This window comes from Cryptomeria japonica, chromosome 1, assembly GCF_030272615.1.
Source record: "Cryptomeria japonica chromosome 1, Sugi_1.0, whole genome shotgun sequence".
Lineage (NCBI taxonomy): Eukaryota > Viridiplantae > Streptophyta > Pinopsida > Cupressales > Cupressaceae > Cryptomeria > Cryptomeria japonica.
The window spans coordinates 442,563,069-442,635,157 of record NC_081405.1 but is presented as its reverse complement, the minus strand read 5'-3'; the positions used below and the strand labels follow the sequence as shown (position 1 = coordinate 442,635,157).

The window sequence follows — 72,089 nt, the reverse complement described above, 5'->3', positions numbered from 1 at the left end:
GATCAACTCTGCACGCAATATTTGTATCACAGGGAATCTCTCCCACAACTCCATCTAGGGTAAATACTCTTGCATCCAATCCAAACCAATTGTGTCAATCCTAGTGGTACTCGTGTTCATCACATAGTGCTACTTCTATCCTACTGCTTATGTTTATCACATGGCACTGCATCCTAGTGTCTATGTTCATCACATGGCACTTGATCCTATCCTATTTAGGGCACCTTCTTGAGTGAATCCTTTCAGCAACTTATCCAATTGACAAAGTATGTTTATCATAGAATTATCAATTCTAGCCTATCTTTCAGTTTGTCTCCCTAGGACACCTATTTGAGTGTATCCTCTTGATAGTTTATCAAATCAATATTGTATGTTCATCACATAACTGTCGATTCTAGCCTCATCAGACATAGACACATTTTTGCTACACAGACGCAGTTTTAGCATGCATATACGTTCTTTCTTATCCTAGACGCACCTGTTTATCACAGACGCGGAGCTTCTTTACCCAAATGTGTTGGTTTATCACATATGTGCCCATTCATCACAGACACACCCTTATCACAGACATGAAGCTTCTTTACCCAAACGTGTTGGTTTATCATAGATGTGCCTGTTCATCACAAACACACCCTTATACCTATGCAAACACTATTACATTCCTAGATGTGACCAAAACCTGCCTATACGTGACTCTTTGCCACATACACGTTCATCCCTAACCTAGATGCATTTAGACAACTTTTTCCCATTTTTTCATTTTTGTAAAACTACTCTAAAACACATTAAATGAAGTAATAAATGTAAAATTGTACAAATTGAGTTTGAGGTACTTACCGGCTCACCCATATCATCTGGTCTCTGGAACTGTCAGATGTGATCAAATCTATGAATCCTCTCCATCATTGTTGATTTCTCTCTAAACTCTCTCTATCCACTCTGATCTCCTAAGTGTGTGGATACAAATGAGGAAGTTTTCTTTGTGGCCTATACATATAGGCTGCTTACCCCTAGTCTCTCGTGTTTGCTTTTCATTTCCTGCGTCATTTTCTTCGTGATCTTGTCACCCTATCTCCTTAGTCCTTTCTAGCCTTTCTTTCTTATCGAGAGATTTTTTGCAACCCTTTTCAAACATTTTCATTCAATCTCTTGAGGGGGCATATCCTTCCCAACTCGACGCAACGTTGTATCAGTTTTTCTTCTTTGAGCCAACATGACAAGTTGCATTGTCTCAAAGAGGGGCAAAATGTAGACACCTAAAATTGTCTTGCTTAATTAAATAAATGTTTTTATTTATTTAATTATTTTATCCTAAGTCTTCTATTAATCAAATAATTATTTATTTATTTAATTAATTCATTTATCCTCTTCTATCCCTTTTCTAATTTAAATAAATACTTTTATTTATTTAAATTATCTTTCTCCTAAATTAAATAAATACTTTTATTTATTTAATTATCCCCTTTCTTCTATTAATTAAATAAATATTTATTTATTTAATTAATTCATTAGCCTTTTTCTACCCATGACACATGTCATTCATCTCTTAATTCCTACACCACCTACCCTCTCATTATTTTTTATTTTCTATACCTATCCTTTTAATCCTAGCCAACCATTTATCTTTACACTTCTTAATCTTATCCTTCCATTTCCTATAGTGTTCCCTATATATGAGTATACTTCCTTCATTATCAACCCTAATCACCTAATCAATCAGTCAATCAATATTATGCAACCTAGCCTTCTTACAACCAAGCTATCAACCGCACTCCATTATTTGTTGAGCTCTTGTGCACACATAAAATCTGAGAGCAAATATATTAAACAAGATCAATGGAGATAGGAAACAATCGATATGTTACAAGTGCAGCTATTGTTGCACCAAAAGATCAACTTGTTAATGCCTGATACAACCACTAGACTTATAGGATCCACATGAGGTGGTTAAGCCATGTCACAAACCTGAGCACTGCAGTGCACAACACAAGGAGACCAAGGGTACACACCTTGCAAAAATCCCTCCCCTGTGCAAGCGAGGGGTTTGAACCTATGACCAAGCTCTGATACCACTTGTTAGCAGTAATCAAGAAGAAAAACTAAGAGGGGGGGTGGATCAATTTTCACCGGATTAATCAATTTAAGGACAATCTCATATCTAAACAACTACAACAAGAATAAAGATAAACACAATAGAACCAACACACATAACACCAATATTTTGATGTGTAAAACCTGGTTAAGGAAAAAACCACGATGGGAACCTACCCACCATAAGATGATACTCTACAGTAGTATGTGTAAATATTATAATGGGGAATGCACATGCATTCAGGCACACTGCCTAGAGCTCACTGTTCAAAATAAGATGACGCGGAAGGATACAACCCTCAGGGAAGGTTCACTACCTTACAATAAGATTCAAACTTCAATCCGGATTACATGAAATACAAATATAACATCTCCTTATGCCTGATGATACTTTAGGTTAAGCACATTTGTCTGCCCTACAACCATCTCTGCTCAATACACCACACTGAAGCATAAATTCGCTTATGCACCACATACACCACTCTCTGATAATGCAGACATAACATCGACACCTAATTACATGACTATACCACCTATATATACAATTCATCAACCTTGACTACAAGGTCGGCCAAACCCTCAAACCTCAATTACAAAATTATATCACATGATACATATGAGAACCAATGGACCAATATAATGATATACATGATATAACATGGACCTAAATCAAATCTGCAAACATGCATCACCACCAGAAATCTTGCTAAGATCAACCGCAACAAGCTACACCACCAAGAACACCGCATAACACGAAGAATATCACCGGATCAATAAAATCACCAAGACCACACACAAGTATCAATGTAGACCATCAAGAAAAATAGGACACGATCAAGAAATACAAACAAGGACATTAGAACCATTTGCAATAGTTGCACCAACACCACTTATGCAAATATTCATCGATCAACATGCTAACTCATAAGAACACTCAACAACAACAATTAGGACTAGAAAGATAACTTGCAGAGCACCAAATTATGAACCATCTGAACTAAGGATACACATGAACATCAAAAACATTTTCCCAAATCTACAGCCAAAGATATGATCATACCAGAGATCACCAGATCAAACACCAAACTCTGGCAACCAATGCACAGAAAGAATGAACTATAAACCAAATCATATAATATGATCAAGAAATCTTCTGGATCACAAAAACCAATAAGGATTAAGTTATTGCAACATCCCAAATAGATGAACCATCCATATCAGCTCAATGCAATCACCAGAACACCAAACAACTCTCAACAACACAGGAATATGTTGACATCAATGACAACAACATACCCTAGCAGCAACAATATCCAACAATCTTTCCCTTTGGCATTGATGGAAACATATGAATGTGAAAAATAATAAATACAACAGAAATAGATCAACATTAGCAATCTGCAACAAACTCCCCCTAAGATCATGCACAACAAAGCTAAAAAATAAAGCAGTTTTTCACATGACTCTCTCTCCCTTTAACAACAATGCCAAAGATAGAATACCAATCATGCTCTCTCCCCCAAAACTCATCCTCTCAGAAGGAAAATCTCACCCTTAGGATAAACCCACAACTGAACATCTGAACCACATACTGACTACTCTGACTAAGTAGCAGCACCAACTCATCAACCCGAATAAAAGGATAAGGCTTTGAAATCAACTAGATTGATGCAACTCTATGCATCTAGTTCTCAACAGGAGGGGCAAAGACCCTAACTTGTCTCTCAAATAGACAAATGTATCTGTAGTCAAAGGTTTAGTGAAAATATCTGCAATCCGATTCTTTGTAGATACATATTTCAATCTAACTTCTTCATCATTGACCTTCTCCATCAAGAAATGATACTTTATGGACACATGCTTAGTTTTAGAATGCAACACCGAATTATTTGAAATATTGATAGCACTTGAATTGTCACAAAATATAAAAGTAGGCTCATCATAAATCACCTTGATATCCTTCAACATCTGCTTCATCCAAACTACCTGAGTACAATTACTAGCAACAACAATGTATTCAGCTTCAGCAGTAGATAAAGATACAACATCTTGTTTCTTACTAGACCATGAAATCAACTTCTTTCCCAAAAAGAATTCTCCACTAGTAGTGCTCTTCCGGTCATTGACATCACCTGCCCAATCAGTATCAGTGTAGGCACATAGAAGGAAATCATCATTCTTTGGATACCACAAACCATAGTCAATAGTCCCCTTCAAATATCTGAAAATCCTCTTCACAATAGTAACACGAGTCTCTTTAGGATCTGATTGAAATCTAGCACAAAGACAAACAACATGCATAATATGTGGTCTAGTCTGAGTTAAGTACAATAATCCACCAACCATTGATCTATACAAAGTCTTATTAACTTTCTGAGATTCATCATTCTTAGATAATTTGCATCCAGTCACCATAGGAGTTCCAACAGGCTTAGAATTAGCTAATCCAAACTTCTTCAACAATTCTTTCACATACTTAGATTGAGAAATGAAAATACCTTTACCGGTCTGAGTAATCTACAATCCTAAGAAGAGTTTCATCTCACCTATCATAGACATCTCAAATTCCTTTTTCATATCATCAGCAAACTTCATACTCAAGTCATCATCACTGTCAAAGATGATATCATCAACAAAGACTTCAACAATCATAATTTTATCATTCTCAACTTTGAAATACAAATTACTATCAGTAGTACCTTTACAAAATCCCAACTTCAATGGATACTTATCCAATCTATCATACCAGGCTCTAAAGGCTTGCTTCAATTTGCATACCATACCTCCTTCATCAAATAAAGAAAGTCCATCTGGATGCTCAATGTAGACTTCCTCTTTCAAACCACCATTCAAAAAGGTTGACTTGACATTCATTTGATACACCTTGAAATTCTTGTAAGTAGCATATGCAAGCAACAACCTAATAGCTTCAATTCTAGCTACAAGAGAAAAAGTTTCTTCATAGTCTATACCTTCCATCTGAGAACAACCTTTGCATACCAATCTTGCTTTGTTTCTAGCAACTTCACTGACTTCATTCAGTTTATTTTAGAACGCCCATTTAGTACCAATCACATTCTTGTCTTTAGGTCTTGGAACAAGCTCCCAAGTATTATTCTTTTCAATCTGATTCATTTCTTCTTCCATTGCTTTTAACCAATTTTCATCTTTACATGCTTCTGCAACATCCTTAGGTTCAATCTTTGAAATCAAACATATCTCTTCAACAACAATCCTTCTCCTAGTCATCACACCTTTATTTTTATCACCAATGATCTGATTTTCTGAATGATTCAATCTTACATACCTCAAAGTTTTCTGATTGTTTTGATTTTCAGGCTCTTGCACTTCTTCACCAGTAGCAGCAATATCCAAATTAACTGTCTCCACCAGATTCAGATCATTCTACTTCAAGATCTTAGTTTGCATAGGCTTAGGAATATCTTCATCATCAAAATCATAACTTCATGCTCTGATCTTCTTTCCAAAACATTCATCTACTTTCACATTTTCACTCTCAACTATCTTTTTTAGTCTCTTGTTATAGCACTGATAGGCCTTGCTCTTATAAGAATATCCCAAGAAGATTCCTTCATCACATCTTGCATCAAACTTTACTATATCCTCATCTCTCTTGATATAACATTTGCTTCTAAAGTTTCTGAAATATATAATTGTAGGAACATGACCAAACCATAGCTCATAAGGAGTCTTACTAGAATCAGATGACAAACAAAGGCAAACAACTGAACTCGAATATACAGATGGCATAAAACACCAAAGCCTGAAGAGCTGATCCAATGAACCAAGGAAGCATTAGAACAATAGGAGAAACCCCCCCATAATGCGGACAAGGGTGAGGGACGGGTTCATTGAAAAGGACGACCAACAAGAACTGCATGATGAAGAACCAGGTGTCGTACGATAAAATTCATCTTAATAACAAGTATCAATTAGAATCAAAGGGAAATCACGAATCCTTATCTAATGAAAGAATTCTAACAAACAGACAATGAAATAATGCAATATCAAACAAATAGGAATTAAAATCATTCAATGAACTCCCTATTCAAAGATCTCATATAGCTTCCATTTCTCTTCTCTTCTTTGTGGTATGATGGCTCTCAGATATTGCGTTGGTAACCTGCAAGTGACACAAAGATTCAAAGTTCGTGATTATTGAAAATGGAGATTGAATGCTCAACTTATAGATTTTTGGAGAAGATTGATTGAAAGGTGGAACTCAGGTGAGCTCACATGCTGATTGATAGTTGAACTGTTGATTTAGAGGTGAAACGGAATGGATTGAATAGATTAATTGAGTCAACTGATTGAGAAAAAGCTAACTGAAAGAAGAAAAAGAATGATTGGAGGAAATAAAGAAGATGACCAAGAGAACTAGAAGATGAAAATAGAGACTGGAGAGATAATTTATTTAATTAATTAATTGATTGAATTAATTAATTTAGCATGTGCTTGCATTTTAACTTAGATTTTCAATTTAATCTTTGCATGAGATTTATTCAAATAATTGAATTTAATTGAATCTAGTATTTGAATATATTTAGAACTTGACTTTGATTTTCAATTTGGTTTTTGAAATCATGCACATGTAACTAGAAGAATTAATTAGTTAATTAAATAATTTAAAGAAACTATTTAATTATTTAGAAATAGAATTTAATTAAATAATAAAGAATATTTAATTTAAAGGATTAAATCATAATTAATTAAATAATTAATATTTAATTAATATTTAGAAGAGGGTTGAATGATTAGTTGATCAGAAAGATAGAAATTGAAATTGAATTTATTTAAATAATAAAGATTATTTAAATTGGGGATTAAAAATCAGAAATAATTAGCTAATTAAATAATTTAAAGAAACTATTTAATTATTTAGAAATTGAATTTAATTAAATAATAAATATTTAATTAACTTTAGAAAATGGTTAAAATGATTAAATGATGAAAGAATAAAAATAGAAAAATTAGTAAGATGATGAGGAATTATGAAATTAGAAGAATAAGATTAATTAAATTAATTAAAGAATTAAAGAATTAAAGAATTAAAGAATTATTTAATCAATTAGAGGAATAATTAATACATGATCAATGAGACATTTTTAGGTGTCTACATTTGCCCCTCTTTGAGACAGAGTCAGAACAACATTGTTTCAAAGAAAATGAAAAATTATGCCCCAGTATTCCCTGATGATACTTAGGGTGTAATGCCCCCTCGAGAGATTGTTTGTGCATTAAAGACATGAATGATCTCTCGAAAAAATAAGAATGTGAGATGAAAGATAGAAGAATGGTTAGTTGATTAGAGATAGAGATAGGTGATGTGAAGATGATATTGAGATAGAATATGAGAGAATGAACCTTAGAATGAAATAGAATAATGTTAGAGGATAGAAAATGATTTAGAAAGAGATGATGAGAGAAGGATCAGCAAACTAGCAATAAACAGATGAGATGAGAATGAGAATGATTGATTCATGAACCTGTGTCATTTATTTTATTGTGCAATATATATTCATCATTGAGCCTTATTATTGAACAATGAAGCTTAGCACATTAGGGTATAAGGAACCAAGATGTAAAGATATCTCATTGAAGAAACAAACACGTAGCAGACAAGCATAAAACAAAGAAAAAGATAATGCCCATCATAGCTCCTCTAGTCACTTGTGGACATCCTTGAGTAGCATAGGAACATAATCTGTCACCAAATGATAAAAGATAAAGACTGACCCAAACAAAATTGAGCAGCTATACTGACCTTGTGCCTTCATTCTCAGTTGCTTGATGTGATGGTTGATAATGTCTGATCTCAGAAAGTTGTGGACCCCGTTTAAGACTGACATGTCTGATTTCAAGTGTATCCTCTTCTGTTTAAGACAAGATAATGATCACTTGATATGGATATGATACAATTGATAAGACTGTTTGATAAGTTGATTGCAGATGTTTGATTGGATAGTCGTATCCTTTGTTAACTTCGTGTGAAGTGTTTGCTGGATATCTGCTAGGGTATTTATTTCTCGCAAGACATTTTATTGCAAGTTTTTTTTGATTGATTGATTTTCGATTTTTAGTTCTTTTCGAAGAGCGTTTTCAATGTTTTTGGATTATGTGGATCGATATTTGAATGTTTTTGATTGATTTTTTCAGGACATTTTGCAGTGTTTTTTATTTTTGAAGGATTGCTTTGCAGATGTTTTTGGTTTTTGGTTTTTTTTTTTGAATGTTTTTGGATGATTTTTTCAGGACTTTATATGGATGTTTTTGGTATTTTTTATGGTTTTCATTGTTTTTGGATTTTAAGTTTTTCAATGTTTTTGGATTTTGAGTTTTTCAATGTTTTTGGATTTTGAGTTTTTCAATGTTTTTGGATTTTTTTAGGACTTCATATGATTTTTTAGGGATTTTTCAGGACTTTATATGATTTTTTGGATTTTTTCAGTTATGCCCCCAGTGTGCAAACCTCTATGACATGATGATCCGCAGAATGTATGTGGAGACAAATGACTTTTTGACATGACCTATGTTAATGCAATATGCATGATGAAGATGCATTTCCTATTCTAACAAAGTTGACTGTGTTTGTTGTATCATTTGTAATATACTAATTGAAATGGAGGTGCAAAACATTTCACAGATAAGAAGTCAATCGATCCCTAAGGTCCTTTGGAACATTCAACTCAACACACTTAGTGACTCGGATTTACAAATGGAGACGCGGAAAACTTCCCATTGGTTCTTGAAACTTTGACCTTATTTTGCCCATGTGTGTGTAGATGAGTTAATTCCTGCTCTTGTGTTCACTAAAGATCCTTAGCACCCTATATGACTAACTACGTGGATTATCCTAACTTCAAAAGCATCCCAAATAGAGCCTCACTGCCAGCAAGCCTTGAGAGCTCTGACGAGGTTATAGACTGTAATTTCTCAAATATTGCTCCATTGCCAGTAGGCGTTCATAGCCCTGATGGAGTTACTCGCATGTTCCCATAGTCAATCTTTTTATTGCACTTGTATGCGTGATATTTTAGTTATATATCATTGCTCTTTTGCCTTGAGATGAATTTGGCATAGCTCTTTTTTTCTTTTATTTTCTTGCCTTGATTTGTAAATAATGAAACCTAATTGGGTGTGATAATTACAGTGGCACTGAAGTAGAATTTTAGATTTTTCACCAGTCATATGATTAACTAGGTGTCTAGAATGAATTAGAGATCTTCTTAATATGCTTGAGATATAGCAATTGATAGATTTTGGGTTAACAAGTCTCAAATAGTGAAATCACTACCCAACCATAAGTAAAGCGTCATCATAGGGTAATGTTGAAAATGAATGACCTTAGAACCTCAAATACTTCATGTCAAAATATCTAAGAAAGGAGATGACTCTTGCTTCTCTTGAATGCAAACGAATGATAAACTTGGATAGTTGCCTTGTTTTATTGATGTTGATATATGAAAATGCATAAATTTTGCGAATGCGATGCATTTTAAAAAGAAACTATATGTAATACAGTGCTTTGAATAATATGATATGCAATGCAAAAAATAAAACATAAACTACCCAGCCCTTAAGTATAATATCGTTTAAGGTGCATGTTGTTCATAGGGTCGAGGAGTTTTGTGTAGGTAGTTCATTGGTCTTTATTTAAAGAGTCAAATAAAGATGTCTTTTCCAATAGGATATAAGGACTCAACTAAGTGTACATATTCAATATCTCCAATGTTGATTTTATTAGTTTTTGGATTTTGTGGATCATCAGAGGGAAATCCAGCTCTAGAACCCCTGAATTCAGCTATAGCCTTATCATTTTCAAAACAATCCAATTATGGTAGATTCTCTTGTCCCCGGTCTTTCAAGTGAGGGTGTATGAGGCAAATTGATTCTAGTTCTGAAGTTGTGACATGAGCGGGTGTTATGCTTGTTTTTGTTCCTACATTAGCATTTGATGATGGCACACATATAATTGTTGACAAGTTGCTTTGTGTAATATTACCTGGATTGGTGATTTCGTTGATAAGGGGTTCATGAACAACTTGTGTAGAGGGATTGGGATCACTAGGAGAAATGGTAAGTTTGTTTGGGAGGGAATATTGTGAAGAACATGGAGGATTATGACATAGAAATGAAGGGATGGAGGGACCTTGATCAGGATTTGGAGAAATAATGCGATCTTGTTTAGGGCATGAAGTTAAAGGTATGATTTGAACTTGGTTTGTAAAGGGGTTATTAGGGAGGATGGAAGGGATGTCTTGATCTTGCTTAGGAGGTGGATGTTGAATGGGACTTGAAAGGACACTTTGTTCTTGATATGGAAGGGTTTTATTATGAATGGAATAGAAAAAAGCAAGGGGATCATCATAAGATTCTTGGTTGGTGGGATCTTGATCAAAAACTAGGTAAGATGAAAGTGGTTGTTCTTGATCTTTATTTGTTTTAGGGTTCATTTCTTTTGATTTTGGATCATCCTCTTGACACGAGGAAGGAGTTTGGAAATGCATGGGAGATTGTTGGAATGTTTCAACATTTTGGCCTGATGAGAAAGGATTTTGAATGAGACCCTCTGAATCATGACTTGAATTAGATTGGATTTGTACGATGGATAACCCTTGGGAGGTTGTGTTATTAGATAGAGATGGAATGGATTAGTCTTGTGTGATTTCAAAGGATGATGAAAAGGTGGATAGATATGGTTGATTTGGGATTTGGTTGAAAGGGATTTGATTTTGGTTGAAAGGAGTATGATTTTGGGTGAAAGAGGTTTGATTTTGGTTGAATGAACTTTGATTTGGACTTTGGTGGAAAGGGGTTTGAGTTTTGTTGAAAGAGGTTTGAATGTTGGGTTGGTGTGAATTTTGATTTTGTCTTTGGTTGAATGGGGTTTGATTTTGGTTGAAAGAGGTTTGAATGTTGGGTTGGTGTGAATTTTTATTTAGACTTTGGTTGAATGGGGTTTGATTTTGGTTGAAAGGGGTTTGAATGTTGGGTTGATGTGAATTTTGATTTGGACTTTGGTTGAATGGGGTTTGATTTTGGTTGAAAGGGGTTTGATTGTTGGGTTGATATGATTGGTATGACTGATATAGTGTGTTGAAAGAAAAAGAAGGTTTACATGACTCTAATGTTGGTTGAACTGAGGTAGGAATGGTTTTATAGAAGAATGAAGGTTGGCATGTTTGAATGGTCTCACAAGAAGAAGAAGGTTGGTCTGATATTGATCCCCTCATGTTCATCACTTCTCTCATCATGTTTTCTAACCAGCCCCTATGGTTGTCAGGACTAGCCATGTCTGTCACTTGTTATTGCAAAGTTTTGATTTGTTGAGCTAATATTTCTATGGATGGTGATGGAATAGGAATGGAAGGGATGAATCCTCCACCTTCCCTATGAAATGTATAATTCCAATCCATGATGTTTTCTTGTTTGGTTTGTACCTGGGATCACAACATGTAAGATATTTTCTCCATTTCTCTGAATGTGACAATGTTTGATTGAACTTGACCAGCTTGTTTGAGTTGAGGTTGAGTTTGACTTTTCTTTTGATTGTGTTTTGGACGTTTGGGGTATGACTTTCTAGGATGATTATGCAAATGATGATGAACTAAGACAGACGTATATGAGGTCTAGACAAGGACGTATATGAGGATGATAACGAGGACTATATAGGGACTATTCAAGGACTATGCAAGGACTTGGGATGATAATGAAGACTATGTAAGGACTTAGGATGATAATCAGGATTATAATAAGGATGTAGATGAGGACTATGCAAGGACTAAGGACGATAATAGGGACGCAAATGAGGACTATGCAAAGACTAAGGACGATAATAGGGACGTAAATGAGGACTATGCAAGGACTTTAGGACGATAATAAGGACATAAGTGGGACTATGCAAAGACTTCCTAGGGTCACAAGTATGTAAGAACTTTGAGTTTTTGTTTTCAAAATGAACTCGGTTTTCAGTAATTCTGTGTTTGGGACAAGTTTTGTAGTTTTCCAAATCTAAGAACAATTGCTTGAAGGTATATATAACTGACTAACTCAATTTTCATACAATCTCAAAAAATTCAGAGATACGTAGGATAGGGCCTGAAATAGCCCACAGGACTGACTCAATACTGGTCTAACACAACGAATACAATCTTAGGCTAGAAAGTGGACACCATTCAAATGAGGCCCTTACAATAAAATACCGAAACAAAATGAACAGATAGAGAGTCTGGCAGCACTGGTTCCACTCCATGACACACACTTCTCGAGCATGCCACTCTCTCTTACCCTGAAGATCTAAAGATCTTATCACCAAGGGATTTTTGTCTCATAATGTAAAGTACATGAGGGGTATCTATGGGGTACGATCCGCACTCCCAGAATCACTGAATGTAGGGTTTTGGGCTACTAATTTGGTTCTTATTGTAGGGTTTTGAGGGGTCCCAATCCAACGACAGATTCTCAGAGAAAGCCACTTAAGACTTTAGTTGAGCTTATTAGTGCAGGGAAGGTCCCCACATATGTCGAATTCACTCAACACTCTAGCCACCTGAAAAGTATATTTATATAGCAGCTCGAAAAACCCGCTCGAGAGTACGATGGGAGAGATGATATCCCCAACACATCCCAATCTGAAGTACCTCTATGGGATGATGAAATCCCCAGTCAAAGATACACCTCACTATGTAGAATAAAATAAAATTGGATATCATTGTCACCTCCTTCCTTTCTCCCAAGACCTCGAAGGCAAGTGGAAAGTCAGTTAATGCAACAGTAGGTCCACCACAAACACGATAAAAATTATTTAACTTAAGAAAAAAGAAATATGATTTCATCTAATGCAGCCTGATTCACGTTCATTTTATAGACCAAATTTAGGTGTTGAATACGCATGTGCATGTCCATTTTAAACACCAAATCAAAATATGAAGGCATACATGTCAATTTTAACCATTTGTTGATTTTAAGAACCAAAAGACAAAGTGTGAGATACATGCATGTAAATTTTAGCCCATGTTTATTTTAAGCACCAAACAACGAAGTGTGAGATTATCTATGCATGTCCATTTTAACTGTTGTTGATTTTAAGCACCAAAAGATGAATTGTTAGATGATGCATGCAACTGATCTAATACTAATCCGATCCTTTCTGTAAATTCACCATAGGCTGTAAATAGGAGATTAGTAGTAAAATCAAACCAACAGAAAATAGTAACTCAAAATTTGACAGAAGTGAATGCATGACAATACCTGTACGATTGCGTGATACTAATAGCTTGAATGCGTGAATCTAACAAGGCGTATGTGTAATTCTGATAGACCGAATGCATCATGATAACAACTTGATTGTGTAATAATAATAGGGTGATTGCATGATAGACAAACAGACAACAAAAAATTAAAAAATTAAAAATAAAAGAAAACTAAACTCGATCAAAAACTGACAAAACCAACTGTGAGGTCCTAGCCAAATCTCTCATCATCCATTCAATATTGATTACATCCTATTTAACTTTATAAGAAAGAACTAAGTTGTTATATCTATCAAAGGCCAGTTGATCTTTCGCATCTTGTATCCTCTTTTCTGCTTGGAGAACCTTTTGATAGTGTTTGGCCTCTCTTCTTTGTTCTTTCGTCCTTCTTGCACCTGAAATCCTGAACTGTACCTTTCTTGCCATAAATTGTTATAATCAAATCATAAAATAGAAGTAATTTGTTTCCAAATTAACCCAATTTTAGACATATTTAGATAGATCAAATAACAGACAGAATAAAAAATTAAACAACAATTTTCCTTGTGAATGCGTGAGCTGGAAAGGGCAATTGCGTAACTGGGAAAGGACGATTGCATAACCCTGTCAGATTGAATGAGTGGGCCCGAGGGGTCGAATGTGTGGCGTAGTCTATGCGATTGCATGATGATGTAAGTGTGATTGCATGATGGAAGATCTGTCCTCAAAATCCATGTGAAATCTGTAAAAAAAAATGCAAAAATCCGTACGCCTTGCAAAAATTACATAGAGAACAAAGAAGTTAAATTAGTTGTGTTTCATGTCAGGTTCACCAAAATGTCATATGATAAAATTCATCTTAATAACAAGTATCAATTAGAATCAAAGGGAAATCACGAATCCCTATCTAATGAAAGAATTCTAACAAATAGACAATGAAATAATGCATTATCAAACAAATAGGAATTAAAATCATTCAATGAAACTCCCTATTCCAAGATTGCATATATCTTCCATTGCTCTTCTCTTCTTTGTGGTATGATGGCTCTCAGATATTGCGCTGGTAACCTACAAGTGACACAAAGATTCAAAGTTTGTGATTATTGAAAATGGAGATTGAATGCTCAATTTATAGATTTTTGGAGAAGATTGATTGAGAGGTGAAACAGATTGATCAAGAGGTGGAACTTGGGTGAGCTCACATGCTGATTGATAGTTGAATTGTTGATTTAGAGGTGAAACAAAATAGATTGAATAGATTAATTGAGTCAGCTGATTGAGAAAAAGCTAACTGAAAGAAGAAAAAGAATGATTGGAGGAAATAAAGAACATGACCAAGAGAACTAGAAGATGAAAATAGAGACTGGAGAGATAATTGATTTAATTAATTAATTGATTGAATTAATTAATTTAGCATGTGCTTGCATTTTAGCTTAGATTTTCAATTTAATCTTTGCATGAGATTTATTCAAATAATTGAATTTAATTCAATTTAGTATTTGAATATATTTAGAACTTGACTTTGATTTTCAATTTGGTTTTTGAAATCGTGCACATGTAACTAGAAGAATTAATTAGTTAATTAAATAATTTAAAGAAACTATTTAATTATTTAGAAATAGAATTTAATTAAATAATAAAGATTGTTTAATTTAAAGGATTAAATCATAATTAATTAAATAATAAATATTTAATTAATATTTAGAAGAGGGTTGAATGATTAGTTGATCAAAGAGATAGAAATTGAAATTGAAATTATTTAAATAATAAAGATTATTTTAATTGGGGATTAAAAATTAGAATTATTTAGCTAATTGAATAATTTAAAGAAACTATTTAATTATTTAGAAATTGAATTTAATTAAATAATAAATATTTAATTAACATTAGAAAATGGTTAAAATGATTAAATGATGAAAGAATAAAATAGAATAATTAGTAAGATGATGAGGAAATATGAAATTAGAAGAATAAGATTAATTAAATTAATTAAAGAATTATTTAATCAATTAGAGGAATAATTAATACATGATCAATGAGACATTTTTAGGTGTCTACATTTGCCCCTCTTTGAGATAGGGTCGGAATAACATTGTTTCAAAGAAAACGAAAAAATTATGCCCAAGGATGCCCCGATGATACTTAGGGTGTAATGCCCCCTCGAGAGATTGTTTGTGCATTAAAGACATGAATGATCTCTCTCAAAAAAAGAATAATGTGAGATGAAAGATAAAAGAATGGTTAGTTGATTAGAGATAGAGATAGGTGATGTGAAGATGATAGTGAGATAGAATATGAGAGAATGAACCTTAGAATAAAAATAGAATAATTAGTAAGATGATGAGGAAATATGAAATTAGAAGAATAAGATTAATTAAATTAATTAAAGAATTAAAGAATTATTTAATCAATTAGAGGAATAATTAATACATGATCAATGAGACATTTTTAGGTGTCTACACCAGGAACATCGGAGGTGCAGAGAAAGTACATAGTGTCATGGAAGGAACACTCACTTGGCACACATCATGAGGTTAATGTCGTGGAAGGAACACTCACGTTAAAAAGGTAGATGGCAAACAAAGGCAAACATCAACCCCCCCCATGACACTTTATAATGTAGTGCACGTACAATAAGGTACAAGATGTTCAAGATCCCAAGTATACAATGCATAGTGGCACTTTGTCTCAGTGTGTTTGCAAAAAAAAGAAATGCTTACAAAATTATGTATACAAAGATAAGAAGAGACATGAGCCTGGAAATACAAAAAGAACAGCCAAAGACAAGACATCCTACTCAAAGAAAGAGATCCCAAGACCTGAAACATCCAAGATATTCACCAGAGTGCTAAAAAAAACTGAATAAAATGTACCTAGAGCAAAATTTGGAAAGAAAACTCATATGACTGGAAAGTGCACAAAACAAGCTTTCCAACGATATAAAAGTTTTCAAAAAATAGAGTTCGGATGCTCAAGTTATGTCTCTTGGAGTGCAAAAAGGAACTTCTAGCTTTGATAGCAATAAACATCATAAAAAAAAATTTGAAGATAAAACCTCTAGATTTGAAGAGAGCTCAAAAAGAGCTTTTTGACGATATAAAATTTTTGAATAAGCGCCTCCATATGACCAAGTTACGACTAAAAGAAAAAAAACCCCTCTTTTAGGGCATAAAGAGGGTAAAAAAAAATTAATTTTTTTTTGATGAAAATTTTCTGACGCATTTGCAGGTACAACCGTATGGATTTTTGTGCCTCGTAAAGCATGCTAATGAAAACATTATGGCCCAAATGCCCTTGTCACCAAAATAGGTCGAATTATATATCAAAATGACTGGAAATGCCCTTTGGAAGCCAACTGTGAGGTCTTTTTTTTGGCCCAAACTACTCTAAATTTTTTTTTGATGAATTTATCGAAATTAGTGCTAAGAAAAGGCAAAACAAAAAAAGAGTCCAAAACCCAGATTTGTCAAAATTTGACAAATTTATATGGAAATGGGGGTTTTGGGACGTTTTGAGCTCAAGAGTGAGGTCTGTTTGAGCCCAAAATGATCAGAAACAAAACAACTACCCCAAATCCAATAAAAAAGCTCTAAAAAAGCTTGAAACCTGCCTTCAAAAAATGTTCTGAAAAATCAGGAACAAGCAGCAGCAGATGTAGGCTTTGATACCATGAAGAAGTTGAGAAAATACAACTTCAGAGATCCCAAGAACACTTGTTAGCAAAATACCTGTCACAAGAGAAGATTGGAGGCAAAAACACAATAATGGTTCTAAAGAAGAAGATTATCATTCAGAGAAGGAATCAGTTAATGAAAAAGTACAACACAATCCTTATAAAAGGATATTTTCAACCCTAAAGGTGTGCAACCCTAAATATGTGCAACCCTAAAGAAACCCTAAAGGGTTAATGTCTATTTAATAATTAGAATAATTATTAAATACCTACAGTATTATTAAATGCCTAAGTTTAGCTTAAGCGTAGAGTATAATAGACTAATAATTAAATAAATAATTATTAGCTAATACAAGATAACTCTAACAATTATTTATAGATGTTTCACCTTGATAAACCAACAAATAGAATACTAAAAAATGAGGTTAAGTGGGATATCACTCCTTACATGTAATTTTTTTTCATACTATAACTTGAAATTTTAGTGCATGTATTATCCCCTCTCCATCTTTTATAAATACATTTTTAAATATATCATAAAATTTGCATGTATTAAAAACAAATCTATTTTGACAAGACATCACCTTTTTCTTAAATATTTATCTAGAATAACAATATATATCATTTTGACATGCAATCTCTTCTCTCGTGCATCATATTTTTTTCAAAAAATTAATGTTTGAATCAATTTGTGTGAGCTATTTATTCTTATTCTATGTAGATTGATTACTTGAAAATGAATGGTTATTCAGGTTAATCAATGAATAAACAATAGTGTAAATGTTGTTTACAATGTCATCCAATAATTTAATGAATATGTTTCCTTCTCTAACATCATGAGTGTTCATACATACACATATCATAACTAGGTTTATATGTATGTGTCTATGTAGAAGAAATAACTTATGACACATGTTTACAAAGAGATAATAATGGAGCAAATTTTGATCTGAAGTCATATTTTATATCAAAGATTTTAGTGTATGCTTATAACTAATAAATATCTCCTCTCTATATTATGTTATATTGTAGTAATGAAAAGACATCGAAATTTAGAGTATGATAATCTCTCTCTTAAATTAATTCCTTGAATAATTGATGTAGATAAAGTAGTATGAATTAACTAGGCATGTCTCATATATTATACTTATTAAATCTTTCCTGTGACTAATGAAAGTATACTAATTAGTGGTTTATTAAATAATTTGATATTTTATTTTATTCTTGAAAGGATAAATTCATGTTGTACTAAATCTACTTCACCCTGTAAGTATTATTAATGATTATAAGGAATAGAATGGTTTAGTTACACTTCTTTCTAATGTTCACTTGTAGTGTGTAGATTTTGATGGGAAGAAATATCTAAACACTAACTATAGGGTGAGGATCTTATCTTTTGTAGTCCTTATTGTCTATTGAAAATTGAATAGATCTTGAACAATTTTTTCTTGCTTTTAGTCTTCCACTACAAGGGTGTTAGCGTTGCATTGGAATATGTGGCTTTCTTTGTAGATTGATACTATCTCTTCTCTTTGCTTGTTTTATCTATATGTACATTCCATGTGTATATATTTTTTTTAATTGTGGTTTAGTCAATATTACATGTGTTTCCATAATGTTTCATTGATATCATTTTTTATTAAGGTAAAAATAGGTTTTGAGGGGACCCAAAACCCCTTACCAAAGAGAAACAGGGACTGGAACCCAACAGATAAGGTTGCCCAAATAGATAGACATTAAACACCAGCAACCCTGACGAACACAACAAAAAGGATAGCAAGATACTATCCCAAATACAAACACCTTGAACCATGGGGGACGAGGATTTTAGCTGTCTCCCTCAACCAGAAAAGAACAAACAACACATTACTTCTTCCCTTTATGGGAACGAAGGGTCATATCAAAAGTAGTCGCAGATTTAAATTTTCTCCTTTTCACCAATATCCACTCTTCTTCCACCTTTGTAGTGGAATCCATTCAAGAAGTCGAGTGTAAAGGACCCATGAAAGAGTCATCCAAGCCCAAAGAATCAGCATCCAAAGAGCCAGCAGTATCAACTTCCTCCCTATCAACAACGGGAAGGACAACCTCATCAGAAGAACCACCAGCCTACGAACCACAAGCCCTAGTAGCCACCAAAGGCCATGAAGAATTAGAGCCACCCTCCCTAGAGGAAGCCACCTTGTCCGCCAGAGGAATCACAATAGCAGACAAGCTAGCCTGAGCAACCACTTGGGAGAAACTTCGCTGTGAAGAATTCTTCACAAAAACATAATGCTGATCTGAAGCACCATTCCACCAAGACACAAAACATTTCTTTGTAATACCAAGGTCACATTAAGTAGCTACATGACCCGTTTTAAAGTACTTTCTACACCTGAAGGGAATCCCTTCATAGTCCAAAGGGTGAATCCAATGGTCCTTAGAAGGCTTAAGCTTGATCTCTACAGGCAAACCCTTAGACATAGATCAATGTCCACCAAAATACGAGCATAGGTAGAATGGCGAATATTAAAAGAATCAGTGTCGAACATTAGAAAGTCCCCAAGAGCCTCACCCACTTCCTCCAGAAGAGAATCCACCCAAAGATGAAGTGGAAGGTTAGGGAGCCTAACCCAAATAGGCATCATGTTGAAATTTTCAAAAGAGGGATTGGAATCTTTGTGCCAAGGCTTAACCATTAACATAAAATGATCATCCTAGATGAAGAAGTGATCACATAGAATGCAATTTCTGCCCACCTCATTTTCAAATTTTGCTATTAAAAACCCAAAGGGAAAATATGAACTGTAGCAGACAAAATGGGCTCTCAGTGCTTGGATATTTATGCATGAAGATCAAGGAGATTGGGCCAAAAAACCCTAAATTTGCAAATAATACCATGGGCAGCAAAAGCAGAGGCAGCGTGATCAATCTTAGCCCCAGTATCCTCCTCCAGGGAAATGGCAATGGACCTGCAGACAGAAAAAGGTTCATCCATAGGGGCAAATTTCTTCTTCATCCCAACATTGGTTCCCCCAGGAGGTAGAGCAGACACAAACCCTCCCCCAAAAATGGAATAGCCCGCACAGATGGTGACAATCGAGCATCCGAAGCAGAAGAACCAGAACCCCATGAACCACCCGGCTTGGCATGGACAGAAGACCCCACAGATCCCCATTTCGCAACAAGGGAGCAAGCGCAAGCAATAAGCGGGATGACCGCAACACTAGGAGAATGAGTGGGAGGTAGGACAACATCGACAACGACAGGGGAGTGAGCGGGAGCCATGGGCGAGATGACCGCAACACCAGGAGAACGAGCAGGAGGCAAGACGACATCAATAGCCTGCATTAGGGCATTGACATATGACATCGTTATGTTTCATTGATATTGTTGCATTTTTTAGCATCCCTAATAAAATTTAGGGATCACAAAATGAGGATCCCCATAATGAGTTAGACATTTCAATTAATTACATTGGTCATGCAAATAAAAAATCAAAGGTGATGTGAATATTCATAAATTTATTATCAATTGCATTATTATTATTTTTTATTAATGAAGAATATAATAATGTCGAGCTATTATTTTATTTCTCCAAAGTGCATATGAAATGATTATAGTAGTTAACTTTCTCAAAAATTTCCTTTAAAGTTGTCAAAAAAGTAACACAAAATGTATTACATTTTAAGTTCTAGAATTCTCATAAAAAAATATATCTTAAATAATAAATATGACCATCCATATTAATGCAATCTACTATTAACTAATTTTTTTACATCATTTTATGAAATCAAAATAGATTTCATGATAAATATTTCCCCCTCACATGCTATTACTTTTTATTTTGGTGATTGAAGTGTATTCTTATGGCAAGTAATTTGTTTCCTCTCTTTATTATGATATATTGTAGTAATGAAATTCAGATCAAAATTTAGAGTATAATAACATCTCTCTTAAAATTATTTTGTAAAGGGTTTCAGGACCCCTTCAAAATCTATTTTTGCCTTATTCCAGAACATCTCTCTAACTTCTAAAATGTATGTGCTTGGAGAAAGTAAAATTACTAAATACATCTTATGTTTTTTATATCTATTACATTTGTTTGCATGAAAATTTTACTGGCTACATTTTAATCATTTTTATTTGTAATAACATAATGAATTTTAAAAAAATGAGTTAGACATTTTAGCTAATTACATTGATCATATAAAGAAATATTAAAAAATATTAAAGGAGATATGATTAATCATAACTTCATTATCAATTGGATGCTTATTTTTTATTATTTATTATTTAACTAATAATTTTAAGCTATCATTGTTCAAAAGTACATATAAGAAATGCTTTAAAAAATGCCTCCAAAGTTGAAAATGAAACACATAGCATGTTACATTTTAAGATCTAAAATTTTAATAAAAAAATATCTTATCATTGTTCAAAATTACATATAAGAAATGCTTTAAAAAAATGCCTCTAAAGTTGAAAATGAAACACATAGCATCTTACATTTTAAGATCTAAAATTTTAATTAAAAAATATCTTAAATAATATGTACAACCATTAATATAGATGGTATTAATGTAATATAAAATCTTTATTATGGTATATTGTAGTAATGAAATTCAGATCAAAATTTAGAGTATAATAGCATCTCTCTTAAAATCATTTTGTAAAGGGTTTCGGGGCCCCTTCAAAACTTGTTTTTGCCTTAATCCAAAATATTTCTCTAACTTCTAAAATGTATGTGCTTGGAGAAAGTAAAATGACTAAATACATAAGTTGAGGCTACAAGGATACGTGAAAAGTATAGTGATAGGATACCTTTTTTATCATAATAAAGAATTCAGGACAACAAATACTCTTTACAGAACGGAGGTTTGCAGTCACTACATTTGTCAGAGCTAGGGTTTATCATAACAACCGAATAGTTGATGTTCAAAGGGAACAAATGCGACATGTGAGTTATTAGGGCACAAATATTTTCGGCGATCAGAAATGGAAACCAAACTAGCATAAAGATTTCCAATATCTTTGGTTTTACAAGTTGTTGGTGACAAGGTTAGCACAGTCGCGTGATTAGAGACCAAAATGATAGCAAAACACATAACAATTGTGCCATTCCATCATTCCTGTCTGCTAATAACATCAAAATCACGCGATTAAGGTTTTTAAAAATTAGCCAAGAACTTTAAATCCCCAAGATCAACAAGTACGTAGTGGCAACCAGATAGAAGTTGCAGAGGAGGTGCGAGTTTTCGAGAGGAGCGCTTGGCATGCAGTCGCGGAGGTGCTAGTGAGATGAGGTGGTGGTAGATCTGCCACCTCCCAAAGATCCGTTTGGCATGCACGCAGGACACACTCCGCAGTGGGTTTTTCATGGAGGAAAATGGGTTGATGCCCTAGTTTTGCCTGCTTGCGATGGTCGGGGAATCACATCTGTGTTTCCTTCCTCTGTGTATTTCAAAGGTTTTTTTCAGCAAAATGGAAATCGGGGTAAAAATTTGAGAAATTGGTAGAAGAATGGCCAAAAGCAGTTTCATCATGCTAGGGTTTTTGATAATAAGGCTTGGCTTGGCCTGCCGAGAGACTCTGCTAATTCACAACCATTAAAAAAGAGCTCGGAAGGTCAAGATCCGAATGTTGTTTTGCCCTCATAGCTTGCTTCGTCCCCAGTTCCGTTAATTGATGCCTCGGATGTTACTTTAGGAAAGAAGGCGCATGATCTTCGAGCTTTGGCAGATGTTATCTAGGTTTGGGGTGACTCTCTTCCTCTGTCTATGCTCCATTATAAAATACATGCACATTGGTATGGCACTTTATATTTCCATGTTCTCTCTGCAAGTTCGTTCATTGTTATTTTTTATTCTACATCTGCTAGGGATAAGGCATTGTGTGTTCCATTTTTCTGGCTTGGAAAAAATCTGATCTTTGTAGAAACTTGGAAGCCCTTTCTCGCTTCCTCTAGGGTTGGTCCAAAATAGGTCCCCACCTAGTTTAAACTTCCTTTGTTGCCATCAGAATTTGTTGAATCTGATATTTTAACTAAGATCAGGGATTCTTTTGGCAAATTTTTGTTGTCTCATTCGGCATTTCAGGATGGGGTAGTGGTGGTAAAAATTTGTCTTTTAATTTCACCTAAACTTTCTCTGCTGAAGTTTTGTAATATTCGGTCTCCTTTTGGTCTTTGGCATCAAAATTTGTTAAAAGATTCTGGGAATTTTGGCTGTTCTTCGATGACTATGGACTCTCCTCTATTTTTTCACATCAAAACCATACAATTTGGCTCAGATATTATTGATTCCTCTGTTGATAGGGATGCGGAGTTGTTTGTTTGGAGTAAGATCCATTTAGATATATTTGTTGCTAATTTACCTCCCTCTAAAAAGGCTATCTTCATTCCTGAAGCTTCGACAGAGGCTTCTCTGCATTCTATTCCTCCCTAGAGGACTAGGTGTGTGAAGGGTTCTTTTTTGAATAATTCTAATGTTGCTAATGATGCTTTACCTACGGGTAAGTCTTCTACTAAGCTTGGGAAAGTTTTAGGGTCTAAGATACAATTTCCTGAAGGGCTGAATACCTCAGAACACCCTGGGGATGTTTAAGTTGTCCCAGATGAGCAGCTTATTGCTCAGGTGCAAGTTATTGCTAATACAAATAAGGTCTCTCTCAATTCTGATCTTGCCAATAAAGTGATTTCTTCAATCTCAGTTGATTTGGGTACTCTGGAAAATGACTTAGCTACTTTTCCCACTACAAACTCCTTTGATGTTCTTAATCTGGATAAATTCGTAGTGACATCAGATCCTGGGCTATCTTCAGCTCACATTCTTCTGGATAAGGTAGAGGGTCGGGTGGCTTCAGCTCTAGAGAATAGATTTCCTCCAGACACTTCTTTGGGCAATTTTGGTCTTCCTATAGTACAAACTCCTCTTTCTCCCACATTGTCAACTCTTGGAAAAGAGGCCGTAAACCCAAATCTGTTAAAACCAATCTTGAAATTGATGCGGGAATTCAGTCAACTCTTCTTTCCTCTTTGGAAACTTCCAAAAAGAAGAGATCCAAAAAACCCTTTAGTCCACCAGTCACAAGAGGCTTGGTGACTAAGCGTAGTCTTCACAAGACCTTTTTGGCAAGTAAGGTTTCTCTGGTTTCTTTGGAAATCTCAAGGGGAGCAAATGCCTCCCCTTAGGGCCAATGAGGATTTTATCCTGGAATGTTAGGGGCTTAAATGCCCCTAACAAGCGACGCTTGATTAAGTCACAATTGGACTTAATGAAGTGTGATGTGTTCATGATTCAAGAAAATAAGTTAAATCTCTCTTCAGTTGATAGGTTATTCTCTTCCTGGAAAGCATGGAATTTTTGCGCTTCTCCCTCTTCAGGTGCTTCTGGGGGTCTTGCATTTCTTTGGAAAGATTCTAGTGTTCATTTCTCATTAATTGCTTCTTCATCCAATTGGATGCTTGGTCTGGTCAAAAGTAGGATATCTAACTTAAAATTTTGGCTCTTTAATGTTTATGGGCCATCTGGGGTTTTAGAAAAAAGAAACCTTTGGGAATTTTTGGCTTCCCTTGCTGCCCCGCTGCACAATGTTTTTCTAATTTTTGGGGGGGATTTTAATGCAATTAGTAGTTTGAATGAAAAGGCTGGGGGAATCATCCCTAACAAGCATTCTATGTCATATTTTTGCTTCTTCATTCAGTCTTTAAATTTGGTTGATTATAAACTGCTTAATGAGACATTTACATGGACCAACATGCGTAGGGACTTTTGCCAAATTGCTGAGAGATTGGATCATTTTCTGGTTTTAGAAAACTGGTTCAGTTCAGGACAGGACTTTGTTTCCTCGGTTCTCCCCTTTACTGGCTCTAATCATCTTCCTATTCAGTTTACTATTTTTGAGGACAGGGCTCCTTGGAAGTTACCTTTTAAGTTTGAGCCAATGTGGCTTCGGGATCAATCTTTCTTACCTTCATTAAAGCAATGGTGGTGTTTTGCTCCATTCTTTCCTAGATCTCGGATGTTTCAACTTGTTAAGAAGATGGGTTTCTTAAAACATAAGATTAAGGTGTGGAATGTATCGCATTTCAAGAACATTTTCAGGGAAAAGGCTAGGATTCAGGAAGAAATTGAACAAATTAATAAGACCATTATGGCTTTAGGAATATCTTCTCTTTTGTATGATAGGTTGAAGTTGTTGAACTTTCAACTTTCTGAAACTTTGGCTAGGGAAGAATCTTATTGGAGGCAGAAGTCTAGAGATCTTTGGCTTTCCGATGGGGATAGAAATACTAAGCTTTTCCATTCCTTGACCAAGCTCAAGAGGCAGTGTAATCGAATTTCCAGCATTACTGACTCTAATGGAAACAATTTGGTAGATGAGGAAGAGATTGCTTCCGAAGCAGTTAGGTTCTTTAAGTCACTTCTTACAGTGGATCCAATTGCATTAGATAATGAGATTGTCCAATTGACCCCCTTTTTAGTTTCTCAAGAAGATAATAAGAAGCTTATGGCTCCCTTTACTCTAGCTGAGTTGAAAGAGATAGTCTTCTCCATGCATCCGGAGAAGGCCCTGGGTCCGGATGGGTTTACGACACTATTCTTTCAAAAGTGTTGGGAGTTTATAGGGAATGACGTATTGCTATCCTTTGAAGAATCTAGAAGAAATAGGTATATTCTTAGAGAGCTTAATACTACTCTTATTGCTATCATTCCGAAGGTGGATAATCCTACTTCGTTCTCGGATTTTCGTCCAATTTCCTTGTGTACTACTTTATATAATTTCTTTACTAAGGTAATTTTGGTTAGGCTATCTAGGCTCCTCCCTTTGATTGTCTACATAGAATAGGGAGGATTTGTTCCTGGTCGGGAAACATCTGAAGGTGCGATTGTAGCTCATGAAGTTCTGCATTCCATTTCTCAACAAAAGGTTCCGGCTATGATACTTAAGCTAGACATGCTAAGGGCTTATGATTGGGTCAATTGGCAGGCTCTTAGGGTTGTTTTATATCATCTAGGCTTTTCACGCTATTGGGTTAAGTGGGTGTTTTCTTGTATATATTCTACTTGCTTTTCAGTTTTGGTTAATGGTTCCTCATCAGGGTTTTTTTTCTTCCTCTTGGTGACTTAGGCAAGGGGATTCTTTGTCTCCTTTTCTATTTATCCTTTTGGTAGAAGCTCTAAGTAGGGTCATCTCTAGTGCTACAACTTATGGTTTATGGTCAAGTATTAGAATAGATGGCCTCCCTTCTCTGCAATCTCATTGCTTGTTTGTGGATGACACTTCTGTTCGGGGCAGCCTCTCTAAGGGAGGCTCGTCTTATTAAGAAAATTATCTATGATTATGCATCTTTTTCCAGACAAAGTGTTAATAATCATAAATCCAAAATCTTTTTTGTGAATGTCTCCCCTCTAGTTAAAAATAGACTCGTCAGCTTTTGGAGTTTTCAAGTTGGGACCCTTCCATGTGTATACCTGGGCATTCCTTTTTTTCTAGGGTCGGATAAGGCTTCCTTTTGGAACAAAATTGTTCATTCAATATCCTCTCGAATCTCTTCCTGGAATCATAAGTGGCTGACGATGGCTGGTAAAATTCTTTTAATTAAGTTAGTTTTGAATACCATCCCCACATATTTGATGTTCATTTTGCAGGCTCCCCCCCAAGTTATTAAGAACATTAGGGTCTGCCTTAGGACCTTTCTTTGGAATGATAACTTGGGTGATAAGTCAAGGATTCCTCTCTTGGCTTGGGACAAAATTTGTCATCCCAAATAGATGGGGGTGCGGGCATTCATAATTTAGCTGCTCAGAATAAGGATTTGGGGAAAAAATTGGTTTGGAAGTTATATGTTGACCCTCATAGTAAATGGGTTGCCATCATGTTTGCTAAGTATTTAAGGGGTGCTTCTAGAGAAAGGATTTTTACTGCTTCATCTCTTCCAAAAGGTTCAGCTTTTTGGAATTTTTTGGTTTCATGTAGGATGGTTATTTTACCACATCTATCCTGGGTTGTCAATAATGGGAAGAAAGTCCAGTTTTGGGATGAAGTCTGGAATGGGAACTCTACCCTTTCAACTATTCGAGACTGGTCCCCTTTGTCTGCTATTTTATTAGAATTTTGGGGGCCTTTTGTTGCCGATTATTTTGACATTGTCTCCTCTGGTCCTTGTGTGATTGCAAAATGGAAGATTATCCCTCCCTTGTCAGTTGATATTAATCTTATTCTAGAATTTGTGGAAGAACTTCACAAAAGACCCCTTGTTTTCCAAAATAAAGAGGACTCCTTGGTTTGGATTAAGAGTGTTGCTCGTTCTTATTCAGTTAAAGAAGGTTATAATTCTTTAGTTCAGACTTCTCCATCCCCTTGCTAGCCTACTAAGCTTTTTTGGCACCCAACTTGTCTTCCTAAAGCAGGGTCGTTTGCTTGGTTGGCAGTCCAAGATAAGGTTCTCACCGAAATGCGCTTGGACAGACTTGGGATTATGGCTGTATTTCCTTGTGTTTTTTGTAGTCGTTGTATGGAATCCATGGATCATCTTTTCTTGTTTTGTTCATTTGCTTCTGAGTGCTGGTATTAGTTATTTGGCATGCTTGGCTGGTCTTCTGCGATAGGTCCCAATCCTCTTTCGCATTTCATGGCCTGACCCTTGTTGTTTTCCTCATCGTTCTATTCATCCCTTTGGGTTGTGGCCCCATCACTAGTAATTTGGAATATTTGGCTTGAAAGAAATTCTAGAATTTTTAATCATAAAAATGCCACTTTCTCTAAAGTAATTGGTAAAATTCAAACCTCCATCAGTGAGGTGGTTCTTTCATTCATTCATAAAAACTTAGATCATCTTAGTTCTTTCTCTCATTGAGATAATTAGGTTACTTGGAAATGGTCTGCACTTCGTCTGATGCCTTCCCTTGGGGTTGTATCAGGAGGTCTATCTTCTATGGTTAAACGAAAAATTGGCCAGATGGACTCCCCCTCCATTCCCTTCATTCAAACTTCAATTTGATGGAGCCTCAAAGGGGAATCCAGGAAAGTCTAGTATTGGAGTAGTTATTTTTTATCATTCTTCAAAAGTCATCAAAACTATGGGTAAACAAAATGGATATGGTACCAACAACATGGTTGAGTTTCAGGCTTTATCCTTTGGGCTTGATATTGATCTTTCATTAAACATTAAAGACATTGTTATTGAAGGCGATTCCATGGTCATGTTTCAAGTGGTTGTAGCCAAGAAATGTCTATCTTGGCATCTTCAATATTTCTTAGATCACATTCTTCAGCAGTTAAAATGCTTTTCCACTTTTTCTATTTCGCATTGTTTTAGGGAGATCAACGTCATTGCGGATTTTTTAGCAAATAAGGTTGTTGTGGAGGGTGTCGATTTCCTGGAGGTCTCTCCCTCGGACATTCCTGCATCTTGCATGAAGATGCTTTCTTTATAGGTGGTCCTCCTTCTTGAAATCCTACTTCACTATCTATGCTTCATTAGTATATGTAGTAAAGATGTTGGCCTTCATGACAATTTTGTGCTATTGATATCTTATGTTACATTTCATTCATGGGGTAGGAAATTGGCTGGGTTTCTTCTACTGGTCTGAGATGCCTAATGTATTTGTACCTTTTCATGTCTCCTTGCTTTATGTGATGGTTACTTCCCTATATGGCTATAGGGGGGATGTTGTCCTGCCTTATGGTAGCATTCCTGTTGTAGTCATATTTGGTAGTTTCTTCGCACAAAGTCCGGAGGTAGGAGTGGTATCTTTGGTTTGGATGGTGGATTTTTCTTTGGTTTGGAGGGGTATCTTTTGGTTTTGTTTGGTTATCTTGGTTGGCGAGCTGTTTTGAATTTCTTTTGTAAGTTTGGGATCTCTTTGGCTTATGGCAACCATTACATATTAATCAGTAGTTGTACGACATGGTTACTTGCATAATATTAGTTTGATCCTCTATTTTTGGTAATCATTTTTTGTTGCGACTAGTTGCTGGTTGCCTTCCCATCAGGCTTTCATACCTTAAGCACTTGTTTTTTCCTCTTCGCTTCATTTGGTATCATGATCTATTGGTGATTCAGGTAGTTGTTCTAATGATTGGGGATATTATGCTATTCGATGGCTTTATCATTGTGTGATCATCCTCATATTAGTAGGTTTCTTTCATGATGTGATAATTTGTTGGTATTTTGGTATGGTTTTGTCATTGATGTCAACACCTACTAAACACTTATCAAATATGGCACTTTGGAGAATTAGCAACATTCACCGGCAAGCAAGTGACTCATGCACAGTCATCGGTATCTGGTACACCGAAAAGATATAATGATCACCGACACTTGGAATGATATGGAAAACACTTGGTTATGTCGAAGACATTGTGTGGACACTTTGTTTTGGAATTTTGTTTATTGGTACATTAGCATTCGCATATTTGTTGTTACCAACAAATAGGTCCAGGGTTACACTGGCAGGTTTATTTTTTCCAGATCAACACGACACACTATGGAGATGATTAATTATTGTTGTAAATGCATTAAGCCGACATGTTGAATCGGTTATTGCATCGAATATTGTATTGTTTGTAAAATATTTTTATTGTAATATCTTGTAGAGTCGACCTACTAAAATTGGTCTTAGATTATGGTATAAATGTAAGTTCTTATTTGTAAGATTAAATGTGGAATGCAAAAAAGGATTGTGTGAAGGTATATGCAAGAATAAGAAAAGTTGTACACTCAGACATCATTTGAAGATTGAAGGAGGGTTTTTGTGAAGACAATCAGAACTACACCGGTACTGAATCCGGCATATGAAGATGCTATTTTGTGCAGTACATTCTTATTGGATTTAACCATCCAACTATAGTCAATGTGACTCCCATTTTGTGATTGAGCAGTGAGCTCTAGGCACTTGGCCTTTCTGCATGTACAGAACCCATTTATGTACACTTACTATCTGCAGTAGTATCATTTGATTGTGGGTAAGGTTTCCCATCGTGGTTTTTCCCTTTATAGGGTTTCCACATACAAATATTGGTGTTATGTGTTATGGATGACTTTATCTTTATGTTTCATGCACTAATACTTACCGATATAACAATACAATTGGTATCAGAGCCTAGTCCTCTTTTGCAAAAGTTTAATAGCTTGAGGAGATCCAATGTCTACTAACTATTTCAGAAAGGACAGTCCTAAAATTAGATGGAACCAACTATGGCATATGGAAGATCAAAATGGAGACACATCTAAATTGCATTGGAAAGGACATCTGGGATGTTACAAAGAATGGTTATACTACTCCTACTTAGAGTCAGCCCACTCCACCCAACTTGACTAAAGATGAGGAAAATGATTGCAAAGCAAGAGAAGCACTTCTGAGCGCATTATCAGATCAACAAATCATGGGACTATTAGATAGGTCTACTGCTAAAGCTATTTGGGATCATTTGGAAACACTAAATGAAGGAGATTCCACAGTCAAAATTGCAAAACTTGAAAGCTTTCGGGTCAGGTATGAACATCTGAAAATGGAAGAAGATGAGAGGATTTCTGCTTTTATGGAAAGAGTAAATGAGATTGTTTTGGGTATTAAATGTTGTGGAGGAACCTTAAGTGAGGATGAAATTGTTTCAAAAGTTTTAAGAGGATTGCCACCAGCTTATAAAATGAAAATCACTACTATAAATGAGTTAAGAACAATGCCTAATACATCCGTAACTAGGGATACATTGATTGGGAAACTTTCATCTTTTGAAATTGAAGAATTTGGTCCTGTTGCTACTATAAAGATAGATTTGGCCTTTAAAGCATCAACATCATCTGCTCCATCATTTGATAAATCTGATTGGAAATCCTTTTATGCAAGAGAACTTGAAGAAAGTAGGAAAGAAAATGAAGAACTTGAAGCACTATTTGCAAGGAAAATGCCTAAAGGTCCAGTTGGAAGTAAGTATGAAGGTAAAGCACCCTTTAAATGTTTTAACTACAATAAGATTGGTCATATGGCTTCAAGATGCCCTGATAGACATGCTATACTAAGAGAAGAAGCTAGAAGAACATACAAGCCTAACCCTGAATATCAGAGATACAAATTTAAGAAGAATAAAGACAAATCTTGTTACATTGTTGATGAAGGTGTGACTGATGATTCTGATGAGGATCTGGCAGACAATGGATTTGTTTTTGTTGCTATAACAAAAGATCAACCAGCACCTACTGCTCAACCGGTAGTACAGGCCTTGGTAGCTAAAATTGAAGTAAAGGATGAATGGATCATTGATTCTGGATGTTCACATCATATGACAGGAGACAAAGGTAAATTCTTGAACTTTCAAGAATACAATGGAGGCTTAGTGAGATTTGGAGATGACAAAGCTTGTTTAATCAAAGGTAAGGGTACAATATCTCTTGATGGTAAGCATAACACTGACAATGTCTACTATGTTGAAGGATTAAAGCATAATCTTTTGAGTGTTGGTCAATTAGTTGAAAAAGGATTTCAGTTACAATTCAAAAATGGAAAATGCAAAATCATGAATAGAACTGATTTGGAAATTGCAACCGGTAATCAGACTAGAGGTAATATCTTTCATTTGAATAACAGTGAAAAGTCATGCTTAATTGTACATATAGATGAAAGTTGACTATGGCATAAGAGACTCTATCATGTAAACTTTGATTGCATGGTAAAAATCAATACTACTAAGGCAGTTAGAGATTTACCTAAAATTGTCAAACCTCACAATACAGTATGTAAGGAATGTCAATTTGGAAAACAAGTTAGAGCTAGTTTCAAAAGTATTCCAAAAAAATCCAATAATGCTCTTGATATAATTCACACTGATTTATGTGGTCCAGCTAGAACTAAAAGCTTACAAGGTGATAGATATTTCATGCTAATCATTGATGACTATTCTAGAATGTGTTGGGTTACTTTTCTCAAAGAAAAATCTGAAGCACTGGGAAAGTTCAAACTATTCAAAGCAATGGTTGAAAATGAAACTGGTAAGAAAATCAAATGTTTAAGATCAGATCAAGGAGGTGAATTTACATCTAAGGAATTTAATACATTCTATGAAGTGAATGGAATCAGAAGACAGCTATCAGCACCTCGGACAACACAACAAAATGGAGTTGTTGAAAGGAAAAATAGAACTATCTTGGATGCAACAAGAAGTATGTTATCAGAAGCAAACCTACCACATGTATATTGGAGAGAGGTAGTCAGTACAATGGTCTATACATTCAACAAAGTTCACATCAAAGGTGAAACCGGTAAGACCCCTCATGAACTATGGTTTGGTAATACTCCTACTCTTAAATATTTTAGAATATTTGAAAGCAAATGTTACATTGGAAGAGATGAGTATATTGGGAAATTTGATCCTAGAAGTGATGAAGGAATATTTCTTGGTTATTCATCTAAGAGCAAGGCATATAGATATTTTAACAAAAGATTGCAGAAAATTGTTGAAAGTACAAATGTAAATATTGATGAACAATTCAGAGGAACTTCAAGGTATAGAGACTCTGAACTGGCAACAAAAATTTTGACAAATGAACCTACACTGAATCCACCAGTACAAAATGAAGATCCAATTACCCCGATATCATCTGAGGATTCCACAGTAACTGAGGAACAACAACAAATAAAGACACCCCGGTATGTAAGACTGAATCATTCTAAAGATCAGATAATTGGAAACAAGTTTAAAGGAGTTATGACAAGAGGAAGATTGCCAAATGAAGAGGTATGTCTTATTTCTCAAATTGAACCATCATCTGTTAATGAGGCGTGTGAAGATAAATTTTGGATTAAAGCTATGGAAGAAGAATTAGAACAAATTGAGAAAAACAACACCTGGACATTAGTTCCCCAGCCTAAAGATAAAAATGTAATTGGAACCAAATGGGTATTCAGAAACAAACTTAATGAAGATGGTAAGGTTGTCAAAATTAAAGCAAGACTAGTGTGTAAGGGATATTCTCAGAAAGAAGGAATTGATTACAATGAAACCTTTGCATCGGTAGCTAGAATTGAGGCAGTCAGATTATTTTTGGCTTTTACAGCATACAAGAACTACAAAGTTTATCAAATGGATATTAAATGTGCATTTTTGAATGGAGATCTTGAAGAAGTGTACATTGAACAACCTGATGGATTTTCTTTGGCAGATGACAATAATATGGTTTGCAGGTTAAGAAAAGCTTTGTATGGATTGAAACAAGCTCCAAGAGCTTGGTATGCAAGATTGGATAAGTATCTTTTGAAAATTGGTTTTTCTAAAGGTAATGCAGACAACAATTTATACTATAAAGTGACTAATGATGATATATTGATTATAGTAGTATTTGTTGATGATATAATCTTTGGAGGAGAAGATGGATTATGTAAAGAATTTTCTATTAAAATGCAGCAAGAATTTGAAATGTCTATGATTGGAGAAATAAAATTCTTTTTAGGATTGCAAATTTCACAAACTGATAAAGGTATATTCTTGAGTCAATCCAAGTACTTAGAAGAGTTACTAAAGAAATTTGGGATGAAGAACTCTAAACCGGTAAGCACACCTATGACAACAAATGACAAACTATCACTAAGGGATGAATCTACACCTATTAATCCAACTAGATACAAATCTATGATAGGAGGTTTACTGTATTTGACACAAACCAGACCTGATATTATGAATGCAGTATGTATTGTTTCAAGATTTCAAAGTAATCCTAGAGAAAATCATGAATTAGCAGTAAAAAGGATTTTCCGGTACTTACAAGGCACTATAAATCTTGGATTATGGTATCTTAGAAATGAAAACTTTGAATTATGTGCATACACAGATGCAAATTGGGTAGGAGATGTGGATGATAGAAAAAGCACCACCGGCGGAGCATTCTTTCTTGGAAACAAACTAGTTTTTTGGTTGAGTAAGAAACAAAGTTGTACATCTTTATCAACAGTAGAATCAGAATATGTTGCAGCAACAACTAACTGTACACAGGTACTATGGCTTAAGCAAATGTTGAAAGACATAAAGGTAAAATGCAAGGAACCTATTACTATCTATTGTGATAACACTGCAGCAATTGATATATCTAAAAATCCGGTATTACATTCTAAAACCAAACATGTTTCTATCAAACTGAATTTTCTAAGGGAAAATGTTGAAGCAAAGGAAATAAAACTGGTTTATGTGAATACTAAAGAGCAAATTGCAGATATCTTTACTAAACCTCTGCCTAAGGAGACTTTTGAATATCTCAGAGATCATCTTGGGTTTATACCCCCACTGGTAGAGACTTAGGAAGTTGATGATTGTCATCAACTGACTGAATTAATAGAGAAATCTTTTATTCTGGCTTTGATGGGAAGCTACTTCTCAGGGGGAGTAGCTGGTATACTAAAGTGATTGGTATTTTGTATATGAACTTGGCTTGGTAAGATGTTTTGTTGTAACTTTGGCATTTGATGTCAAAGGGGGAGAGATTGGTATGGAAAAACACAAGGAAAACACATGTTGCTCCCAGGGGGAGAGATTGTTGTTTGGGAGAGATTATTACTCTCTGTATATGTATTTTGATTTTTGGTTATGATCTCTTTCTGGAGATTGTTGGTTTTTGGTATTTGGCATTTCTGTTTTGGCACTTTGATGGTTTTTCCATCTTGTGTTGCCATTAATGCCAAAGGGGGGGATTTTTGGTATTTTAGTGTGGTTTTGTCATTGATGTCAACACCTACTAAACACTTATCAACTCTGGTACTTTGGAGAATCAGCAACATTCACCGACAAGCAAGTGACTCATGCACAGTCATCGGTATCTAGTACACCGGCAAGATATAATGATCACCGACAATTGGAATGATATGGAAAACACTTGGTTATGTCGAAGACATTGTGTGGACACTTTGTTTTGGAGTTTTGTTTATTGGTACATTAGCATTCGCATATTCGTTGTTACCGACAAATAGGTCTAGGGTTACACCGACAGGTTTATCTTTTCCAGATCAGCACGACACGCTATGGAGATGATTAATTATTGTTGTAAATGTATTAAGCCGACATGTTGAATCGGTTATTGCATCGCATATTGTATTGTTTGTAAAATGTTTTTATTGTAATATCTTGTAGAGTCGACCTACTAAAATTGGTCTTAGATTATGGTATAAATGTAAGATCTTATTTGTAAGATCAAATGTGGAATGCGAAAAAGGATTGTGTGAAGGTATATGCGAGAATAAGCAGAGTTATACACGCAGACATCATTTGAAGATTGAAGGAGGGTTTTTGTGAAGACAATCATAACTACACCAGTACTGAATCCAACATATGAAGATGCTATTTTGTGTAGTACATTCTTATTGGATTTAACCATCCAACTATAGTCAGTGTGACTCCCATTTTGTGATTGAGCAGTGAGTTCTAGGCACTTGGCCTTTCTGCATGTGCAGACCCCATTTATGTACACTTACTATCTGCAGTAGTATCATCCAATTGTGGGTAAGGTTTCCCATCGTGGTTTTTCCCCTTACAGGGTTTCCACGTACAAATATTGGTGTTATGTGTTGTGAATGACTTTATCTTTATGTTTCATGCACTAATCCTTACCAGTATAACAATTAACTGTCTACCGGCATGTTAAACTAGTTTACCGGTATTAAGCATTGGTTGGTTAAGTTATTTTTGGTTTGAATTTATTTGACAACTGATTCACCCCCCCCTCTCAGTTGTCTCTGGGACGTAACATAATTATGACATGGTGATCCCGTTCTCAGTTATGTTGATTGTTGGTGGGCACTTATGGCTATCATTTGATCTTTGTCTTGCTTTTCGCTCCAACATCATGTTCTATTTTCTAAGGAGAATTCTTGCCAAATTCGGCGGATGATGGCTTTTTCTGAGGAATTGGAAAGAGCAGTTAATGTGGATCTCTTATTCTTGGTTCTCTCATGGCTCTGAGTTTTGTGTTCTTCAGAGCTTTGGATTCTTGTGGTGTTTAGACAGGCTGGATTTTGGGGTGATGGCTCTGATTTTTGGTGGACATTCTTCACTCCATCTTCAGATGCTCCCTATTAGACTGTTTCTTATAGCTTCCTTTATATCTAATGCGGATGGCAATGCATTGTAGTGTTAGACTATTTCTTACAACTTCCTTTATATCTAATGCGGATGGCAATGCATTGTAGTGTATCTGGGAGGTTTTGGTATGCCTATGGGCTTTTTGTAATGGGTAGATAGGCTTATGTTTTCTTGAGCAATACTGAAAGGTTTTCTTACTGGTTCTTTCCCTTCAGTGCTCTTTGAACCAGACACATGTAAAAATATATATAATCAATATAATTTTAATGGTCTCATCCACTTTTATCAAAAAAAAATAAAAAATGACTAAATACATCTTATGTCTTTTATATCTTTTTTATATCTGTTACATTTATTTGCATGAAAATTTTGTTGGCTACATTTTAATCATTTTTATTTGTAATAAAATAATGAATTGTAAAAAATTGAGTTAGACATTTTAGCTAATTACATTGATCATATAAAAAAAATATATTAAAGGAGATGATTAATCATAGCTTCATTATCAATTGGATGATTATTTTTTATTATTAATAATTCAACTAATATTTTTAGGCTATCATTGTTCAAAAGTACATATAAGAAATGCTAAAAAAAAAAATCCATAGCATGTTACATTTAAAAATCTGTACAGCCATTAATACCATCTATATTAATGCAATATAAAATATTTGTTATTATCATTTATATTAGTGATTAAATGTATTCTTATGATAAAGTAATTTCTCTCCTCTTCATTATTTCATATTGAAGCCCTTTTGTTATTATCATTTATATTAGTGATTAAATGTATTCTTATGATAAAGTAATTTCTCTCCTCTTCATTATTTCATATTGTAGCCCTTTTGACAATTGAATATCTTGAATATTTTTTCTTGTGTGGCTTTAGTGATGTGTTCTATTAGAGTAGTTGTGGTAATGATACATTAGAATGTGTGGTAGCTTTTTGTAGAGTTGTGGTAATGATACATTAGAATGTGTGGTACCTTTTTGTAGATTGAGGTTGTGTTACTTACAACACACATTTTTTATACACACATTTTTTATATGTATATAAAATATTTAGTGTGATTTTTGTAGATTGAGGTTGTGTTACCTACAACACACATTTTTTATATGTATATAAAATATTTAGTGTGATTTAGTCCATGCAAATTCAAATTCACATGTGTATGCACATGCGATGCACACTAATAGTGTTGAATGTGTGCATTTGTTAACATTGAAAGTTTATTATGTTTTATTTATTTTATTACATTTGTTAATCTTGAAAGTAAAATTTAGGGATTACAAAATAAGGATTTCATAACAAGTTAAAAAGTATTTAGTGTGATTTAGTCACTACAATTTCACACACACAAAATTATTATAACATTTAACTTGCTCAGAAGCTTCCATGAAAATTGTAGACAACAATAATAAACATGATATTACATTTACATTTTAAGATGTAAAATTTCAATGAAAAATCTTGAAGAATGATTTAGTCACTACAACTTCACACAAAATTATTATAACATTTAACTTGTTCATAAGCTTACTCGAAAATTGTAGACAACAATAATACTCGAAAATAGTAGACATTTTAAGATGTAAAATTTCAATGAAAAATCTTAAAGAAACTATATGACCTTCCATATTAATATTATCTTCTTTTCATTAATTATTTTAAATCATTTTATATAAACATAAGAAATTGCATAGTACAAATATGTATTATAAACAAGATTCATTCATAAACAAGATTCACTGAATTATCCAATATGTATCATAAACAAGATTCATTGAATTATCCTCTATTAATGTATCAATTAAGATAAACAAGATTCACTGAATTATCCAATATGTATGTATCAATTAAGATAAACAAGATTCACTGAATTATCCAATATGTATCAATTAAGATAAACAAGATTCACTGAATTATCCAATATGTATCATAAACAAGATTCACTGAATTATCCTCTATTAATGTATCAATTTTGAAATTCTAATTTAGATGATCCAAATTAATATATCAATTTTGAAATTCTAAATTAGATGATCCAAATTAATGTATCAATTTTGAAATTCTAAATTTACAAGATTCGCTGAATTATCCTCTACTAATGTATCAATTTTGAAATTCTATAAAAAAGCACCATTCAAGGCTATCTTATTAGGGTTTATTAAAAGAAAGTTGACCCAATCTATTTAGACGCCTTTAGATATTTCAATTAAGGCCTTTGGATATTTCAATAAGGCCCTTAAATGAAGGGTAGGTTCCTAAGAAAGTTGACCCAATCTATACAGATATTAGAATAAGACCCTTAAATTAAGGGTAAATTCCTAAGAAAGTTGACCCAATCTATATAGATATTGCAATAAGACCCTTATTGCAATAACACCCTTAAATTAAAGGTGGTTCCTAAGAAAGTTGACCCAATCTATTTAGATTATAGGTGGTTTCCTAAGAAAGTTGACCCAATCTATTTAGATATTGCAATAAGACCCTTAAATTAAGGGGTAGGGGTAGGTTTCCTAAGAAAGTTGATGACCCAATTTATTTACATATTGCAAAAAGACCTAAGAAAGTTGACCCATATTTAGATATGGAAAAAGACCTAAGAAAGTTGACCCAATTTATTTACATATTTCAAAAAGGCCATTAATAAAGGGTAGGTTGCTTCATCAATTGACTTAATGGCGGAATCTGCTCTATATAGAAAAATTAAGTTCTATCCACAAAAAGATACTAAAACAGTTTAAGACATATGATATTATGAACTCTGGAGCCACACGTAATCGACTAAAAAAACAAACAAAAAAGCAGGAATTAGACAAAACAGTTATGGAGGAGACTTCATAACAGAGCTTGCCACATCTCACAACTAAAGAAACTTTCCCAGCATACAAACCCATTCATAAAAAAAACCTTTTTTTATGGTACTACATACAAACTTGAGTATTTAAAGAGAGAAGGAAATTGATATCATACTGGAAGTCACGGAGTTGTGCTTAGTTGAAATGTTGTTATCAGATTTGTTTAACATTGAAAAAATTCCAAATTGCTCAAAAATAACAACATAATCCTGAGACTGATAAAGAGGAAATGTTCATATTTTATTTGAGAAGCTTTGTAAATGGTAGGTATCGATTTGGAAGACCTTCAGCTGCCAGTGCCTTCATTAACTAGGCTTCCTACATCAACCAAACAGCACAACATAACCCAAATTATATTGTAGATCATAGCTTGCAGAAATACTATCTTCAGATTTTTGTTGTAGGATTTGATAAAAATATATCATTGGCAACTGAGATCTGTCAACTACCTTCTTCTCCTTACCCTTTTGCAATTCTTAGACGTTTCACAGACTTGACAAAGACTCTGCAACACAAGAGAAGGAAACCCAATTGTAAGAGTTTTCCAATGAAAGTCATAAGAATATTGAATTGGGTACAGAGGCCTTACTGCCAGGGAGCATCACCCACAAACATCCAGTTTCCATGCTTGTCCTGGTATGTCAACAAGTAGCTGGATGAAGCTTCCAAAAGCCATGAACTCTTTGAATCTTTTGCAATGGAGGACCCCTTCACTGCATCTTTACCTTCAAAAAAGGTAAATAACATGAGATGGAAGACAACCCACAACAATTTTAAGTTAAACAACATATTCTATGCGATTTTGGATGGTCATCTAACAAGTCGTATTGTTTAAGCTTGACAAAAACTTTTATGTGATGCAAAAGTTTTTAAAAAGATGAAATACCAGACAACCTACAACAATTTGGCTTAAGCACAATTCAAAGTTTAGAGAGGACTGTTTAAGCTACTCACATATGAAAGATGGCTGGAAAATGTGCTCCAGTGCTAGAGCTAGGCTATTGTAGCTGTTGTAGGCATTGAGATCCACTTTTCTGCCAATAGGCATACCATCCATGATTACCTTGAGAAAGTTTGAGCTTCCTCCACTCTCCTCACTGTTGCCATTCATTGATTCCTGCACACCCCTCTGGTTTTCAGAGTGAAGAGGCTTACAAACCATGTTTTTTCTACATGTTTGAACTGGAGGCCAGCCCACTGCTTCATTTCTGTGAAAAAACCATGTTAATAGCCCTTCAATCAGATTCAATGAACTACTGCAAATAGCTGTGGAAGGGAGTATATATAAATACTCACTCTCATAGAAACTTAACTGCCTTTTAAATATTAAATTCTCTTGTATTCAATTGTCCATATTTCAATATAAAAGCCTCATAAATCTGCTTTATAAAAGAAACCTGGAAAAACTAATCCCTCTGTATGATATATAGGATAGAAAAGCAAAAAGAAACTTTGCCATGGATGTATAACAATAGCATTCAAAAGATTGATTGTGTATATTTTTTTGTATTGATGTTATTTGTGATATGTTTTGTTTTATTTCAGATCACATTTAACAATTGATCATGAAAATATCATGACATATTTGTTGAGTATATCATACATCAATACAAAAGTATACCTACCCAGTTGATAATTGAACATAATAGATTGTTGAGTATGATGTGAAACATCAATAAAAAACATACCCAATTCACTCTTGAAAGCAATCTTTTGAATACTAGCATGTCCAGAATCATTTCACTTACAAGGAAGAAAAATCATTGGAGTAGCGTGAGGAATCCTGAGCCTCTTCACTGGAGCCCTGCAGGCCAAACCTTCTCATACACTCTGCCTTGCCCCAATTCCTCTCTGCAACAACACCAATAAAAAAAACCACATCTTTAGCAATTGGGCTTTTCCCCAAAGATCAAAACAGACTGAAACATCAACAAAAATCACCATTGTTGAACAAATCAGCCACAGGAAGGCCCAAACTCAATCTGAGATCGGTCTCTTCAAACTGGTGTTCAGCATGGGCATGGTCCGAATCCGAATATGCAGAGAGGTGGGCAATATAATCGTGCGTACTCATTCCAAAGGATCCAAACTGCTAAACGAATTATTGGCAAAAGAAGAGAGAAAAAAATGATAATTTATTCCTGGTGGTAGTAGGGCTAATTTAAATAGGTGGTATAAGAAGAAGGAAGAGGAGAAAAATGTGAGAGAAAGGAAAGAGGGGACAAGGAGACAAAGCGAGGCCCGCGATTAATACACGTCAACGAAATCCATGACTCGACGGTTACCTTGTCTGGTGCTCGGAGACAACGACACGAGGCCCTTCTTCTCTTCCATTCTCATTCTCACTTCTCACTTCTCACTTCTCACCGACTATCGCCGGTCACCCTTTTTGCCCAAACAACATACAATCCACACTTTGTAGGTGTACTACCTAAAATATCTAGAAGAATGCGTGTTACAGCCCATATAATTCTATTTTTTTCAAATTGATTTGATTGCATTTACCAAACAAATAACATTTGCCCTTCCCTTTAACACAACATGTGTGCCGGCTGCTCAATCACTACCTAAAGTCTTCATGCTTTGAAATCAAAGGCTTCCTTGTCTAGAAGCTTACTTTTAATTCTTTTTATTGTTTAAATTAAATAATTAAATAATAAAGTCAATCAAATATGAGTTGGAATTGATGGGTGTTTTAGGAATTCGAAATTGTGTTAGTTTTTTAATGTAATTCAATTCAATGTCTAGAACCTTACTTTAATTTTTTCTTAAATTGAATATGAGTTGGAATCCATCAATGTTTTAGGAATTCAAAATTGTGTTATTGATTTGTAATGTAACTGAATTTGATGCCTAGAATCTTACTTTAATTTTGTTTAGTTGGATAATTGAGTAAAAATGTTGATTAAATATGGATTGAGATTGACAGTTGTTTCAAGAACTTGAAATTGTGTTATCTTTCATAACACAATTGAGTTTGATATCTAGAATCTTACTTTAATTTATTATTTAATTAAATAATAAATTCGAACATGAGTTAGAATTGATGGACGTTTTAGAAATTCAAAATTGTGTTTTTTTTTGTAATGTAATTCAATTTTATGTCTAGAATCTTACTTTGATTTTGTTTAATTAGATAACTAAGTAAAAAATGTCGATTAAATATGAGTTGAGATTGATGGGTATTTTAGGAACTCAAAATTGTATTATTTTTCATAACACAATTTAATTTGGTATGTAGAATCTTGCTTTAATTTATTATTTAATTATATAAATAAGTAATAAACGCCAAATCGAACATGAGACGGAATTGATGGACATTTTAGGAATTTCAAATTATGTTATTTTTTTGTAATGAAATTGAATTTGATGTCTAGAATCTTACTTTGATTTTGTTTAGTTAGATAATCAAGCAATAAATGTCGGTCAAATATGAGTTGAGATCAACGGGTATTTTAGGAACTCGAAATTGTGTTATTTTTTATACCACAATTGAATTTAATATCTAGAATCATGCTTTAATTTCATTTAGTTAAATAGTGAGGTAATAAACATCAATCAAATATGAGGTGAGATTGATAAAATAAAAAGAATATAGAAGTGGTTTTTTTTAATATAATTGAATTTGATATCTACAATTTTGCTTTAATTCTATTTAATTAAATAATTAAGTAATAAACATCCGTTAAATATGAATTGAGATTGATAAATTAAAAACAAGACCTCATTGCTTATCTTTTGTAACATAATTGAATTTGAAATTTAATCACTAGAAAATGTAATGAAATTTGAACTAAAATTTAGGTTGGTGTTTTTTTTCATATTGTCTAATTTTTCTATGATGGATCTATCTTATGCTAATGTAGTCTTTTTTGGTGTTCTCCTATCTTTAGTACTTAGTGTTGAATAAGGGGTTGTGATGAAAAGCATGGTGGGGCCTATTGATTGGTAAAGGGAAGTCTAACAAATTTCTTTGATTGCAAGCAAGCCTTTTTGTCAATCTACAATCTTTGAAGATACTTCAATTAATTGATGCAAGTGACATGACGCTAATGTAATACTATTTACTGTATATTCTTTATGATGATTGATTTAGTAGCTATCTAATGAGAAAAAATGATTTATGGCTACATATAAATATAGGATTTTTGTTTTTTCACTCAAGATTTAGTGTATGTTAGTTGACATGGCAAAGTTAAAAAAATTAGGAAAGTTGGCATTAAGAGTGAGAGAGTTGATGTTTGAATATGATAGAATTAGTCGTAGTGTATTGTGATCCAAGAGATAGAATCATGCATGTGACCTAGTCTAAGAAGGCATAAATCATATGGGATGAAACCATTCTCATATAAGGTAATGTATAACTTTATCCTTATTGATAGGTTAATGATTAGGTTTAGTCTATCTGGTAAACAAGACAAGCTTAGTGCTACAATAATGTATTTATGGTACTACTTATTGTCATTCATATATAGTTATCATTTGTTACTATATAGATGTACCCTAGACCTATGCCATGTAGAGAGTATGACAATAGGAATCTATATGAATGTGGGACTTGATTCATAAAATGACATCTAAGATTTCAATGGTTAAATCCTTATGTTTTTCAATGAGCTCTCACTATCCACTTTCAAAGAAAAGGGGAAAAGAGAGAAGTGCATGAAAATAAATCCTAACTTAACTAAAGAAATGTTCAAGAGTGGTTATCATTGGAATAAAATCTTAGACATGAATCAATAATCTACATATAGCCAATTAAAAATATTACCAATAATATAAAAGGAAAATGGTCATTGATGCACAACACTTAAGTAGGATGAAATGAGATAGTTACAACTTCTTATATAATGTTCCAAAAATTATAAATATCTATATACAAGATGTAGACACCTAAAATTAATGTTCAATTCATTTAAGTCTGTGATCATAATTAACCAATTTAATTGTGTTAATTCCCTTCTTCTTAAGGTTAATTAAATCAAATTTAATCAATCTTGTCACTATAGTCCAATAATTAATTTATCAAATAAATCAATTATTTCCCTATTCTTCTAAAGTCAGCCAAATCTGTAAGTCTTCTAAATTCCTCCTAGTTAATTAATTCTAATTAATTAACTTAAATCATGTGATTCCTACAAATCACTTTTCTTATTCCCCGCTCAGCCTAATTAATTCTTCCTTAACCATACTTATCATTATTCTCCAATTTTATATTCCTCCACTCATGTCACATCACCTTTGATCCTTTCAAGGAAATTCAAATTCCTTGAATCTCCCCATGCATCCTCTTCCCAAGGAATTTTTAATTCCTTTAAAAATTTAGTCTTCTCACACATCCTTTATTTTGGAATTTTTAATTCCTCTCTCCTTTTCCCAAGGAATTTTATATTCCTTTTTATTCTCCCAATACACCTTGATCCATGTCTTCCATCCCAAATCAATCTCAAACCTTCATACCAAAATCAATCTTGGCCCTCCATTGGCCTCCTCCAATCTATAAATTGGAGTCTCATTTCCTCACAAATCACTACATGGAATATTCTTCTAATCTTATACTACCCCTTTCTTCCTCTATCTCCTTCTATCATATCCACATAATGTCCTCATAATATCCAAATAATCTCTCATTCAAAACAAATCCCTTTTCATCCAAATCCATCTATTTCTCATCCATCATAATCCAAATCCAATCCTAATCCACCAATCTTGTTATGCATTTGGAGAGCATTCCACATCCATCAAGAAGAGCACATCCAAACAAGTGGAGCACAAGGGCACCTCTACTTCATCAAGCTTAATCGAAGGAACAAGAGAGACTCCTCTCTTGCAAGGTATAATCTAGTTAGCTTGTTGTCTTCATTTAGCTTTTATGCTTATTTGGATTTAACTAACCTGCTAACCTTGCATGAAAAGTTTCCCTTGATTCACAAGATATGACTTGAAGCATTAGAAACATGAAATAGTGTTTGACTTCCACATTCAACAAATAGGAACAAATTGGAGAGAAGTGTTAATAATCAAGGTTTGTTACAAAGCACAAACTTGTGAAAATCCACCCTTAAATAATGAACATAGAGATTGTATTTATACAATAAGGGGATACACGAATACAAAAGATGACATCAATCAATGCTCTTTTAGTTGCATTAGATTAATTAAATTTAAATTATGTGTTATAAGATTTAGCTCTAAAAGCATCTCACTTTGGGTGCACACAACCACTAAAATATAATTATTGTAAAAAGAGTGGTTGTATTCCATAAATCTATAGAGAAATGGGTGGTGCTTTGAATGCGTAGATATAGACACCTAAAAATGACTAACATGTTCTCATCTAATTGATTTGTCATATTTTTTATTATTTCTTTTGTCAACATTAATTAAATATTTTCAATTATTTAATTAAGCTAACATTTTTCCTTTTCATCAAACAATAATTAAATAATTTATAATTATTTCATCATATTTCCTCATCCACAAATTCAAAATTTCCCTCTAATTAAATAATTTTTATAAAATTTAATTAGTTCATCAAATTTCTTTCCTTCAAATTAATCAAATAATTTTTATTATTTAATTAATTTCTCTTTTCTTTTTCTCATGCATATTGTAAGGCTAGAAATTGAATGCGTGTAAACTATTAACAGATCAACCGAAAACCCTCAATTCTACACAATATTATAATCTAGACAATAAAGCATGTAAGACAAATGCATGATTTCAAATGAATAGAAAGCAAGTATACCTTCACACATTAATCTTGATTATCTCTATTGCTCTGTAGCTTTCCTCAATGGTAGAAATGTTACTCTCAGATTTGTATGAAGTGTTATTCACAATTGTGATCACATGAAAGCTCAAAGACTATGGTTTAAGAATGATTGATGAATGATGGCTAATTATATAGATTGATTTGATATCGATCAATGGTGCAAATTGCATGAGATAGATTTAAAGATCAATTTATGGGAATGAATGGGATGAATTGATGGAGCTAATCAAGGGATAACTAATCGCATGATGAAGAGAACTAAATGCATGATTTATAAAAGATTAGAAGACTAAAATTGAGTGGTAGTTAAGTGAGGAAGATGGAGATCCAATTAGAATTAAATAATTAAAAATTATTTAATCATGTGCATGGGAGAATAAAATAAATAAAATATTATTTATTTTAGAAGAACTTTGTTTAGAAAAGTGAATAATTGAATTAATTAAATAGTCTATTTAATTTTTTATTTTTAAAAATAAGTGTCGAGTAAATTTTTTAATGTGACTGGTGATGTTGGCATGACACACCCTCTAGCTCCATAGGAAACGATCTTGACCTAGAGCTATGAATCGGTGAAACCACAAATGAGGGACATCATCCCCATATAACAATGTTAAGGCTCAAGCCCATGAACATATTAAATCAATGAAGGCACAAGCTTGTGATCACAATGGCCCAATTGGGATTTGAACCTTGGTGATCACAACAACAACAACACCACTAAAGCAACATACAATGGGAAGAACCCAAATAATTTATTTTATTCTAGATGTTGTAGTTAGATAATTAAATAAATAAGATAATTATTTAATTAATTTGAGGAAAGAGGAAGAATAATAAAATAATAAAAATTATTTAATTATTGTGAAAGGATATATTAATTAAATAATAATAAAATATTAAATTAATATTAGAGGAAATTGTAATAGTTAAATAATTTAAAATATTTAGTTAATAATGAGATGGAAGGAAATTTGAATTTTCAATTTGAAATAGAAGAATAATGTTAGCTTAATTAAATAATAAAATTATTTATTTAATTTAGAGGAATAATTAGTGAAAATAGTGTAGGCATGCGATGGTCAATTTCGAGTGTCTACATTTTGCCCCTCTTTGAGACAATTCATTTTTAGCATTGCTTCAAAGAAAAAAGAAAAATTTCGGCAATATCTTGCCCCAACGTGCCCCAATGGACTGAGGGATGGAGGTAGGATGCCCCCTCAAGAGATTATTTGTGTATTAAAGGCATGAATAGCCTCTCAAAAGAAGAAGAATACTATATGGAAGATGAAATGTGATGAAAGAGAAGAATGAAAGATGTATGAGTGGATATGATGGTTTGTTAGGTACTTTCACTAGTGCACAATTATCACCATAGAGCATTTTTTATTTTGAAAATGAATATATTTACATCAAGGTAATTGTGTAATGTTATGCTTGTGTTTGTCTTCGCTAGAGATAGTTTATTTTGGATGGTGGAATGATGATTTTGTAAAATTTTATTACGGCTTGTGGATAATTTATTATGGTAGGTGGAGTGTGAGAGTGATCGTGAAAGTGACAAGAGTAATGTATCCTTAGATGTGTCATCATAGATCCAATCCAAAGGTCTAGGTCAAGGAATGTCCCTAATCAAGTATAGGACCATTTAGTATGGGATTGGTGGAATGGATAAACTTTATTATGATATGAGATGGGAGAAGGTGATGCTAAATATAAAAAAACTTTAGGCTATGATGGGTGTGGAAAAGTTCTATTATGGATGGATGAAGGTGGGATTTATTATGGATAGTAATTGACTGACTTTATTATGGATGGATATGGATAATCAGATGGATTTATGGTAGAAGGAAGAGTGTGACCTACTATACATGGTGCCTAAAACAAGTCTTGAGTGAAGCCAAGATAAATCAGAGTGCAAGAGAATGTCGATGAAGAAGTTGTGCCAAGGTTTGTGAGATTTCTTCCCAAACCATTTCCTCCCCTAAGGCACTAAATGTTGACTTGATCTCATTTGTCCAACCTTTGCCTAGCCCAAGTGAGGAAGTTCATCTTAATCAACCACATCAAAAGTTAAAATTGTCTAAATAAAATGATGATACATTTCCAATATGCATTATAGATCCCATTTTGATTAATTTGGATGATGATAATTATGATAATAATGTTGTTGATACTAAAAACCTTGATGCTAATGTTTCTGATGATATGTATGAGATCATTGAGATTAATCATGATTTATCTTCAAGAATTTTAACAACATTAATCCTAGCTTCTAGTGACAAACAAAGTGACTCATTGTTAGAGCATGGTCTTTTCTGGAACTTGTTGTAGCTCCATCTACCATACTCGTTGTGGCTCCTCTTGCATCTTGTTCACCATCCCTAAATGATTTTAAGAAATATTGGGAGGTGATTTTTTGCTAGACTAGCCTCACTTGTGCAATGGATTCTCTTTCATGTGTTTTCTTGCATTTAATGTGTTTCCCTCGCGATGTTCTACTTGATATTGTCTTTGTGTTATGCTAGGTTCTCTTTGGATGACCCTTGTTGCTCTATTGTCGCAAGGTAATAAAGAGGGCAAAAATGTTGTGGCATTCCTCTATTTGTATCTTAATTCTTCTATATTTCATATTCATGTTATGTCGTACATGTGCTATTGTCGTAAATGTGCCTTTGTGTTGTGTACTTGGGGCACAATGCAAAGCATTGAGATCTCTCTTTTTGGTCTTTACCATGTTGACCCAACAATACTTTTGTTGTTCATCTTATTTTCTCTTCTTCCATTGTGCTTGTAGTTCCACTACCTTTGGGGGATGAGGTCAATTCAATGCAATTATACTTGATATACATGATTTATCAAAAGTGCATACTGAATCTAGTTAGTGGATCCCTTATGTGCTCTCTTTTTTTCATGTGCTTCATTGTATTTGATTTGTCCTTTCTTAGGTACATATCATTGTGGCAACAAGCTTGTCTTTTGGATGCATATATGATACCTTAATTAAGCAATTGTTCCTAGTAAGGCATACACAATTGCTTGTCTTTTGGATGCATATATGCTACCTTAAAGCAATTTCTCCCAGTAAGCCATACACAATTACTTTAATGTGTGGGAAAACACTCTGCTCTTTGTTACACTTTGTGCACACACCACAAAGTTTGGTTTGTACACTTTGACCACACACCATGAAATGTTGCAATTTAATATCCAGATTACATTGCAAAATAAGCCTTTTTCTTTGTAATCTTTTGCACCAAGCCTTACTAGGCCAACACTTCTCTCTCTTCTCTTAATGTTTTGCTCCTTTTTTCTTGATATTAGATTGATAAGATCATAAGTCCATCGTGGTTTGGTGTGTCCTGTCTCTTTAATATCTCGATGAAAGTTTTTTGATGCTATTCTATACTTTATTGAGAGTATAAATATAGGCTCATACTCCTGCTAAAGTGGGGGTGAAACGTAGCATTGTAAATTGTATCCCTATATACTTTGTATCCTCACTTAGGCCTCACTCTAGCATTCGGGCCTTTCATACCTTAAACCTATTTCAATTTGCTCACACCATTTTCTATTCCCAAACTTCACTTTGCATCCTAATTTGTGGACTCTTGTGTAGCCCTTAATTGGCTAGACAAGGGTTCCCTAGGAACCATTGTCTTAGGACAAGGGTGCTCTGAGTGCCCTTGTCCCAACAAAAGGGGCCCATTTTGGTCTTGATAGTGGTCATGAAATGTGAGTAGGAATTTACCTCCTATGTCAGTTTGTCTCAAAATTTCAAATACATTTCATGTAGTGGGTATAAAAGTAAGCCTTACCCCCTCAGTTGAACATCTCTCTACAAGATTTCCAATTTAATTTTTCAAGAACAAGATTCAAATCAAGTGAGAAAGAAATCAAGAATTTTCAAGACATTGAAGGAGAGGTCAAGTATTCAGATTCAAGCATTCAAGATGGCATTCATGATCAAGATTCTATGAAGACATCCTACATCTTACAAGACATCATCAACCTTGCATTAAGACTTCAAAGAAAAACTTATCAAGGTGAAAATTTTAATTTTAGTATTTCATTTCATATCTAATCTCTCCCATCAAAAGGCACGCTTTACATTTCCAATTACATTTCAAACTCAATTTCAGTTATAGGTTTAATTCCAAACCTAGGGTTTGACTTAGACAAACCACTATTCCTAACATCTTGTAATGGTGAAAATATTAGGGTTTCACCCAATGATGTAGTAAAACCAGTAATATTTTTCTTAGTGACCATTACATTAAAAGAGGGAGGTAAATCTAATAGATCTAGCCACAAATTAGTAAAGAAAAGGGTTGAGAATTCTATTGGATTTATTGGATTGGATTGAATCACCCTCTTTTGAGTTAAATTGTGAAAATGTTGAAATTAGGGTAAATATGTTGGAATTGATGTAAAAATGCATGAACAGTAAGCTACTGTTGTCAACTCAAGCCATGAACCTAGATCTAAGAAATGTAAATCTTTTAGGATATGATCCTAGTAGGAGCTCTTGAATTGTCAAGACTAGGATGGTGGGCGCCTTGGTCCTCCACACTTTTTGCACTCCAATGGGGGATTGATTCATCACTATAAATAAAACCAATTTTGAAGATCCCATCTCTATACCCGCTCATGTGCATAGTAGAGAAGGGAAATGGGTTGGGAATAGGGGTTTACCTTAGGTCAAACCCCAATTTTGGAATTAACCATGAAATAGAAATGAAATGTGATTGAACTATAGTATTGGAAATGTTCTCCTTTTGAGGGAGATGTTGAATAATGACTAAAACATAAATGCTATACCTCCTCGTGAAGTTTTGTTTGCCTCCACATGGAATTAGAGTTTCATGAAGTCTTCAATAACATAGAACATGAATGTCAACTCCAATGCTTGAATTTTGGCCTTATCTCTACTCCACTGCTTGAAAGAAGACTGATTGCTTTCTCAATTGAACTTGAATGCTTGATTTCTTGAATTGATGAATCAATATTATTATCGAATGATCAAATGAGAGGGGTATACCTCCTTTTATACTTTCTCATCAAAAAATAATAAAATTTTCTGACATGAGCCGACATAGAGCCAAAATTCCCACTTGAATCTCATGACCGTTAGGGGGGCCAAAATTGGGTCCTAACTGGGAGGACCAAGGCGCTCTGGTCCTTCCTAATCAGAGACTAAAAACTAAGGGAAAGATGAGGTAAGAAGTGAAAATGGTGACAAAATTGCATAGTATGAGTAGAATCAAGTTCCAGTTAGGCCCTAGAGCATGAATGCCAAGGTGAGGGCCCAAATGTAGACAAAATTGTAAGGGAGTACAATTTAGGATGCTACACATATTTCTTCTCTTTTTGTGTGCAAGTGATAGGTTCAAGAGATATAAATATGGAATTAGACATAATATACAAAAACAATTAGATCCAGCTTTTGCAAGTGCAAAATGAAAAGCACAGATTCACTTTGAACTACTATCCATCGACTTTATCATGAAACTTCTAGGGTAGATTCTAAGCACCATTATGGTATCAGAATAGTTTATTTTGTCAAATTCTAACATTCTTGGGATACATTCATTTGGACCTGATTTATCTCAAGTTTTTAGGCCCACCATTTATCTTCCTCTTCTTAGATATGTGATTACAACTTCATGTTTGATCTACAATCGCATATTCATATATGCATTTAGGTCAATATTTCATCTTTAGTCCTATATCTAGTATTCATTTTCATATTTCGGTGTCCAATGTAACTCCCCTAACAAAAGAGGAGTGAAAATTAATGAACGTTCAAGCTTTTTCATACAAAGGAGGTTGAATGTATTGATTTCATATCATTTTCAATGTAACATTGTGGAAATAGGTCTAGTTTGCATGCCCAAACTTATATACACTTATTTTCCTACCTAACAATTCTTAATGTGAACCATTTCACCATTATAACATTTCGTATAGCTTATTTAAACTAAATAAATCTTTACGATTACACAACACAATTCCATTTCCCTCATATTTATTAGGAATTGTTATATATAAGTGTATCTTTATTATTTAATACTCATCCATGAATAGAAATCCATTAATAAAATGGAAATTAAATTTCTCCTCAAAGATATTTCACAAATGAGATTGATGTGATTAAATTTTCATCCTTTAAAGATAGAGTATGAGTGGAAAATATAATAACTTGAAAGATATTGCAACTCATACAAGCTCTCATTCTTACTTTGCAAATCTATGCCAAACATTCATAAAATAGGAAGCAATTCTTTAAATTTTTGATAGTGGATTGATCACCTTTGAAAGAGTACTAAATTCTCAGCCACACCTTTATCTCTCCAAAGTTAAAATAATCATTTTGGGTTCAAAGATCTAACATATTTTTATACATAACAAAATTATTAGTCATACCCAAATATGTTCATACCCAAATTATAGTCTACACAAATGTATTGATAATCTTCTCCATAAAAATACTAGGATCTTCAATTTCAAATATTTAAAGACAAACATGAGGAAATAAAAATTGGAGTCCCCAACAAATTCACCAATTTTTTGGTTCTCCAACTTGCATTCAATATTTTTAAGGAGTTACCTATTCCTATGGTTAATTTTTTTAGGGCAATGGGCCAAAAAATGAAATAATTAGACCTCTCTTGCAATTTAGGCTTTAAAGTACCTAGGGTTAGTCCTAGTAATGCATATAGGATTCTATGTGAAACATAATAGGTGTATCATAATGTAAAGAAAATAAAATTTTCATGCATACATGAAAAGGATTCTTGAAATATTGCATATTCATATACTGAATGTTTAGCCTTTTCCTTTCTTTTATAATATTTCCATTATTTTTGCAAGGTCCTAGAACAAGTTTAAGTTAACTTGGTTAACTTATTAATTCCTATTTGAATTGAACTCACAAATTGGTAACATCTTCATCCATAGAAATATTTTGAGATTTTACATCATTCATACCTAGGCCTCTTCTATAGATTTGGGTTCATCCATGTTACTATTCAAAGAAAAATAGATCTATAATCATGAAGTGAATACCTTTCAAGTGGTTTTATATTCCTTGTAGAATTTCAAACAAATTGACTTGGAGGTTCTTCCTCCTCTTCTGAATATTTAGAGCTAGATGATATTTCCTTAACATCTTGTCTATATAGAGGCCTTTATTAAACTTTCTTAAGCATAGAACCTTGTACTTGAATCACATTTTTGTGTTCACTTTGTTCTAGCCGCAATGTAAGAAGGTTTTGTTTCTCTAAAAAATGCACTTTTACTATATACTACCTTCTGTAGGCACCTAATAATGTCTTGTCAATCATGTACTAATTAATCATCCTATTAGTTAAATAATTCTTTAATTATTTAATTAAGCTAATCAATTCTTCTAACTAATTCAATCATCACCTTCAAACATTGCTAATTATTCAATTGTTATCTCTTTCATCAATTAATCATGTAACCTTTCTTAAATATTACTTATTTAATTAATTATGATTTATTCCTTAATTAAATAATCCTTATTATCTAATTAATTCCATTTTTAATGATTAAATAATTTTATTTAAATAATTTTATTCTTCCAATTCCCCAAATTCGAATTTCAATTAATTTCATCTAATTTCAAATTCCCAAATTTGAAAATTCCAATTTCAACACATTTCAAGTTAATGTGCATTTCAATTTCATCATTCAAAAATCAAAATTCAAATCCAAATAAAAATGAAATTGAGTTCAATTCAAAATTCCTACAACACATGTTGAAAATCATGACTGATTGATCAAATCAGTCAACTCTCTAATCCCCCTTTTTCACTCTCAATCACCTTTTTCTGACTAATCAATCTTTTCAGTCTTCTCTCAATCAATTCAGTTAACTAGGTAATCTATCTAGCTGACTAATAAATCAATTGAGTTATCTTTCCAATCAATCCATTTAACAAATCAATCAAAATGAGTTAACAGATCAATCAAAATCAATCAACTATCAATCAACACTTCAGTTCCATTTCTCACCCAATCTGTCTCAAAAATCTATAAAAGAAAGATCATTTCTCAATTTTCAAACAATAACGATTTTTGAAATTATTGTGTCTAATCTATGCAGGAATCCCAACGCGATATCTGAGAGCCACCCACACACACAATTTTGGATAAGGACAATGAAGCTATAATGCAGAATGAGGGAGTTTCAATTGTTTAAATCATTCTATTGATTTATGTTTAGAATTAGCTTGATTGGTTAAGGAATTTCATGATTGTTCCTTTTAGTCTAATTAGCTATGATTTCTATAGTGATTTTAGGCATGAGACACCTTATATTCAATAAGATCCCAAATCTTGCACCCTATCACAAAATAATGGTACTCGATGAAGAAACATTTCATAGTCTTGTTCTCCAACTTTGTTTTCTTATCCTTTGGTACTAGTTTATACTTCTTACAACCAAAAACTTTAATATGTCTCAATGAAGGCTTGTGACCTAACCATATATGAATTTTAATCACAAGAGTTGATGTAGGAGATTCGTTAATTACGGAGCAAGTAGTGGTAGCTACTTTATCCTAAAAAAATTGTTCTAAACTAGCACCACTAAACACACTCCTAGCCTTTTCTATCAATGTCATGTTCATTCTTTCTAGAAATCCATTCTATTTCAAAGAACATGTAGTTATCTATTTTCTTAGAATTCCACAATATTAACATAATTTATCAAAATCATTAGAAAAAAATTCATCACCATTTTTAATCCAAAAAAAATCTTTCCAATATGCAACCCAACCATTTTTTTAAATTATTCAAATTGATTGTTCAAACTTTAGATTACTCTTTCAAAAATATCACATGTACTTCTTCTACAATCATTAATAAATGAAATATACTATGTGGGTTTTCCAATGGAAGGAATATCTACATGACCAAACACATCAAAATGAATAAGATCCATGTGGCTAAAATAATTAAATTATATTCATTTCCACCTATTATCTACCTCATCCAAGTGGCTTAAATAATTAAATAATATTATTGTTTAATTAGGCCTATATTCCCTCAACAAAATCCATGAATAAAGGGGACACAAAAACACTTGTCCTTGTGGTTCCTCTATTGCCTCCAACAAGCCCAAGAATCTAGCCTCACTAGATGCACATGCTCCTTATTCCTCTCATGGGCAAAACAAATTGCTAAAATTAGCAAGTCAATCCCAACCATTCACATTTTGACTACTTCCATCTCATCCCTCCATTTCCTCCTTGATTCTAGGGAAGTCCTCTCAATAATTCTCCATCATTGATCCCATCCATAAATCTTAGCCATCCATTCATTCTTCCAAAAATCTAAGGCATCCCCATCCATTGTTCATCCATTATATTTTGTGCTATGTCCCTTTTGTCAAAAAAGGAGCATCAACATATCATCATCCAATGGAGCAAATCCTTCAACACTAGAGGTTTTGGTAACATTTGAGTTTGATTAAAAACTTCATTGTGAGCTCTATCTAGAGGTTTTGCTTTAATTTGAAAGGAGGTTTACATTCTTGTTAGCTTTCATTTACATTTCAATTTTTCTTCACTACATTTTGGGGTATGTGGGGGGATTTTGGAGGTGACTTTGTAGTCTTCTATATTTTTCATTTTTGCAATTGTTTTAAATTGGTTTTGGAAATGAAATTATGTATAGATGAAAGAAAATTTTATTGAAACTTTTAGTTCTATCACATAAAGATGTTTCAAAATTATGATTGAAGAATTTTGAGTTTTATCTACTAAATCCACTTGCTCATACCTTTGACCATATAATTTTTTATCATTTGAATGTTGATTTTGAAAACCATTAAAAAATAATCTAGATCTTAATTAAAAATAACCAATTGAAACCATGGTTAAAGAATTTGTTTTTTTGGATCAAATCTACTAGAAATTCTATTTAAATCTCATAAAAAACTGTGATTAAATTTCTTTTGAAATTTTTCCATCCTAGTACGTGGAGGTGAAATTAAATTTGCTTCAAAATCATTTTGTTCCACCTTAAATTAGCTAATTTTTGTAGTTGTTTTGAATCCGCATAGTGGTGATATCTATTTTTTAATTGCTTTCATTGAAACCCTCACAAAGGGATTTAGTAGCTTTGAAAATCCAAACATTAACACGATTTTCTTGGTCTTCCTTTTACCTAATTATCACCCACAACTCCATACCTCTTTCTTTGAAACCCACGTGAGTATAGTTTTAAAGCTTTGTGCTTTTATTCCTTTCTTTTCTTTCTTCTATTTTATATAGCTTTAAAATTTTGGTTTTTAATTTTATAATTAATTTTTATTTTTTTTTTAAAATTAAAAAAACTTAAAATCACTTTTCATTTTTAAAGATTTTAAAAATTTGTAACTTTCTTTAATGAAAAAATATAAAACTAATAAAAAAATCATAAAAACACAAAAATTATAAAAACGAATTGTTTTTTTTTTTTTTTTAAATGGTTCTTTTGGGTGAAATTAATTGTTTTTTCTAAACTAATGTAACTTTTGTGTGGAATGTCTATTTTCTACATTCAAATCATATGTTCATTGATTTAAACAAATTATTTAAAAGAAAAATCCAAAAAATATGTTTTTGTGATTTTATTTTTACAATTGTAGACACCTAAAATTGTCCTAGCTTAATTAAATAAATTTTATTCATTTAATTATTTTATCCTAAGCCTTCTATTAATTAAATAGATTTTTATTTATTTAATTAATTCACTTATCCTCTTCTAACCTTTCCCTATTTAAATAAATATTTTTATTTATTTAAATTATCCTTTCCCTAAATTAAATGAATATTTTATTTATTTATTTAATTGGTCTTGTTAGGACGGTAGGAGAATTGCTTCCAGTTTTGTTACCTGTATGCTTTGATACTTAGCCGTCAAATTTTACTTTCTAATGAGGAGATTTTTTGTCTTGCTTTGTCAAGCTAAGCAATGGTTTCACATTTATCCGTATATGGCCTTGTGATTTTTGCTAGGGTCCCTTTGTTTATTCCCGAGTAGTCATGACCCCTTAACCCATGATTTAAACCACACGTGGTCATTTTGATGCTTTAAGTCATCTCACACCACTTTTTTGCAAGTTATTTGTGTTCATTATTTTAAAACTCGCAGGCCTACGGGTCATGTTTTGGGTAGGCTGCAGTTGCTCCTATACCCCCACACTTAAATGATTTTGGATTGAAGTTGTTGGGCAGGTTTGCGGGTGTTGTTTTAGAAAGACCCCGCGTCCTCGCAAATCTATTCCCATGAGCATGATGTCCCTCGCGGATATGCAAACCACAAGCTGACAGATTTGGATGGGTCCCACCTTCCCGTGATGTGTTTATGGTGGTCGAATTAATGATCGTGGATCCATGAGATATGTAATGGCATAAAGTTGTGATGAGTTTGCTCCAATTTCACGACCTCGCGTGTTTATATGTTGGCATCAAAGATGAGTGGCAGGCTCGCGAGTATTAACGAAGGCAATAGGTGCATGCATCGTGTTTCCATGTGATTGTTATGTGAAGATTATGGAAGGATGTGGATATGCGGGGAGGGTCTTATGACTTTTCAAAGTCAGATGTGGCATCCTGGACATGTAGCAAACATCCGCGTGGATTTTAGAATTCTTTTAGTCGTTTGATCAAAGTTGTCTCAATGGCATCAACGTTCAAAGTTTGAAGTTGTGAATTTGGCGCCCATTGAAGTTTATGTGATCTAAAGTTGATGGCGTGATTCCTCGATTTTCAAACAGCTGTCATATAGAAAAAAAAGGCATGAAGAATAAATGTCTCATCAAGAGCAGGCCCTGACTGAAGAGATGTGAACTTGGCAGGAAAAGACAAATAAAATCATGGCAAGATTGCTTGTTCAGGATAATGTTGAGGAAGATAAATGAAAGGCCTCTTTGGTTACATGCATAGGGATTTTAAAATGAAGGCGAGATGATCTACATGCGTACGAGTCTTCTGGAGTTTACAGTTGGCAAGTTGAAGAAGGATTCCAAGGCAAGAGGCACAAGCAATAATTTGCATGTTAGATAATTGCAGGGATATTTTTTGAATCCACAATTCCCCTATAAAACCAGTAGGTTTATTTATTGACAGAAAGAGATGATGAATTTTACTTCCCAGATGAGTCTGGTAGCCATTCCAGAAATGAAGCAACAGAGTTATGCATTTATTTTGTGTTTATTCTATGACACCAGTTGGAGAGAATGCTATTAAGCTGTCAGATAATCAGAAGGATCTTGAAAAGGACTTGGATAATCACGACGACCTTGAAAGGCTTTTTCAATTGTAAAGTGCCTTTCAGGGATTATCCATTAGTTCCCCTACACCACCAAATGATTCAAAGGGAGTGGAAGAGTGATGGTAAAAAGCAGCTAAGGGAGGTAGATGGTTTAGATGCAACTTTGGTATGATGCTGCAAGCACATGGAAGCTACGTCCCCTTCTCAGTTCACAAGCTTTACCTACAAGCTCCTCTTTCCATTTTCATTGCTGCCAGTCTAGGGCAATGAGCTCCTCCTCTAGTTTTAAGGATGCTCAATTTTTCATCTCGCGGGGCATGTCTTCGAAGTGGTTGAGTTTCGTAGCGAGATGGGGTGGTGGAATTCATGCCTCCATTTGGAAGCATCTATAGCACGATGGTGGCACGACTCAGAGGTGGTTAAGCTACAACATAACGGTTTTTCGATGCATTTTCCTTTTTCGTTGTTCTATAAAAGTTTTATTTTCTGTTATAGGCTGGGTGATGGGTCATAAAGAATTTGTTAGATGTAAACAGTCAGTAGCTTGTGCATTCCTTGTGATTGTAAAAGGAATATCATGGTTGTTAATCGAGGTTCTGAAATTTTTTATTTTTCTGGGGGTCAAGTAGTTGCATGCTTGTGTTGCTTAGGGTTTAAGAGTTTACTTATAGGAAAATTATGGATTCTATGATGTAAAAGATCAATTAGTAATGGAAGAAGTTCTTTCATAATTGCATTTTGTGTCTCCTTGTTTGTTTACTGATTTCATTTAAGCTGATGCATTAAAGATGTATTAGTTTACATTGATATATTTATATTGATGCATGGTTATGCTTATAGATTTCTCTCAAGGAGGGAATTAAATTCCATATGCAAACTATGGTGATTTTGGCAAATGTATATAGGATTGGTAAGAATGGGAGATTGCAGTGGTCCAAATGGAATCGTGTTAATGTTAGGAATTACCGCTATGAAGATTCCCTAATTCGATTTACCTTTACATGTTGGGATTTTATTTTCTGCAAATGAGTATGATTCTGTCCCCTCGGATTGGCACTGGTTATATTTACCCCTAGGAAGCATTTCATAAAATCTCTATTTAGTTTTGTTTTCTCTATTTCTCTGGTTTTCCTCTTAAATGTATAGGGGATTTGTTTTAGATGCATGCTAGATATTCTCCTATATCTTTTGGCATTACATATGAGTCTTTTCCTCGATTGGGTATTGAAAATGTTATGGGATTGAGGATAAGTGTATGTTTTAATACAAACATGATCCCTTGAAAGCACTCGAGGAAAATCTACCAATTAATATATTTGCATATCTGCACAGGTTTCAAGGGTCGCCTTGACACACTTGATGAAATAGGAATACCCTTCTGAGTTTGGTAGAGCTCGAAGTGAAGAAGGCTTGGTCAAGGCCTTATTGATGTTGGGATTTCTTGTCCTTAAGAAAAGGTTTGCAAAAAAATACTCCAACAAAATGGGGACTCTGTTGGGGATCTATAGAATTATCCATGTGGGAAGAGTCTAGAGTTTGGTGAATCTGAAATTTATTTCAGATCAGGAATTCTCTAATTGGAAGAAGATTATATTGGCAGCTAATTTGAAAAGGAAAAGTGTGACTCTATTGTTGGAAGAAACCCATAATGAAGACATGTTTCAAATGGCTCCCAACTATTTGATAATCTTTCCTCTGCAAGGAGGTGGCGACTCTGTGTAAAAGAGCCTAAGGCTTGAAGAGAATCTTAAATTTTTTCAATCAGAAAGAGAGCAACAACAACTGCAGATGTGTGTGTGAAAAAGTGAACCTGTAGCTGCAAGCACAACACTTCAATTAAGTCATTATATGCATGGTTAGTAATCAATAATCAATAAGAAATAAACCATAGCAAAGCGACTAATTGCCTTCTAAAAGATGTGAGTATAAGATTGCTGTCAGATTTTTTATAAGCAATACCAGTGACTAGACTACACCAAGATGAAGGATTTAATCTATATGATATTAAGCTATATGGATGCAAGATGGATGAATAATTCAAGCAATAATAACCATTCAAGCAATAATAACCAATTCAAGCAACAATGGATGCAAGCAATAATGAATGTAAAATGGATGCAAATAATCTAAAAAAGCATAATAATTTTCAATGACTCTAGAGCGAAATTAGCGTGATAATAATCTCCAAGCGTGTTCTCAAAAATCTCTAGGGTGAATTGGAATGAGAGCTGAAGACTGAATTTATAGAGAATCACAGGAGAAAAAGCTCAATTTAGGATTAATTGAAATAATTGAGAAATCATGTTCAGTTAACCTTGAGATAGATTCCAATTATAGTTTAATTGAAATGCATTCAAATTAGAAGTCCAAGTTGCATTGGAAAATAATAATAAATTAATTCCATGCATATCTGATAAAAATAGATAATTCTTTAATTTATTCAAGAAAAAGGTCTTTTCAATGCAACTGAACTTCTTTTTCTATTTTTGAAAAGCTTTAAGTTCCGATTTTAGAGAATAATTCAATAATTCAATTAAATTGCTTTTCTGATTTCAAGTTCTAAATTTAGAAAAAGAAATAATATCTCAAGTTTGATTTCTCTCTCAATTCAATTCCTTTTTTGTTTTATTTTCAATTCAACTCTTTGTAATAAATTAATTCATCTTTTGTAATAAATTAATCCTTTTTGCATGATTGAATGGAAAATTTATTAATTAATTAAATATGCAAGGATATTTAATAAATTAAAATGGGATAATTGATCAAAATGATATTCTTGGAAATGATTTGATTAATTAAATAAATATTTAATTAATGTTGAGTAGTTGATTTGCCATGTGATTTTTGATAATTAAAGAATTAATAATGTGCTCAAGATTAATTTAATTGCCTTTGGTTAGGACCTTGGTGATGTTGTCGAGATTAGGGGCCCATGGTTTAGATGACCAATTTTAGGGTATTACAGCAGGTATTCTAGGTATTATCCAAAATTTGTGTTAAGACATCAATTGTTTCCTACAAGTGAGCTGAGCACTAAACTAGGAAAAAATAAGAGTAGTTTTAGCACACTTCACAATTATCATTGATATTCTTTTGTTGTTATGAAAGAAGTGTGTGTATTGTCTACATTTAGGCTCACTAAAAGAGAGCTTATTGTCAAAAGTCATGAGTTAAGCATTTTTAAGATCTCATGTTGTAGAGGAGCATTTGTAAGAGCATAAGCGTCAAGTATGTTTCAGTCTAAGCATCCTTGTATATTCTCAAATGCAAGCATGTCAAATGAGTTGTCACAGTCATGTAATAGAAAGGTTTTCAACATTGAAAGGTATAGAGCCTTTAATTTTTGTGGAATTAATGGCTACCCAAATCCTATTCCACCTAAGATCAAAGAAAGATTACCAAAATTCAGTGGTGTAAAGGGTGAATCAGCTGAAAGACATCTTCAATAGTTTGGTGACTTAATGGATGATTATGAAATTAACCATGAGGATGTGATTATGAGATTATTTGTGCATTCTTCAAAAGATGGGGCTAGGGAGTGGTTTTCATATTTGTCACCTAGATCAATCAATACATGGGGTGAACTTAAATCAGTCTTTAGTGAACAGTTTGGAGAATGGATTAGTGAGTTCATTTTGCTCTCTAATTTATTGACATTCACATTGAGAAAGAGAAATTGATATCAGCTTTTAATCTGAGGTTTATGAAGACTTTGATGAGGATTCCTGAAGGTCCAAGGCCAAATGATGCTCAATATTTGTGTATTTACTTGGGAGCATTTGATCTTGATATGAGTTATACACTAAGAATGGAAGAACCAGAGGATTTGTAGCAAGCATTAGAGATTGCTATGAACATAGAGAAAGTTGCAAGGTTTGGGATGATGAGTGTGTGTGTGAAAAGTGGATAAAGTCTACAAATTGTAAGACACAAACACTTCAATAAATTATTGCATGCATGGTTAGACAGATATAATCGTGAATATAAAAAACCATAACAAATCGACCTATTGCCTTCTAAAAGATGCGAGTATAGACTTGCTCTCAGATTTGTCTAAGCAATACTAGTGACTAGACTACACCAAGATGAAAGATTTAATCTATATGAGCACAAGATTAAGCTAGATGAATGAATATTAAGCTAGATAAATTCAAGCAATCATGATTAAACTAAGTATGCAAAAAGCTAAATTAAGATGCAATAATCCCAAAGCACAATATTTTCAATGACTCTAGAGCAAAAACTGCGTAATAACAATAAATCTCTAGGGTTTCTTGAATGAGAGATGAAGGCTGAATTTATAGAGACTCAAAAGAGAGACCAACGATCAAGATCAATTAATAATGAGCGGTTGAGATTCATCAAGAAAAAGCACAATCCAGGTTAATTGAAATAATTGAGAGATTAGATTAAGTTAATCTTGAGATAGATTCCAATTATAGCTTGATTGAATGCATTCAAATTATAAATCTGAGTTTGCATTGGAGATAAAATTAGTTGATTCCATGCACATTTCTCTAATTTGCTCAAGATTTTTATTTAGAAAAAGCCTTTTCAATGCAAATGAACCTCTTTCCTCAAGAAAAGCTTTGAGTTTTAATTTTAGAGAAAATGTTTAATTCAATTTAATTGCTTTTAATTTTAGAGAAAATGATTAATTCAATTTAATTATTTTCTTGTAAATTAATTCTTTTTTATGATTAAATGATAAATTGATTTATTAATTAAATATGCTAGGATATTTAATTAAATAAATAGAATAATTGATCAAAATGATTTACTTGGAATAATTTAATTAATTAAATAAATATTTAATAAAATAGAGTGATTAATTTGCCATGTAACATTAATGATTGAAGAATTAATTAATTAGGTGCTCAAGGTTGATTTAATTGCCTTTGGTTAGGACCTTGGTGATGTTGTCGAGATTAGGGGCCCATGGTTTAGGTGACCATTTTTAGGGTATTACATTTCCCCCTCTTTGAATTAATGTGCGAGAAATGCATTGGTTAGAAGAATAGTTGATGTCAAATAGATATCACTTCTATACTTGATGGATCACAAACTGATGAAGAGAGAGATGTTCAGCTTGATTTGAAGCGGTGAAACTGAACAGATTGAATTAAAGCGATATCGATCCTGAACTTGATTGAACAAGGACCGACAAAGAGTGAGATATTGTTCTTGAACTTGATTGATCAAGAAACGAGCATCGATCTAGAACTTGATTGAACTAGATTGAGCAAAGAAACAAAACTGATTCCGAACTTGATTGAACAAGAACCGACTGAGCGAGAGATAAAACTGATTCCAAACTTGATTGAACAAGAATTGACTGAGCGAGAGATAAAACCAATTCCAAACTTGATTGAACAAGAACTGACTGAGCGAGAATGTCCAGCTTGATTTGATGTGATGAAACTGAACATCGATTTGAAGATTGATTCAGATAAGGACAAAAAAATTGATATGCCCCTAGTAACAAGGTTTACTTGATTTTCTTTGACTGAAAAGATTTATGCTTGACTTTAGATGAAGATTTGAAAAATTTCTTGACTTTTGAAATAATGATAATCACTGAAAAGATGTAACGAGTATGCCCCCTCGAGAGCGAAATCGAAAGATAGCGAGGGTACAATGATTTTAGGCAATTTTGATAAGATAAAAAGATTTAGCGATAATAATTTGAGCACGAAGATTGATGTTGAAGATTAAAATCAGAGTTGATTTGATAATTAAATTGAGATTTAGAATTGAATTGAGTGCAAAACGATTCAAAAATTGACTTGAGGATGAAAGTGCTAAGTGGTCAACGTTGTGAATTTTGACTAGAAAATAGATGTGAAATTTTGATTTTGATCCCGAAAATGGACTTAGGACAGTCGATTTAGTCAAGGGTACAAATTTTATGTCTATCGGAGCAAGTTTAAAAATTAGGGTTTGGGCTATATAAGGGGTTCAATGTGTCATTGTCAATTCATTTTTACCTCTCAAAGTTTAAAAATTTGAAAAACCTCCTACGAAGAAAAATGGCAATTCTGATTCAAGAGCATCGATTCGAGCGCCAGAGACAACATAATCAACCACAAAACTATGCCCCAATTGCGAGTGATTGATCTTAAGCCTTTTGAATTTCTAATTTTTCTAATTTTTCATTTTGAAATTTCATTTGAAGTCATGTTGTGTCATTTTATCGTTTAGTGTCATACTCTTTCTCGTACTAGTATCAGGCGTTTTTTGTTTTATCATATAGTAATGTAGGGTTTCTCGTATGGTGTTTACCTGTGTATCATATGAGAATTCTCTTAAGAGACCATTTAATCGTGCGACATGCTAGAATTTGTCATTTGGGTCTATTTAATCATTCAGCTCGTAGGGTTCGCTCATACGAGTTGTTGCTTGTCTGTGGTAACTTGTATGGAAAACAACAAGTATTTTTGAAGGTTGAAACAACATTTTTTATTTTGATTGTTGTAAATTTGGATTCTTTAGCATGTTTATCACATTCTTAGCACAAATTTGATCATGTACTGATGATTTATGTGTTTGATTTTGCAGATTCAGTTGCCTAATATTTAGTTTAGTGTACATTTCTGGTGACGATGAGATTAGTGCGTGATTTATTAGACGCACAAAGAGGTCACATAGGGTTGTGTGGATTTCGATATTTGTTACATATGCACGGTATGCTGACCGCATTAGTTGAGTGTTTCTATTTTGAGCATAACACATTTCATTTGCTGGTGGGAGAGATGACAATCAATCCGAAGGATATTTCTAGGATATTGTGAATTCCTTTTGCTGGAGATAAAGTAGATTATGATTCTACTCCATGACTAGGTATTTTGGCTCTTAGACATATATTCCTTGATGAGACTATCCTTGATCGTGCTATCACTTGGGACGATTTGATGAGCAGGTATGGTGCAAAGTACCCTCTGGCTTGTGTTTTGGCTGGCATGATTGGTTGTTTTGTTATGCCTGATAGAGGACAACAAGGTTTTTTATATGGATGGGGCAGAATGTTAGAGAGATTGCTGACTCATCCTGTTAGATTATAGTGGGGTTCATTCTTACTTGCGCATATGTACCATGAGATGCATGAGATCGTCTATCGAGAGGGGAAGAGCATGGAGGCAGGTGTCCTAGTTTTGCAGATATGGGCATGGGAGCATATCTTGGTTTGCAGACCTATAGTGGATGATTCTAGAGAGGCACATCAACCTATCGTATGCTGTTACTCAGGTTATGTCAGACAACCCCACCTGGGCAAGACTGATTTTTGGAGGAGGCAGTTGGATGACTTGATAGTTGTACTATGGAGACCATATAGGGCTCTAGAGTTGTGGGACAATTGGAGGGTACATCAGAGATATGTTTATGACTAGACCGCTCATTGGCAGATTGACTTCTATTATTGAGCGGTTTGTTGTGACTAGGGTTTTGAGACAGTATGGGAGACCACAGAGTATATCCTAGGAGTTCATAACATATGCTAGATATGGGGACCTTTGGCATGGAAGACAGAAAACCGGTTGGTTCACCGATGTTGATCGGTTGTAAATTATCCAAAGAGGATGACTCAAGGTTGGTAAATGAGAAGGAATACCAATCAATGATTGGTAAATTGCAGACCAGACATTGCACATGCAGTGGGCATTGCTGCACGGTTCCAGAAAAGCCCAAGAGAATCCCACTTGGTAGCAGTCAAGCAGATTTTGAGATATCTGAAGGGAACTATTGACTATGGATTATGGTATCCATATAGTAATGATTTCAACCTGAAAGTGTTTACAGATGCTGACTAGGCTGGTAATGTGGATGACCGAAAGAGCACAACCGGTGGTGCATTCTTTCTTTGTGGAAGACTAGTCTCATGGATGAGTAAGAAACAGAGCTATATCTCTCAGTCTACAACAGAAGCAGAGTATGTTGCAACATGTATAAACTGCACCAAGACAATTTGGATGAAGCATGTATTAAATGGCTTCAAAGTTCCTGTATCTGAACCGGTAAGTATATTTTGTGACAACACAAGTGCGATTAACATCTCCAAGAATCTGGTTTTACATTCTAGAACCAAGCACTTTGAGCTTAAATATCATTTCTTAAGGGAAAAGGTTTAGACCAAAGAAGTTGTACTGGAACATGTTTCCAGTAAGGAGTAGTTAGCAGGCATATTCACCAAGCCTCTACCGAAGGCTACCTTTACCTATTTGAGAGGTGAATTAGGGGTGTTTCCCCTTCAAGAGGTGAACTAAAGGTGTTTGCTCCACATCAGTCAGGACTTACATTGATATATTTTTCTCAGGATTGGTGTGTTGACGGATGCTACTCCTTAGGGGGAGTAGCATAGTAGAACGCAGGTGTTTATGCCTTCACTTTGGCATTTTTGTCAATGGGAGAGAAGATGTGAAGCGGAGAAGATCTCTGCAGTATTGGGGGAGAAGATGTGATGCTCAGAGATATCTCTGTATATTGCCATCAATGCCAAAGGGGGAGATTGTTGGCATATGTGCAGAGTATGTTGACATGATGATATTGTATGTTGTCATTGATGTCAATATAATGAAGAGTGAACTGGTATATTAAAGTAAGCACTTGCAAGAGAACCGGTATATGTGAAAAAGTGAAGCGGTATGTCTATCCAAGTGAACCGGTATATGCGAAAAAGTGAAGCAGTATGTTTGTCCAAGTGAACCGGTATGTTGGAATGTGAACCGGTATATGGAATGTTTTGTATCAAGGTTTCATATGGTATGACTACTGGTTGGTAGTCTTAGCTTCAGGGTTTTTGGTTGAAGTGTTCTATGCCTATGCGATTCAACTGATGACATTATGTGATGAGTTAGAATTGTAATGAAGAACAGATTGTGTTGCCACGTTAGCCTTGTGCGCGTGAAGGATGTTGTATGAAGGAGATTGATCCTATCTACCTCAAGAATGTGTGAAGTATCTGTAAACAGTGGAGAATGTGTGATGGGTTATCAGCTTCCAAGAAGCAGTGAAGAATGAAAGATGGAGAACGTATTGAGATCTGTTCAAGACTATTGTAATCAATGCAATATGATCAATGGTTAGGATTGAACTGATTGAATTGCTTAACCTAAATGTTTAAGGTTTAGGGTTTATGCTACTGACCTATATGTTTCCTATAAGGTCGATGTTTTTCATGTTGAGGTTGTTGGCAAATGTTGTGTGTGTATCTAAGTGCAAAGATACATGATTCTTGCTAGACCAGATAAGAGAATAGATACCTGCAGAGTGTGAGTGCAAAAGAAAGGAACTAAAGTGGATCTGCATTGGCATTGAGTGCTGTTACCAGATCATTGTAATACCTATTGACCTCTAACCACTTCAACAGTTGGAAAATCCCTTAATAGGGTAGCTTTAACCGACTTGCTGTAAATCCTTTAACAGGGTGACTCAAAATCATTGAGTTCTAAAAATCCTCTAACAAGGTAACCTTTAACAGGGTTTAACCCTTAACCGAGTATTTTAGCCATCCCTTAATTGAGTGATCTCTAACAGGATTGGTTCCTAACAGAACCTATTGTAAAGTCTTTAACTGTACTAGGCTCCTAATAGAGCGGACTTCAAAAGGGTTCAAGGAACAGCTTGTGGGTATTCATCCCCGCCGTGTTTTTTCCCAGTTGGGTTTCCACATGAAAAATATGTGTGTTATGTGTGATGCTTTTCATGTGATGCTTTGTTATTCTTTGTTAAGCGGTAAAGCATGTTGAACCAGTAAGTCTGTACATTTCAGTTGAATTATTACTAGTGTATGCATATGGGTGAAGTGGAAATAAGATGTTGGATTGTGTGGAAAGCTGAGTTACCAGTTTATGTCTTTCATTGTGCTTAATCGGTAGTAATCTATTTTAGACCAGTGTTATTGCTTGCCAGTCAAAGTGCAGGGTTCTCAGTCAAACTAGTTCAAGGAAAAGTGTTTTTATCAGTACTAATTCACCCCCCCCTCTCAGTACCGGTTTGGTACTTACTGTTCATCATTGATTCATCAATTGGTATTAGAGCATCCTCTAGGTCCTCTGTGTTGTAATCTTAACCGCTTGAGGTAAAGATCCTACTCTAATGATGAAGAGGGAAGGTCCAAAGTTCAACAGAGACAACTTTAAAATATGGAAGGACAGAATGAAGATATACATCAGAAGCATGGGTGCTCAACATTGGAGCTATGTTGAGAATGCTTATGTTATCCCTACCGGTACTCTCACCGATGATCAAAAGAGAGAGATTCAGGAGAATGGGCAAGTCATGGAAGCCCTAATTAGCAGTATATCTGACATTGAGTTTATTGATGTTCAGGACAAAGAGAATCCCAAAGAAGTATAGGATGCCTTGGAGAATATCTATGGCGGTGATGAGCATGTGAAACAAGCTAAGGAAGAAAGCCTTAGGGGAAAGTTTGAAGACATGTGGATGGTTGAAGGAGAGACCATTCAACAATATGGAATAAGAATCAAAACTGTTGTTGGAGATATCAAGAGTGCAGGTGGTAAAATGGAAGATTCCACTGTTGTTAGTAAAGTTTTGAGATCCTTATTACCGGTCTATGCAATAAGGGTTGCTGCTATTCAAGAGTTGAGGTCTATAGACAAGACAAAGGTATCCTTGGACTCCATCATTGCAAAGTTAATAGCTTATGAGCTAAATAATTATGATGGTAGTATTTAGAAGACTGAATCAACCTTCAGAGCATCTGCTGCACCATCTAGAAAAGGCAAAGAATCTAATACTAGTGGTGAACAAAGACAAAGTAGAGAAATGGATGATGAGGAGATCCTGATGGAATTTGAAGCTCTTCTTGCCAAGAGAATTACCAAGGGAACTGGTAAATACAAAGGTAAGCTTCCTTTGAAATGCTTTTCTTGTAACCAGATAGGACACATTTCTATAAACTGTCCTAATGGTGACAACAAGGATAAACTGGAGAGGTTCAAGAAGTTCAAAGGAGGAAACTAAAGAAACTATTTTGTAGTTGTTGATGAAGGTGTCATTGATGAGGAATCAAAACATGAAGAAAATGAAGATATTGTGTTTGTAGCGGTCAAGGAAGATGTGTTAGACAAGAAGGCTCTTGTGTCCTGCTTTGATAATTCCAATGAGTAGATTATTGACAGTGGTTGTTCTCACCATATGACTGGTGACCGGAGTAAGTTTCTATCTCTAGAAGAGTATGATGGTGGTGTGGTTCATTTTGGTAATGATGCACCATGTATGGTAAAAGGCAGAGGGTCCATCTCTCTGAATGGAAGAAGAAATGCTGAAAATGTGTATTGGGTAGAAGGTCTCAGGCACAACCTTTTGAGTGTTTCTCAACTGAATGATAATGGACTCACTCTAGAATTCAAAAATGGAGTGTGCAAAATCAAAGGAAAGAATGGTGAACTGATGGCTACCGGTATGCAGACCAAAGATAACCTATTTCAGCTAAATGCTAATGTCAGTACATGTCTTATGGCTAAGTTTGAGGATAGCTGGATATGGAATAGGAGACTCTGTCATATAAACTTTGACAATATTGTGAAGGCCAGTAAGATCAAGGCAGTTAGAGGATTGCCTATGCTAAGCAAACTGGAAAATCCTTTGTGCAGAGAGTGTCAACTGGGGAAAATGTCTTCCTCAACCTTCAAAGGTAAACCTTTCACTGTAGACAATTTACTTGATCTTGTGCATACTGATTTGTATGGTCCTATGAAAACTAGGAGTGTGCAGGGAGATAGTTATTTTATGATTCTTACTGATGATTGCTCAAGGATGATGGGGGTCACATTCTTGAAGGACAAATCTGAAGCTTTTGGAAAGTTCAAAGCCTTCATAGCACTTGTAGAAAAAGAAAGTGGTAAGAGGATTAAGTTCTTAAGAACTGATCGAGGAGGAGAATTCACTTTTGGTGAATTCAACAAATACTATGAAGAGAATGGCATCAAGAGGCAACTGTCTGCCCCCCGGACTCCACAACAGAATGGCCTAGTTGAAAGAAACAACTGGACTGTGGTTGAAGTAGCTAGAACTATGTTGATCCAAGGAAAGGTTGCTCACACATTTTGGAGAGAAGCGGTGAGCACTGCAGTCTACACAATGAACTGGGTACTCATAAAAAAGGGTAAGGAAAAAACACCTTATGAGTATTGGACCAGTAAGACACCAGTGGTAAGCTTCTTCAGAGTGTTTGGTAGTAGATGTTATATCAAGAAGAGTGAACGTCAGAGCAAGTTTGATGCTAAATGTGATGAGGGAATATTCCTAGGATATTCCACAAAGAGAAAAGCTCTCAAATGTTTCAACAATAGGACTCAAAGAATTGTTGAAAGCATCAATGTTAGAGTTGATGAAACCTCTGAGAAATCTGAGGAAACCGGCAGTGAGCAAGTAGGAGATGAACAGGTAGTAACCTTTTGGGAATCGGTTGCAAAACAACCAAGCACCAGTAATAGTGCTCCTACACCGGTAGATGCTGATACTGATGGAGATGAGGATGAAGAAGAAAAGCAAGAGGAAACAACTAAGATCATTCCTAGGTATGTAAAATTGAATCATGATCCAAAGCAGATCATAGGAGACAAGGATGCAAGAATTATTACAAGAAGAAAGATCAGAGAAAACTCTTGCATGATCTCTGAATTTGAGCCTAAAACATTCAGAGAGGCACATAAAGATGAAGACTAGATCAAGGCAATGGAAGAGGAACTTGACTAGATAGAAAAGAATGGTACATGGTCTTTGGTACCCAGACCGGAGCATAAAAATGTCATTGGCACCAAATGGGTTTTTAGAAATAAGCCGAATGAAGATGGCTCAGTGGTTAGAAACAAAGCCAGGTTGGTGTGTAAAGGATATGCCCATGAAGAAGAAGACTATGGAGAAACCTTTGCTCCAGTAGCCAGATTGGAAGGAGTTCGTATGCTTCTTGCATATGCAACATTCAAGGGATTCAAAGTATATCAAATGGATGTAAAGTCTGCATTCCTGAATGGAATACTAGAAGAGGAGGTGTATATAGAGCAACCCGATGGGTTTGCCCTATCAGAAGACAGTGACATGGTGTGTAGGCCACATAAGGTCTTGTATGGACTAAAGCAGGCACCTAGAGCATGGTATGAATGCTTGCACTCCCATCTTGTGAAGATTGGATTTGAGAGAACAGGTGAGGATAGTAATATCTACCTGAAGTTAGAAGGAGATCAGATTCTGATCTGTGAGGTATTTGTTGATGATATAATATTTGGAGGAGATGACAAGACGAGTCATGATTTTGCAGATGAGATGAAAAAGGAGTTTGAGATGTCACTTATAGGGGAGATTAAGTTCTTCATTGGACTACAAATTCAACAAATGAAAAATGGAATCTTTATCACTCAGTCCAAATATATCAAAGAGGTGTTGAAGACCTTTGGCATGAAAGACAACAAACTAGTTGCTACACCGATGGTGACCGGTTGTAAATTATCCAAAGAGGATGACTCAGGGTTGGTAAATGAGAAGGAATACTGATCAATGATTGGTAAATTGCACTATGTAGTACATAGCAGACCGAACATTTCACATGCAGTGGGCATTGTTGCACGGTTCCAGAAAAGACCAAGAGAATCCCACTTGGTAGCAGTCAAGCGGATTCTGAGATATCTGAAGGGAACTATTGAGTATGGATTATGGTATCCATACAGTAATGATTTCAACCTGAAAGTGTTTACAGATGCTGTCTGGGCTGGTAATATGGATGACCGGAAGAGCACAACCAGTGGTGCATTCTTTCTTGGTGGAAGACTAGTCTGATGGATGAGTAAGAAATAGAGTTGTATCTCTCAGTCTACAATAGAAGCGTAGTATGTTGTAGCATTTATGAACTGTACCCAGACAATTTGGATAAAGCATGTATTAAGTGGCTTCAAAGTTCCTATGTCTGAACCGGTAAGTATATTTTGTGACAACACAAGTGCGATTAACATCTCCAAGAATCCGGTTTTACATTCTAGAACCAAGAACTTAGAGTTAAATATCATTTCTTAAGGGAAAAGGTTCAAAACAAAGAAGTTGTACTAGAACATGTTTCTAGTAAGGAGCAGTTAGCAGACAT

The 72,089-nt window shown here is 34.1% G+C and overlaps 1 protein-coding gene across 3 annotated transcripts; it reads right to left on the bottom strand.

Annotated features, from left to right (window-relative positions):
* Positions 1–38,937: 38,937 nt before the first annotated feature.
* Positions 38,938–41,129, bottom strand: LOC131064700 (auxin-responsive protein IAA10). Of its 3 annotated transcripts, none has more exons than XM_057998948.2 (6): positions 40,870–41,129; positions 40,677–40,779; positions 39,883–40,136; positions 39,518–39,647; positions 39,392–39,433; positions 38,938–39,246 (listed from the first exon to the last, which is right to left on the bottom strand). In XM_057998948.2, exons 1-6 carry the CDS (start codon positions 41,000–41,002, stop codon positions 39,234–39,236), a joined length of 675 nt encoding a protein of 224 aa, XP_057854931.1. In that variant the 5' UTR covers positions 41,003–41,129; the 3' UTR covers positions 38,938–39,233. The 3 variants fall into 3 exon arrangements, with proteins under 3 accessions (XP_057854931.1, XP_057854927.1, XP_057854937.1); XM_057998944.2 differs by having other exon boundaries at positions 39,518–39,653; positions 40,870–41,126; XM_057998954.2 differs by having other exon boundaries at positions 39,041–39,246; positions 39,378–39,433; positions 39,518–39,653; positions 40,870–41,125.
* Positions 41,130–72,089: the final 30,960 nt, after the last annotated feature.

Excerpts from the sequence above, each read along its gene's own strand:
- LOC131064700 (XM_057998944.2), bottom strand. The coding sequence starts at position 41,002 with ATGAGTACGCACGATTATATTGCCCACCTCTCTGCATATTCGGATTCG. Across the intron at positions 40,137-40,676 it reads TCCAATGATTTTTCTTCCTT|AAATGAAGCAGTGGGCTGGC; the intron begins GTAAGTGAAATG and ends GTTTTTTCACAG. Across the intron at positions 39,434-39,517 it reads GTGGGTGATGCTCCCTGGCA|AGTCTTTGTCAAGTCTGTGA; the intron begins GTAAGGCCTCTG and ends CTTGTGTTGCAG.